We start from the raw sequence: 60,948 nt of genomic DNA, 5'->3' as shown, positions 1-60,948 counted from the left end.
GTCTTCCAAATCCCTTTGCAAGGCCAGTTTGCATTTCAACCACACTGAATACAACACATACTTAACTAAGCCATTCATGCTCAACAGCTTTTTGCATATCTTATCTTCTGCTAATCACTCAGTGCCTCAGCTGGAGTGGAGAAGTCAATTGCAATTGCAATGCTTTTCTGAAGAACAAAGCATTCTGTCCAAAACACAGTCATTTCAATTTGGAAACAAAAATCTCTGTTTTTTAATTCTTGATTTTGTTTTGGTTACAAAACCTCTGAAATTGCCATTTTCGGGCACAAAACTTTTTGTACCCGAATCAAAATGCACAAGCCTAGCCCAGCATCACATGCTTGTCTGGACGGACAATGCTACAGCCAAAGCCCATATCAACTGGTAGGGGGGCATTCGGTCAAGTTCCCTCATGGCAGAAGCCACCCTGCTGTTGGAGTGGGCAGAGACACACCTGTCACTCTCAGCAGAGCATGTCGGAGGAGTAGAAAACATCCAGGCGGACTGGCTCAATCACCAGAATGTAGCTCAAGGGGAATGGACGTTAAACGACTATGCTTTTGCACTCATATGCCAAAGATTCGGGAAATGTCTCTAGACCTGTTTGCCTCCCCAATGAACAGCAAGCCCCAAGGTTTTTCTCAAGATTTTACAGCCCCAGGGCAGTGGGGTTGGATGCCTTGATGCAGAGTTGGCCAAGTGGCCTTTTCTATGCCTTTCCACCACAGGTAATACTACACAAGGTAATCCGAAAGATAAGATTCTGCAGAGCGGAGGTGGTCTTTCTTAGTGGCCCCGGACTGGCGTTGAAGGCCCAACCTGGTACAATTGTCGGTAGAACCACCACTGGTGTTAGGGGACAATCCAGACTTACTACATCAAGGGCCAGTCCTACACCTGGAACTGGGGTGGTTGAATCTAAAGGTGTGGAGATTGAGTGGGACGCCCTTAGGCAAAAAGGCTACTTGGAGGGTGTTTTGAATACCCTGCTGGTGTCTTTAAAAAGTTCCACCAAATGGGTCTATCAGGTCTCATGGAAGGCTTTTGTTAAGTGGTGCAAGGAAGCGGGTGTCCCTCCCCCTGCAGCCCCAGTGAAATCAGTGTTAGCCTTTCTGCAAAGTGGGCTAGATAAGGACCTTAGATCCAATACGCTTAAGAGGCAAGTTGCGGCTATTTCATCTGTGCTGAGAGTTAACTGTTCCACCTTTCTCTCAGCTCATCTGCACATCAAGAGGTTCTTGAGAGGTGCTACACTATCGAGTCCCCTGGTAGTACACAGGTTTCTCACATGGGATCTGACCTTAGTGTTACAGGCTCTCATCAAACCACCGGTTTGAGCCTTTGAGGTCCATAGAACTGAAGTTTTTGTCTTGGAAGTGGCAATCACTTCGGCTCGTAGGGTCTCTGAGCTTGGGGCTTTATCGGTCAGGAAAGAGCTCTGTCAAATCTTTCCCGATTATGTTTTGTTGTGCACAGATTTCTCCTTTGTGCCAAAGATAAATTTGGTTTCCCATAGGTCGCAGAAGCTTTTCCTCCCTTCCTTTTGTCCTGGCCCAGCTAACACTAAAGAGAAATTGTGGCATAAACTGGACCTTAGAAGGGTCATTAGGGTTTACCTGAAATAGATCAAGCAGTTTGGCAAATTGGAGTCCTTCTTCATCTCCTTTAGTGATTATTCATTGGGCAAGAAAGTGTCTTCCTCCTTGTCGAGGTGGATCTGCGTTTGCATTTCTCAGGCCTATACCTCTGCAGGAGTTCCTCCTCCATCTGGCATCATGACACACTCAATGCACAGTGTGGCCACTTCGACTGCATTTTCCACACATGCACCTTTGCTGGATATATGTAAGGCAGTGACGTGGTCATGCCCTACTACCTTCGTGAGAGATTACAAAATTAATGCCTTGTCCTCTGCTGATGACTCCTTTGGCAGGCAGGTCCTTCAGCAGGTGGTAAAGACCTAGGATGCAGAGAGAGGCCCTCCTAGTGGGACTGAAGCTCATGTAGGTCCCTATGTCAGATGTACTCCTTATCCTTTGCTGGAGAATGGAATATTGTTCTTACCTGAAGAGTCCATTCTCAGCAGGGATACAGAGTGCATCCACCCCACCTTTCTCTCTGCTAATGGTTTTTTGTCTGCAGTTACAGTGATTTCTTATTTGGGGACAGTAGTCTTTTTCTTGGCATTTGCCAGGCATTCTTCAGGCTTTCTCTGTTTGCCTGTCTTTTGACTACCTGTTTTCTGTTTGTTGATGTATTAACTTTCTCCAGTATTTTGTACCCTATGCACCATCATCTGAGTCAGTCAGAACTGGGCTTTCAGGAGAAGCTCCTTCCACTCACAAAGGAGGGGGCTGCTCGGGGCCCTTGTTTTGGTTTAACCCTGTCTAGGAGCCAGTGATGAGGAGCAACCCACTGTCAGATGCACTCCGTATCCCTGCTGAGAATGGACTCTTCGGGTAAGTACAATGTTCCATTACTATCTATCATTGCTGTAGTGTACAGGTAACATTTGCCTTAGATTTAGTTAAGTTGAGGGTTTATTTTGGTTAACAGGAAAACAGATTTAAAATTATGCAGTTGACAAGTCCCTCAGTTGCTGTGCACCTAAAGGTAGGTTTATAGAGGTAATTTGTCCATAGTATCTTAAAAGTTTTCACTATCCAAACTAGCTGCTGCTTTGTCTCACTTGTCTACTTGGTGGGATGTCTTTAACCATTATTTCTGGAATATTTATACCTCTACTATTACTCCTGTCCCCCAATGGATGGAACTTGTGATCCCCTGCCTTTGTATCATCTTCAAATGGCTCCTTTGTTTTAGATCTTGTAGCTAGTATACAGCTCTGAAAAAGTCCTCATGGTAGCAGATACAACAAAAGCTGTGAATGCTTTCCAGGGCATGGGACAGAATTGAGGGCTGAGTCTTGAGAAAACTGTCCTGAATAATTTTCTACTTATTTAGATGTATGGGGTGGTGCATTTGATCTTTCCTGTTAACTCTCAAGTTGATCAGCTCAGGCAGAGATGGATTTGTAAAATGTGTGCAATGGAAGTTACTATTGCGTTGTGGTGGTTGATATGATGTAGTTACATTGTTAGGTGAAGTAGCTATTTCCCCCTTTTTTCTATTCAGTCTGTCAAACACATACTTTAGAAAACGAAACAAAAAAACCACATACAACATCCACCTGTGTATCCCTAACTTGGATTGCTTAGGAACAGAATTTAGACACCACAATTAATTTAGATCACTCTTCTACCACAGGTTCCCAAGGCAATGTACAAAGTGCTCTATTTTAAAATGCTATATTGAAACAAACTAAAATGGAGTAAAATTGATAGTCTAACCAGCAGCAATAATTAGCAAGTTTTCTAATTTAAAACTAGACATTAATCTCCAAACTACCAAAACTGGCAAAGCACTGATATGTTTTGGGATGAATTTATACATCATCTGCTGTGCAATTCTATGCATTTTTAATCAGAAATAAGCCAGCCTGACAAGACTGATGAGTTGCTATAGCAAAAATTGCTTTCCCGTGTTGCGATTCTGTTTTACGTTGGTAATAAAGCTCAGATTGTGTGCAGTATTTGCCTCCATGTCAGACGGTGGCATTTCCAGCTCCAAGGTTTAAGTAACAGTGGGATTGTGCTGACGTTAACTATGGTATTGTGGGGCCAAACTACAGAAGTGGTTTTTCAGCAGCTGTTGTGCTACTTGGTTCCCTATGTCTGGGTCTTCATGTTCTCTTTACCTAAACACGTAAGCTATTTGTGTATGGTAGGGTATATTACACTGTAGATCAACTAACACAAGCCTATGTTACCCTTTAACAGAGCCTTATCTGCTTACGTTTCCTACACAGAATCTTGGTCAACTTCAAATATGAATGTTTTGTTCCCATTAGTAATATTCTTCCAAGGTCATGGCTGCTTCATGCACTGTGTGGAAATAACTTATTTTCACTGTAGCCGGACATCTTGTGTATATAGTCCTCATTTATCCCTAAAATGTATTCTTTTTTACTTGTTTTACTCCAGTGCATTCATCCAAAGGGGGCGGGGGAAGAGTGGCATACCTTGGATGGTGACTGGTTATTTAAAATGTACTTTCTAAAAGGTGTGGGGGAGAAGAATGTCAAGGCATTCAAATGCCTTGGTAGGGGTTGCTTGGTAGAAAGGTTTGTAGATTGGTCACTAAATTAGATAGGTTAATACTATGCAGCCTTTAATCGACCCATCTTGTGGCTTCTCCCACTCAACAGGAATTTTAGTGCACTCTGATGCAGCTGCATTTAGGGTTATGTCCAATTACCTGCAAGGTATAGGGCGATTGCACAGGTTCTCCATGAGCATGTGCCAGACATTGCTATGTCACCATTTTAGCCCTGGTGCAGCATTGTTTGGGAAGTGAGTTCCCCAGTAGGGGCTGCAGTGTGCAGTTAACTACACCCATGGGAAATGTTGCTAAACATTCTGTCAAAGGATGTTGTATGAGTGAAAATTAGGTGTTCTTTGCTGGTAGTGTAGGGTATCCCATTTGGGTTGTGGCCTCCTATTTACAGGATTTCTGCTAATTAGGCAAGACTTTAAAAGCCCACTGAAGGAGGCTTGTTCCCAGTTTCAGTCCTGCCTGCTCTTGAGCATGGCACTCACTTGGAATCCCACCTCCATTCAGCTTTAATTGGTGTTTTCCTGTCAGATCTTCATCTCCTCCTTCAGGTTAGTTAGGGCAGAGTCAGGGTGGAGGTGAAACTAAGGATCTCTGTAGAGGGTCCATGGTCACTCACAACTGGGTCTTCTGCATCTGCACAGAAAGCCATGGAAGAATCTTTAGCTCCATTTAGGCGCATGCTGGCCCTTTAAGGCATAGGAATATCGGAGCCTTTAAAGGGTGCCTATGGTACCAGCAGTAGAGCACCTCACATTTCAGTTCCTTCTTGTCTGCTGCTTGCGCTGCCTCGTGAGGAATTAGCTCCTATTCTTGGAATCCTGTAAGAGATTTAGAGACTTTTTTTTCCTGACTGATTCTTGGTTTTTGACTTTTGACTGTTCTTTCTGACTACTTCTATTTGCTATCTGAACTGTTCTCTAGCTCTCTGGCAGGCTCTGAACCACTTTGAGTTGCCACTGTAGATCTATATATTTCTATCCTACTCTTCCTCTAGGGCTTCTATCCTAGAAGACAGAAGGCAGCCAAGATAGTGGCTGCAACGAAAAGGGCGCGAAAAGCACCAGTGCCTTAAGAGAGCCACAAAATTGGTGCTCAGACAGTTCCAGGCACCTTAACCAAGAAGACCTACAAGGGAAAGGGGTCAGCTCTTTCCTAGTGGAGTGGAGCTCCCTCATGTGTTCCTCCAATCAGGCCACTAATTTGCCTAAAGCCGTCCCCCCAGAATGGCAGGCATGGTTTAAAAAAACAATTGTGGAAATAGTTCACCAGCTTAGACCTAGTAAGAAAAAGTTAAAGGTCTAAGAAGCGCAAATGGGTCTCATCCCCTTCAGAGGAATATTCCTCCACTGAGTCCCCCCCTCCATCCCCCAGAAAGGCAAAGAAGAAGAAAAAGCATACTAAAGTTTCTTGTGTCAAAGGGGAAAGGAACTAAAAACACTATGATAGGAGAGTTCATTCCTCAGAACAGTCAAGCTCAGATTCTGGGGACCCTACTCCTCTGAATATTAGACCTTCTAAACAAGAATAGCAAAAATCACCTATCATTGACTTTGAGGGTCAAGTAGAGGGGGCCAAGCTGATATGGGCAGGGGTAATCAAGACCCCGATATCATTGTGGACAAGGAGGAAGGGGAATGGTCAGCAGGGGAGGAATCTGATTCCAACAATGTGTCACAACGTTTGTTTCTATCTGAGGATTTTAACCCACTAATGACCAAAGTAATATCAACTATAGGTTTGCAGTCAAAGATAATGCCAGAGTCCAATCAAACTGCTAAAGGGGACTTAGTCTTCTCTAGGGACAAACCTAGAGACATTTTGCTACCAATGCAAGAATATTTTACAGAAACTATTAAACAGGAATGGCTTCTGCCCACTGTTAACAGCCAATGGCAGTTGCATCCAGCTTCTACTCTTTTCAACAGGGGTCTTCTGACTTATTAAGGAGCCCAAATACGGATGCCCCAGTGACCCAATTGGTGTCCGGTTCGCTGCTCCCCAGGGATGGCGAGACATTTTTAAAAGACCCTTTAGATAAAAAGGCTGAACTGGCAACCTGATCATCTGCAGCTGCCTCCATGGTGGCTAGAGCTAGTTTGTTATGGGTTGATGACTTACTCAGTGATATTCCTGCTGATCCATTGCAACTGCGGCAACAGTTTTAAAAACTTCAGAAGGCACAGGCATTTGTAGCCGATGTGACTCTGGACTCTATTAGATTTGTTTCCAGGGCTTCAGTCACAGCGGTAGTTGGCAGGAGACACCTCTGGCTCAAAAGCTGGCAGGTAGACTCTGCATCTAAGATGAACTTAACGGCTGTTCCATATGAAAGCACAAAGCTATTCAGTGAGAACACACTTAAGGAAGTGCTGGTGGAATCCAGGGACAAGAGGAAAACTATGCCCTCAGCTCCCAACAAACCAGACAAGCCAAATTTTAAAAGACCTTTTCAGCCCTTTTGTCATTCCCGGCCCTCTTTCAGGGCCGAGATAGGGATTTCAGACCACAGCGAGGCTCATGGAATCACCAGCATTTCCCATCAAGGGGGATGGGAAATAATAGGCCTTTAGTCAGTTAAATCAGTCAAAACAACAGCCATGACTCAGATCCAACCAACTTGGGAGACCGCCTGTTGGACTTATTTCACGCATGGGAGCGGTCTGCAACAGACAGGTGGGTTCTGGGTATAATACAAGACCACTACAGAATAGAGCTGGACGGCCTTCTTCCCCGCCACCCCCAGATTCTTCCCAACACCTCGCTCTCACTCTATTTCCAAACACTCAGAATTAACAAAGGCTATTCAACACCTTGTGGAAATAGGTGCAGTGGAGCAAGTACCTCCCGGCCAGGAGGGGAGGGGCATCTATTATATTCTGTTCACCATCCCCAAAAAGGACAGGTCCAAAAGAGCTGTATTGGACTTAAAGTACCTCAACAGGTGGGTATGGCATGAAAGATTCCAGATGGAGTCACTGAGATCAGTAGCAGAATTGCTACATCACCTGGACTTTCTGTCATCAGTGGATCCCAAGGAGGCATATCTCCATGTACCCATACATCCTGTCAGCAGGTCTCTACTAAGATTCAAATATGCAGGCATAGACTGCCAGTACACAGCCCTCTCATTCGGTCTGTTGTCAGCCCCAAAAGTGTTTACAAATGGCTCACCTGATGGCTCACCTCCACCTACAGTGGGTCAGGATCTTCACCTAGTTAGATGATCTGCTCGTCCAATCTCCGATGAGGGAGACAGCGGAAGCAGACCTGCAGACCACACTGAGAACTTTACAGGAGCATGGGTTCTTAGTCAACCTCAAGAAGAGCCAACTGCTTCTGTCACACAGATTTCAGCACCTGGGAGTTGTGATAGATACAGAGCAGGATCAGCTCTTTCTACCGCAAGACAGATACCAGACATTGGCCATGGAGGTCAGGCTGGCATATTCGGTCCCAGTGGTGTATCTCCTCACCCTAGCAAGACTCTTAGGCCTTATGGTGGCAACACTGGAGGCAGTTCCCTGGGCAAGATTTCATCTCAGGGAGCTTAAATGGTTCCTGCTACCATTGCCACCAAGAAGCATCTGCTCCTTACTCTGTCAGCCCAAGTACGTGACTCTCTACGCTGATGGTTGACACCACAGAACCTGCTGGGAGGAAAGGAGTTCCTAGACCCTCTAGAGATCATAGTGACAACAGACTCTAGCATCAGAGGCTGGGGTACACATTGTCAACAGCTTTTCACACAGGAAAATGGATGATGACAGAGAAGAATCATTCCATCAACTGTCTGGAGCTGAGAGCCTTCTGCTTGGCACTCTCTACATCTCAGCGGATCACGGAGTTGCTCCATCTCAGCATGACAGAGCCATGGTTCCTTCCACGTATACCAGACCTACTGCTACAAGGACCAGTGAGGCATTCCAACCCAAGTTGGTTATGCCTAGCCGCATGGAAGCTGAGCAGCAGATCCTAAAGGGTCAGGGCTTATCAGATAAAGTCTCCAATACAATTCTCGTGTTCTGTAGAGAGTCTACAAACAGAGTGTACCAATGTACCTGGAGGGCATTTCTAAGATGGGCAGCATGTCATAACGTTAACCATGGCCAGGCAAACATCCATCACCTCTTACAATTTCTTCAGGAGGGCCTCAATAAGGGTCTTAAACCTAATCAACTGAAAAGACATGCGGCTTCAGTGGTGGGACTTATTTCAGGGATATCAGTGAGGCCAAGTATATCTCATCCACTCCTTAAGAGATTTCTCAGTGGGGGCAACATTATTGTCACCCCCTACAATTCACTGGTTCCCTACTTGGAGCCTGAATACTGTTCTGAGAGCACTACAATCCGCACCATTCGAACCAATTAAATCAGTTCCGTTAAGGCTATTATCAATCAAATTAGACTTCCTGATCACGGTGATATTGGCAAGATGCTTATCAGAGCTTACGGCATTATCTATATACAAGGCTTACAGCATTTTTACAAGAGATTCAGTCCGTCTTATACCTGACCCGTTTGTTCAGCCCAAAGTGTTATCGCACTTCCACCATAGTCTATGTTGCTTGTTCAAATTGTTTGGAACATGTGGCAGTCTTTACCTACTAATTTGGCCTGTAAGAACTGGGCGGGGTCATCCCCCTCAGGCTCTAGAGGCTTCTGTTTTTTCAGCTAATTAACATAGTCCTGCCCTGGAGTATGTGAGGGGGATAACCCATCGAGATGTCCTTGACTCCAGCAACCAGAAGAAGCCTTCATGGTAAGTGAACCAATGCTCCATTCTATTCCTCTTCTATCCTACTCTTCCTAGAGGATATGCATGCTAACCTCCAAAGCAGCATGTATAGGTTTTCAGGTGGCCACTGACGAAACCTAGAACTGCTTAGCTTCATCAAAGTTGGTATCTGTACCTTCAGTCAGACCATTCCTTGAGTTCTGGATACCGTGCCGCCTTGAATTTTGAAGCTGTGAGAAGTCCAGTGCAGTAAAATTCAAAATCCTAGTTCAGAAGCAGAAACATCCATTAATGATGGAATGTGAAGTCTTGGTGAAAGGGGGGTGAGGGGCATGGAATGGTCTGGTCAGCAGTTAACGGATGGACATGCATGCCCGCACACACCTTAGCTGAGTAGTTGTGTTACAAGTGAGAAGATAAAAGGATATATGGGCTCAAGTCCCTCTGTTCATAAGGTCTTGCTTCTGAATAAGCATGCACACAATCACAGCATTCCTCTTCTTCCTCTTCCCCTGTCTTCTCTTGTCTGTCAGGCAGAATGATGCCCTCTTCCCTCAAGATTACCTCACAAGTTGACAACAGGAATGCTAACAGGAAAACTGCCCTTGACTTCCACAATTCCCAGCTCACTAACTTCTCTTTCCTAGCAGTCCTTGTGGTGGTGGTGGAGGTGGGTGGGTGAGTGGAGAGTCTTCGTTTTACAATGGGGAAACCACGTCTTCACTATTTTTCAAGTAGCAGGGGCACTTGGGCAAAGGAAACCTCATGTGAGAACCATTTCCCACCTACAGTGTGCACAATGCTGTGCTTTTCCCAGCACAGGAAGGGGGGACTTTAAGAGTAAAAGAGCCCTGCCAAGCTCTGCCAACTTCAAAGGCATGCACACACACAACACTGGGAAGAGTAGTCCTTCCCAGCACCTTCCCCACAGAGTTCTATCGGGAAAGTGTTGGGAAGGACTACACTTCCTGGCCAGTCTTCTTTGTGTACCTCCCCAGATACTGTTGTACATACTGCAGCATATCACGATGATGGTAAGGCACTGTTATACTACAACTGATTTAAGAGCTATATACATTGTAATGCAATTCACTGTCTCCTTAGATCAGCATTAAATGTTACCCTCTCCCAAAGTATCAGATTGCCAACACTGTAATAATTTTCCTTTCCACAAACCACTGAAATTTGATGGTCAAAATACCCGCTGGTTTAAGACCAGAATGAAGAGTCTCATTTTGGTTGAAGTTCCACAAAGCAAGGAAATTGGAACCTAAGACTGATACCTTAACAGATGTGCCACATGTTCTGTAATGATGTGCAATGGCACAAATTGTGCTTGCTTGTGATTTTAAAGTTGTGCTTGCCCTCTATGCACCCACACTTTTCTTGGTCTTTGTGGTGAACTTAAGATGCAGAGGATGGCATGCCTGGCACTGGCAAAGATGCCCCACATCTGTGTGGTTGCATGGCCAGCAGGTTGTAAGCAAGCACAATTTGTGCCATTGCATAACATCATTATTGATCATGTGGCATATCTGTTAAGGCATCATCAGTCTTTAAGTTCCAGTTTCTTGGCTTTGTGCAACTCGAACCAAAATCAGATAACCTTAACTCTGGCCTTAAACCAGTCGGGTTTTTGACCATCAAATTGTACTTCCATGTCTGTCTGTCTCAGTTTAAAACTGTTTGAACAATTTTTAGTTTAGACTTATTCTCCAGCAGGGAAGGAGTGAATCCAACAGTGGGTTGCTCCTCCCTGCTTGCTCCTCGACCGGGCCAATCAAGTAGAGTACAAGGAGCCCTGCCACCACTGCAGGTAGGAAGAGCATCCCTCTGATCCCAGTTCTGCCCTGTCTCACTCCAAAAGAGCAGGGTAGCCACAAAGCTCAAGAAAATGATTGTGAACTCTTTTTTCTCCATTCTTTTCCTTTCCTTTTCCTTTGCGCTCACTACCATCTGTTGTAGGAGCTGTCCAAGGACTTAGCACTCCTCTGTTTACTCTGGCTGGGTTTTTTGTTTGTTTGTTTGTTTGTTTGTTTGAAAGATAAACCCTTGATGGCTTGAGTGGCTGGGAGAGCAGATATGTTGACCTGGGAAGATCTTCCTTGAAGCAGACATAGACCATGTGGGATCCGGCCCGCTATCCAGCCCAAGTGAGCTGCAACAGCTGAGCTCAGGCTGAGTCTCCAAACAGGAAAAAGAAGGCTTCAGGCAGCTTGGGAGCCAAACTGCACAGGAGAGCTGCTTTGCCCAGCATGGAGATGGAGAAAAATGGGCACCAGTAGGCCCTGCCTCAGGCGCCATAATAATCTCGGTGCATATGAGCTGCCCAGGCCTTTTGATCAGGGGTGCAGGGAGCAGTGCTGAGTTAAGGGCTGCAGGCTCTGATTCTGCCATTGAGTTGGGGCAAGAGGATAACTTCTCAGGCCCTTTTCTGGGGGACAAGCCCCTCCCAAATAATTTCTGAGAGTGGCTTTGAGGCGTGGTTTTGCAAGAGGTTCAGAGGGGGGTTCTCTGGTAGGCAGTAGGCCCATCAACTTGTGGGGTGCAGCGCTCAACCAGAGGCTTCCTTTCAGGAACAGGCCACACGCACTGGCAACCTCTGATAGCACTCTCGTTCTTCTGATGGGTCAGAATGGGGTTCTCCCAATACCCTGGACAGAATCAGGGCCCCCAAGGATGGCTTGCAGTGCCCTAGAGATTGCTTTGTGCCAGTCATTCTGGCTTATCACGCTACACAACAACCTGAACTCCCACACACTCTGAACCCGGATAAGGCCATGGAATTGGGGGATTCTAGTTCGGATGGGGCAACATCAAACAATGAATGGGGATTCAGAAAGTAATGTTGGCCAAACACATGCTGCCATACATGTGCTGGCTCCTAGAGGCTGTCAGAACCTGGATGGGCCAAAACAAGCTCAGGCTCAATCCCTCCAAGACAGAGTTGCTCTTGTTCAGTTTGTGATCTGGCCAATTGCCATGTGTGAATTTATCTCTTACAGGGTTGTGCTTCCCTTGAGAGAGACGGTTCGTGATCTGGGGGTCGCTCCTGCTTGGACAGCAGGTGGAGGCCATGGCCAGGGGTGCCTTTGCCCAGCTTTGGCTGGTTCACTAGTTACGGCCTTTTCTCAACTGGTAGGCCCTAACAACAGTCACTCATGTCTTACCTCCCGTTTGGATTACTGTAATGCGCCCTCCCTAGGGTTGCCTTTGAAAACGATTCGGAAGCTTCAACTAGTCCAGAATGCAGTGGCCCCCCTCCTTATGGGTGGCCATAGATTTGATAGTGTCACACCTCTTTTATGGTTGCTGCACTTGTTGCCTGTTCACTTCTGGGTCCAATGCAAAGTGCTGGTTCTCACCTACAAAACCCTTATGGGCTCAGCACCTGTATCTCTCCAGGATCGCCTCTCTTGGAAGGTTGTATCCTGGCCTGTGAGGTCTTCTCAGCTGGTCTGCCTAAGTGTCCTGGGTCCTGGTGTAGCGCATGGTGCCTGGGCCCATAGGAGGACCTTCTCTGTGGCTGCCTGTCTTCTTTGGAACACTCTCTCCCCCCACCCCCGATCCGTTCAGCCCTCTCCCTGGCTGCTTTTAAGGCCCTTAAGACCCACCTGTTTTGTCAGGCATTTGCCCTTTATTTTATTTAAAGTATTTCTATACTGCCCCAAACTTGCGTCTCTGGGCAGTTTACGATGACTACTACTATTAAATTGTTATTGGTATCATTGTTCATCACCTAGAGTCTTTGGAGGAGGTGGTATATAAGAAATTTTAAATAAATTTTTAATAAATAATAAATAAATGCTGTCATGTCTCATAGAGTCTTTAATTAGGAGGACTTTATGTTGCTTCTGTGCAAGGCACGCAGGGTCCTGAAGCTTGATTCTTCCACTGATCAGGCCTTTGGAGACCAAATGCAGGAAGAGAAGGAGATTTTCCAACTGCCCAAGAGTCTGGCATGATCTTCACATACCATGTCCATTTTTTTAATAGAAGAGTGGAAATCACCAGGCTCCAATAAGAATCCATCTGCCTGTGTCAAGCACTTTTACAGTGCACAACAGGATGTCATGGAGCTTTTAAGGTTCCTCTAGTCGATGCTCCAATGGCTACACTGGTCAGCGGAGCAGCCCTTTCAAAAGATGGAGAATATTTTTTGAAGGACTTTGGGAACAAACATTGCAATCCCATTCTTTGCAGGGCCCACAGGGCATTAGCACTGGTCAAGCGCTCGGAAATGGCCACCTCTATTTTTGCCTGGGCATCAGTCCTATGGATAAAAGAGATGACAGATCTTATTCCTCAAGGTCACCCAAGGTTATGTTAGTGACTAAACAAATTATTGAGGGTGTCCTTTATGGTAGACACCAGTTTAGATTATCTCCAATTCTCAGCCGGGGCTCTGGCTGCTGATGTTTCTGTCAGAAGGCATTTATGGTTGAAAAATTGGAAAGTAGACCACAAATCCAGATTAAATTTAGCATTGTCTGCCTTCTCTGACAGTAAGCTTTTGGGGGATGCACTGTGGACCAGGTACTAGTGGAAACAACAGAGGAGGAGAAGGCCATGCCTTCCTCACAAAACAAGGATGATAAGAAAGCGTTTCGGACTTCAGACTCCTCCTTTCATCCTTCCCATTCCTTTAAGTTCAGGCAGTCCAAACAGGACCACTTCCATTGGTCCCACAACAAGGTCCCAGTAAAGGAGGGTTTCCAAAACCAACCTAAACAATCCTCAACATTTCAAGCACCCTTAGCAAAAACAGTGACTTCCCTTCCCTGATTGGAGGTAGTCTCCAATCTGGAGACTCTGTAGTCTCCAAACAATTTGGGAACAACCAACCTCAGACTGCTGGGTTCACGACACCATAAGGGAAGGTGACAGGTTGAAACCATTCAGCCATTTCATCCCTTCTCCTTGATCACACAAATCAGGAAAACATCAGCTGTTGCTAGAAGCAATTCAGCATCTTCTGAGCATTTGAGCCCTCGAAGAGGTGCCTCAGATGCAAAAATGTCTAGGCATCTATTCAATTTTCTTTTTAGTTCCCAAGAAAAGCAGCAGTTGGACCTAAAACATCTAAATTACTTTGTCAGGAGGCAAAAATTTCAGATGGAGACCCTCCATTCTGGAGGCACTGCAGAAGGGGGATTATCTGGTTGCAGTGGATCTAACCATATCCCTAATCATTGGGATTTGCAGGAAGTTCTGAGGTTTGCCTATTGTGGTCAGCATTACCAATACCAGACTCTGCCCTTTGATCTTTTTTTCTGCACCACACGTGTTCACCAAGGTGATGGTGGCACGAAGACCAAAGGCATCCACGTCTACCCATCTTTAGATGATATTTTGATCCGATTGCCCTCCCACCCACAGGGCCTGGAGGACATCAGGATCATGATCCAAACCCTCCAAGATCACAGTTCCATGGTAAACTTCGAGAAGAGTTCTCTGAACCCATCTTGTCACATAATACATCTGGGAGTGTCCATAGACACCAACCAGGGACTTACCTTTCTTCCTCAGTCAAGGAAAAAGTCTATTACCAAGACATGCCACAAAATCAGGAAGCTCCAGAGTCCAGATCTGTCTATGCTGGTTCACCTTCTAGGGAGCATGGTGGCCTGCTATGATTTAGCTCCATGGACAAGGTTCTATAGCTATCCACTTCAGTGGGGCCTCCTGCCTGGCAGCACAGGATAACAGCCAGGTTGTGGTGCCCAATCCATCTCCACCAGACAATCAGGAATTCCCTTCTCTTGGACTTGGACTGTCCTTTCTCCACCACAAAAACAATTCAAGTCACTACAGATCAAGTCTGTGGCTCACCACCACAAAAGAATTCAAGTCACCACAGTTTTAAATTTTTAATGTTGTTTTTAAATGATTTTAATTATTTTGTTTTGTTTTTGTTTTGATGTAAACCACCTTGAGCCATTTTTGGAAGGAAAGGAAAGGTTGTGCCGTTGAGTCAGTGTCGACTCCTGGCGACCACAGAGCCATGTGTTTTTCTTGGTAGAACACAGGAAGGAAGTTACCATTGCCATCTCCCATGCAGTATGAGATGATGCATTTCAGCACCTTCCTATATCACTGCTGCCCAATATAAGAGTTTCCCATATTCTGGGAAACACACCAGTGGGGATTTGAACCAACAGCCTCCTGCTCTTTAGGCAGGTTACTTCCCTGCTGTGCCATTAGGTGGCTCTATTTTTGGAAGGGTGGTATATAAATCAAGTAAATAAAAAAAAAGGATGCCAGTCTGTTCAGGTGGGGTGGGCACTGTGTGTCCCAGATAGCACAGGGGCAGTGGTCTCAGGAGAAGAAGGCTCACAACATAAACTGGCTGGAGAGATGTCCATCTCTCCCTCCTAAGCTTTTGGTCAATATTCCTTCATTGTCATGTTCTAATCAAAACAGACAACGCCACAACCAAAGCCCATGTCAGGAGGCAGGGGGGCACTCATTTCAAGTCCCTGATGACAGAAAGTGCACTTCTCAGTTGGGCAGAATGCCATCTCCTCTTGCTTTCAGCCAAGCATGTTCAGGGTACAGACAATGTTCAGGTGGACTAGTTGAGCAAGCAGGATGTATACCAAGAAGAATGGTCTCTGAACAGCAAATCCTTCCAGGTGATTCGGAAGAATGGAGATGGACATTTTTGCGTCCCCCTCCAATGCCAAACTGCTGAGATTCTTTTCAAGGTTTCAACACCCGATCGCAGTCGGCATGGATGCCCTAACCCATGGCCTTTGGGTCATTTTTATGCCTTCCTTCCCCAAGCCATTCTACACAAGGTGATTCAGAGAATCAGGCTGCACAAAGCAGAAGTGCTCCTAATAGCCCCAACCTGGCATTGTAGGACCTGGTTTTCGGACCTAATATAGCTTTCTCTAGAACCTGCTTCCCCCTAGGAAATGATCCAGATCTACTCTCTCAAGGTCTGATCCTACACCCGGACCCGGATTGGCTGAACCTCAAGGCTTGACGCTTGAGTGGGCGGTGTTGAGGAAACAGGCTTATTTTGACAATATATTAAACACAATCTTGGACTCCAGGAGAAGTTCTACAAAACGCCTGTATCAAGCCAACTGGAAGGCTTTTTCTGGTTGGTGTAGGTCCCAGGGTGTGATTTTAAATTTTTGCCCTATCCTTTTTACAAGATGGTATAGACAAGGGACTGCAACCCAACACCTTAAAAAGACTGGAGGCAGGGATCTCTTCAGTTCTGAGAGTTAACAACTCTCTCGCTACTTATCCCCACATCAAGTGGTTCTTAAGTGGGACAGCCATACTTTGCCCACCTACCATTCACAGATTCTCCACCTGGGACCTGAACTTGGTTTTATAGACCCTCACTAAGGTCCCTTTTGAACAACTCAAATCCATTGACATAAAATTTCTTACCTAGAAGGTCCTCTTAGTTGCAATAACCTCAACTAGAAGAGTTTCAGAACTAGGCACTCTTTCCCTCAGGAAGGAGCTTTTCCAGTTCTTCCCTGACTATGTCCTACTCAGGACTGACCCAACCTTCATTCCCCAAAATCAATTTGGCTTTCTACAGGTCTCATGAGTTATTTCTCCTCTCCTTCTGTCCAAATCCCACTTCAGAGAAAGAGAGAATCTGGCACACATTGGACCTCAGGCGTGCCATCAGAACTTACCTCAAACCTACCAAGGTATTCTGGCAATTGGAGTCACTCTTTATCTCTATTAGTTTCTGCTCCCTGGGAAAGAAGGTGGTCTCCTCCTCTTCTCTCTCCAGGTGGATCAAGCTTTGTATTCACCAAGCCTACCAATCATCAGGAGTCAACCCACCGTCAGGAGTAGTAGCACACTCTACCCATAGCTCTACTGCCTCAGCTGCTTTTTCTAACCAGGCACCTCTGATCAACATCTGCCAAACAACCACATGGGCTTATATTTCCTCATGTATACACCATTATAAACTACGTTGCTGGGCATCAGCTGCCTCTTTTGGAAGAAGAGTTTTGCAACAAGTAGTAGAAACATAGTACATAGTACCGAATGCACATTCCCCCTGCTGGAGAATGGAACACTGGGACTGAAGAGTCCATTCTCAGCAGGGAAACGAAGTGCATGATCCGCCCCACCCTTAAGTCTCTAGCTTTTATACAGGCCATTGTTGGCATAACTTACCGTTTGTTTCCCTCAAGCAAGGGTTCAGGTTGGAATACCATTCTTGTTCTGCACTTGTTTGTTTCTTGTTTTTTCCTTCTCTGAAAGCTTTACTATGCAATGATGTATGCACCGCTGGCTCTCAATCAGTGAGACTGGGGATCAGAAGTATGCTCCTCCTACCTGCAGTGGGGTGCTCCTTTTACTCTACTCTGATTGGCCCTGTCTAGGAGCAAGCACGGAGGAGGAGCAATCAACTGTTGGATGCACTCCGTTTCCCTGCTGAGAATTAGTTCAGTTAAGTCATAATGTTCCATTCTCCCTTACACTAAAAGAACAAGGTAGGTCACAAGACATTCCCTCACCATCCAAGCCAATCAGCCACAGCATGTTCATTGGTTAATTAAATTTGTAGACCACCCCAAACTTCTGTCTCTGAGCAGTTTACATCAGCGGTACATCTATGTGTTCTCAGACTATACAAAGGGGTGTGTGAAGCTTTGACAGATGATTCCGTTCAAAGGAGAGTCAGCCTGATTTGCCACCAAAGCTTGATTCAGTTCAGATTGAAGCAACCATGGCCAATCTGCTTCTGAAGTGATTCCGCCATTTCAGCTCCTCCCTGCATCTCACCATCCTCCCCCGACCCCCTGTAGAGACTTGCCAAGCACAGACAAGAATCAGACTGGATTTATTTTTATCAGAGTGTTGCAAAGTAGCAGCATCATTTTAAAATTACTCTTGGCAGCATGTTTCCTCCTGGAGCCCTGGGAAAGGTACAAGGTTTCCTTGAAATTGTAGTCTTGTCTTTTTTTAACAATTAGAAAATATCAGAAATCCCGCAGGTGCTATAAGAGCCATATAGGAAGCAATATAGGCAGCAATATAGGAAGATGCTGAAAGGCATCATCTCATACTGTGCGGGAGGAGGCAATAGTAAACCCCTCCTGTATTCTACCAAAGACAGCCACAGGGCTCTGTGGGGGGCGCCAGGAGTAATAGATGACAGGATGGCACACTTTACCTTTACCTATATTATGTGTAGCAAAGTTGCAAGTTACAAAAGGAAAAAAAAACACACAAATATTACCAATTACAGTTGTTAGGACATTATTAGAATTAGTAATTTATTTAAAATTTATACTTCCTTTTATCTTCTCTTTATAATATTCTCTAAAGAAAGGAAAATCTTGCAAGCATAGAGTCATCATCCTGTATAATATTGTTCCAGTAGCCTATAAGTAGGTTCCATCTCCCTTTTAGCCTTTAAGACCTTATTGAAGATTTTTTTTTCTTTTAAAAAAATCTCAGCTGTTGTTCTTGTTTTGTACACTGCCCTGAGTCTGTGGATTGGGCAGTATATTAAATCTTTAAATCAATACAATACAATACAATACAATACAATACAATACAATACAATACAATACAATACAATAGAAATCTCTCCAGAAATCTGTCTTGCCCCCTTTCTTCTAATGCTTTTTAAATCATAGGTTAATTTTATCATCAGGGCAGTATGCCAGACTTTCTCAAACCAGTTATGGAGGGATGGGGCCCCATGCAATTTCCATTTTGCTACTATGCACACTAGCCACTAATAAATTCAATATCAGTTCTAAATCCACTTCAAGAACTTCTTCCTTTACACAAGGAAGTACATACAGTACTTCCTTTACACAAGTCTTTTCAACACTGAGGTTTGCAAGGACTTTGTGGAGAGTGAACCACTGTGATACAGAAGTCAAGCACCACATAACCAGCAGTCCAAAAAGGTCAGTTAAAGTTTCAATTGCACATAGGAACTGCCGTGTACAGAGCAAATTGCAATAACCAGAGGCGTATCTAGGGAAAATAGCACCTAGGGCAAGCATTGAAATTGCGCCCCCTTTCAAAACATCTGACACCCATCTTTCAGATAACTTTACCATAATATCAGCTGAAAAATACAAGTCTGAAGGTCACATACAAGTCACATATCTGAATATGTGTACAGTGACTCTCTCTCTCTCTCTCTCTCTCTCTCTCTCTCTCTCTCTCTCTCTCTCTATATATATATATATAAATTACCTGTAGCCCCTTCGGGGGGCTTCCTAAAGGCTGTGGCTGGGAGTCTGCAAAGGCCCCCCCTCCCCCCTGCTGGCCTCTAGGGCCTCACAGAGACCATTTGAGCATGTGCAGTGGCCATTTTTAAAATTATTTTTTTTTAAAAAAAAATGGCAGCTGAAAACAAAATGGCCACCATGCATGCTCAAGTGGCCTCTGTGAGGCCTGGTATGGCCTAGGGCCTCACAGAGGCCATTTGAGCATGTGCGGTGGCCATTTTGTTTTTGGCAGGCTTAAAAAAATAATAATTAAGAAATGGTGCCCCCTTCAAGTGGTGCCCGGGGCACGTGCCCTGCCTGCCCCACCCTAGATACACCCCTGGCAATAACAAAACTGTTTGTACATATGGAAGAGTTACAGGCTGTGTAGCGTAGTAGTGGACAGAGTCCTGGATTGGGAAGGTCTAACACAGATTAATGTATATGATAGCATTTAAAAATTCCATCTCCATGACCATCACGTGACACCCATGCAACTACATTTCACACCCCAGTCATAACTGATCCTACATTTGACCAGGTTTAGTACTGAAAAATACAGCTTTTCTACTCCTGGGTGCTTTCCAGACTAGACCCTACAACGGACGTATCTTGGAAGTGTGCTTTCACACTTCCTGCATCGTGACACCACAGTCCCTATGTGGACAGCAGGGTGCCATTCACATCTCCAGTGCCTTGTTTCGAATTTGTCACTGCGATATAGAGCAAGGATGTCGTACATCTGGTTTGAAAAAGTTGCTGTTTTTTCAGGTTGTTAGTTGCTGCAACGCTGCTCCCCCTGCTGTTTATGTTCTGAATGCGACTGGAGGCATTTTTCTGCTGTTCCAGCAACTAGTCTGGAAATCGCCCTGAGCATCCATTTGAGGCTTTATGCCTCTCCCCAACCCTGCCCACATTTTGTGTTTTGGCCTTTTTAGTATTGCCTTTCCTTGTTTCTGATAAATCTGCTATAAGGCATCACAGTGTTATGAATGAAGTATCTGCCATTTCCATCTGTGTGGATATGACAACAACTACCTGCTTTAAATCCATATAATATGGGACAACGCAAGGCAGAACCTTGCCTGGCACAGAAGCATCTGCACCACTGCAGATTTCCCACTAGATGGCAGTATATCTCTAGGAATGTGTGCTACAGGATTTTCCATTCAGTTTTAGAGTTGGTTAGAATATTCCCTTGCTATGAGGGTTGCTTCGGGTCAATGAACAAAATTAGCGGAGGTCATTGTTACATATCACAGTTACTGCATTCATGTAATTAAAGAAACCTTTATCCACAATAATGGATCTGTGATAGCCATTTTATGTAACCAAGCTGCTCCCTGGATTTGCAGTAAATTACAAATATGGCTGTATATGTTGGCCCTTTGCTGTACATCTTTCCAGTCTTTTCCATTTTCCTTCCAAACCTTCAGCTGCACTTGGGAGCCTGTTGTTGCATGAGTAATGGTGGTTGATTTACAAAACCATTAACTAAAAGGGTCTCAAGCAGGGCTCCAGGCTTCTGGGCACCCTTGACAAACTGCTCTCTATGAGCGCTCTTCTATCTGGGTGTGGCCCCAGATTTGCTCCACCACCACAGCCTGAAAGGCTATGAGTACCTTTGAGAGGTGGTCTCAAGTGTCAGCAGTGGGCCCATCTGAGGGCACTGGAGCCCTGGGCTGCCCAGCCATGTGATACCAGACCTGCACTCAAGGAACCATGGAAGCTCGCCCCTCTGGCCTGGAAGCCCTCCTTCCTAATCCTACAGCTATAAGGACAGGCCATGGATACTTCATGAAGGGACAAGCATTAGCAAGTAAGTGTGTGTGTTTTAGCTAGACTTGAAGGCATTAGACAAAATATACAGAATCCAAAAAATCCCTGAAATATGCATACAAGCAAAATCTGTAAACTGGGACCATCAATGAAAACACTGGTCAAGCTTGCTTGCTCATAGATGTACCAGAGCTGTAAGATTTCCTGCCTCTGGTATATCAAACAACTTCCTTAGCCGCTCTGCAATTTAGAGTTCCAGCAATGTCCTAACATGATTGTTGATGTTATCACCCATTCTCCCTTGCTGAGCTGTGTACCTGGAACCCCCTTCTAAAACAAGTATCGTGTCTCACCTCTCTTTTCCTCCAAATCTCTGCTTAATGGGTGACAGTCTGCACAGCTGTCTGTCAACAGTAGGGACCCACTGGGGCTGCTGTACGACTGCAAAGGCAGCCCCGACGATGTAGCAACAGGGCTGCTGCAGAATACCTTTAACCACTTCTGGGCAGTAGCACAGTGCTCTTTTTCACTGGAAACCATGGAAAGGAATGCTGTACAACTACCTGGAAGTGCAAGGCATTCCACAGCAGTCCAGTTGTTATGCCATTGTATAACAACCATGCCATCACATGGGTATACCATGATTCTAAGTTGTTCAGAGGTCCTTAGCATCAATGGAGGGCTGGGCAGAATGGCACCCATGAAACCCTTGCTTAACTGCCTGTCTTCATCCCAATAAACAATAAATACTAAGGATGCCTAACTGCATTGACTCTCAATCAGGGGCGTAGTAAGGGAGTGGGGGCCTGTGTTTGCCTGTCTCTCTGGCGGTCCCTCAGAGTGAGGGAGATAATGAAGAAAATAGGGAGGGGTGGAGCTGGGGGGCCTCAGGAGCTGGGGAGGTGGGTTTTTTGAACCCATCACTCAATTATAGCTGTACCCCTAATCTAAATAATTATGTGTTACCTTCCTTTCCTCTCTCCTTACCTTCAGATCTTAAATTTAAACTCCTTGGGCTGGGACTAATCAGTTTGCTTATTCTACCCTATTGCCCACCATGCATTCATTCATTCATTCATTCATTCATTCAGCCTTTATACCCAACAAAGCCAATGGGACTTGATATTTGTTCCCCTCAAACTGTGTGTCTTTCGTTTTTAACAATGCTTCAAAACATTTAACAGAACCCCCACTGAATCCAGTCTCAGATCATTATGTATGTGGCAGTATACTTTCTAGAGCTATGGCTAAATGACTCTTCATTCATCAAATAACTAGGCAGGGAGTCATATGTTTGACCAGTGTGCCATGTCAGTTAAATCTGTGTGGGGCACACTCCTCAGGCAAATATCCTAGTATTATGCAGCTTCCTCACACATCTCTGCAGACAGGAAGTTCCCTGGCCTGTTATGCCAAAAGTAAGATAATGGATTTCTACTCTTTGTTAAGCATTTGAAAGAGTAAGCACTTCCTGCCATCCTAATGTATGGTGTAATTAGGAATTTGCATGTTTGGTCAGGGTGTAGCTAGAGGGGCCTGTGTTCACCCTTCTCTCCTGTGGCCCCTCGGAGTGAGGGAGATAATAAAGAAAATAGGGAGGGGTGGAGCTGGGGGCTCCTCAGGAGCTGGGAGGCCCGGGTTCTTTGAACCCATTCGCTCAGTTACAACTACACCCCTGGTTTGGATCAAGAAGAGAGACCCACTCATGAGGTCTGGAGGAGGCCTTGTTCTTCCTTGATTTGCTGCCAGCAACTTACTTGAGTTCCAAAAAGGAGGGCCTTTCCTGACCATGACAAGCTACAAGTGAAGTGGTGGTATTAGGATGGTCTGCCCGAAAAGGCTATTGGATCCAATAGGATTCCAAGAAGCCTCGGAAGGCTTTAAGGCTGGTTCTGCCAGCGATTTTGTCGATGCCCTGGTTCAGACTTGGAATAATGAACTTACTAGGGTGTAGGGATGTGCACAAATTTATTTTTTAGATTTAATTTGTACCCATATTGAACCACCCCCAATTTGTTTTGGGTCCAAATCTGCCGCCCCCCCATCACCTCAGATTTGATTTGTACCAACATCTTCTGAATCTGAACTGATTCGGGGCAAAAACAGGGGTTCTGGGGCCCAGAGGCAAAAGAGTGGGGTGGGTGGTAGTGCCCAATGGGTGGAAGCTACCACCCAGATTACAAAGAAATTGGGCAAAGGGGTTGATTTTTTAAAAATGTTTGCGCATCTTTAAGCTTCCCCCCATAGGGAATAATGGGGATTTCAGCAGTCTTATAGCTCCACGTGGAGGGGTGGGCACCAGGGTTAAGTACTTCTGGACCCAAACATCTCCCTGGTTTCTCAGGTTGAGGCAGTGGCCAGAAGGGCTTTCAATCAGCTTCAGTTGAAAGACTAGCTATGTCCCTTTCTGGAGATAAACAACCTTAAAACAGTGGAGCATATGCTGGTAAGATCCAGACTTGACTACTGCAATGCACGCTCTGTTGGGCTGCCTTTGTATGTAGTTTGGAAACTGCAGTTGGTATAGAATGCAGCCGCCAGGCTGGTCTCCGTGGTTACCTGAAGAGATCATATGATACCCATTTAAAAAGAACGACACTGGCTGTCAATCAGTTTCTGGGCAAAACACAAAGTGCTAGTTATTATCTATAAAGCCCGGAATGGCTTGGGTCCAAGGTATTTAAGAGAACGCCTTCTTCTTCATGAATCCTGCCACCTATTAAGATCATCTGGGGGAGGTCTGGTTGTGGCTGCCAACAGCTTGGTTGGTGGCAACTCGAAACCTGGCCTTTTCTAAGGTTGCCCCAGGACTTTGGAATGCACTTCCTAATGAAATTACAGCCTCCCTTTCTCTGGATGTTTTTAAGGAGGACCTGAAAACATACCTGCTTAGTCAGGCTTTTAGTTTATAGGTGAAAGTTGAAAGTTTTAGAGTTTTAATTTTAAGTTGTTTTAACTGTGTTAATGTTTGATTGTCATGCTTTTAGCTTGTGAACTGCCCAAAGCCTTGTGTATGGGGCGGTCTAAAAATGTGTTAGCTAAATAAATAAAATGTGCATTCCAGTGCCCTTAGAGCAGGGACACCAAACACACAATGGCTGACATGCAGATTAATGCTGCGCTGGTGCTATGGGAGAAGGGTAACTCTTTTATTTTATTTTGGCAGACCTCCCATTCTCCTTGAAGGCTGTTGTCCTTCCTGAAATTATGTCCCTGAGCTTCACATGACCCGAGGGAATATTTTTGGAAGGCACAGTGGGCTTCAGAGAAAAGCGTGAAATAAGCGAAAATTACCCCTTCCCCTGTAGCACCAGGGGCTTTCCCAGATGGCAGGCTTAATTGTGGGATTACGCGACTAATCATTAGTCACATAGAAGCCACAGCCTGAAGCCGAAACAATAACAATTCTGGGGGCAAAGGCATAGGGCTGCTTTGATGTGTGTTCCTTCAGTTCCTTTTGAATTTTCCCCATGGAACATTCATGTCGCTTGCTCCCGGGTCTTTCTCTGGCCAATAGCTTCCTAGAGTAGGCAGGATGCCACACCTCCTTTCCCCCCCTACCATACATGCGTGGTGTGTGTTTATAAAAACTTTCATTTAAATGAACAAAAACATGCTTTTAATTATTATTTTTTAAAAACTTTCACAAGATCACAGCTGGTGGCCTCCATCCATCCCCACCCCACCTACCCTACTGGCCAGAAAGCAGCTGCAGAGAAGGCGGGGAGAGCAAGCCAAGCCAGCTGGGTGGGCAAGAAGCACAGCAGTAACTGCACGGATCCTTTTTCCTTTCTCTCTAAAAACTTAAAAAAAAAATTTAATTTTTTTTTAAAAAAAAGAAATTTCTATTTCTTGTGGAAGACCACTGACTTGGCAAAAGCAGTTGCCTTGCTAGTGCTCCGCAAGTTCACTTAGCAATTAAAAAAAAATCAAAGAAAAATGTTGTTGCTCTATCACTTTGGCTCTGGGAAACTTCAAAGCAAGTTTGCCATCTGGGAAATCCCCTGCACAGTGTTAGTCTGGATGTCAGCTAAGACCGACCACAAAGTAACCCCCCCCGCCCCCACTGTGTGAACGTGCCTATACCACTCCTGGAGAACTTCAAAGTAAATTTGCCATCTGGAAATTCCCTGGCACAGTGTTAGTCTAGATGTCAGCTAAGACTGGCTGCCTCAGGGCCAGGTGATATGTTGATTTCAGACTTCTCACAATGGTACATCTAAAGCAGAAAGGGTTGCTGTAGACCTGTCTGAACTGGCTCATGTTGGGACAATGGACATTTGAATACAGGTTCCCTCATTCTCTTGCTTGGGACACAGCCATAGTGGCTGCCCTGGGCCTGTTCCACTTATCACCACACCAGTCTGACAAGATGAGCCTGTACAAAAGGGATGGGTTCCAACTGAAAGAAGATAGAACCAGACTGCTGGTGCTTAAAATAAAAAAGGTCGCAGAGTTGCTTTTAAAATGACTTCTGGTGGATACCTGACAGGAGCTGGGCTGTATCCGGTTTGGTAAATGCACTCCCTTAAGGTGTGAGGGTAGAAATGCTTTAGATGAACCAAAAGGGAACAGATTAGAACCAGGTAAAGAGCAGACAGAAGGATGTGCTAGCTGGTCAAAGAGATCAAATGGCCATAAGAAAGACAGCACACACCAGGTAAGAGATTCAGCATAGAGGTGCTTATATGCCCATGCCAGAAGCCTCCCAGCCAAGTTGGGTGTGCTGGAGTGCTTCATTGCTAATGAAAACTTAAGTGGGCATAACGGAAACCTGGTGGAACAGTGAGAACCAGCGGGACACTTATCCCTGGATATAAACTCTATAGAAAGGACAGGGAGGGGCAAATTGGGGGTGGAGTAGCACTGTAGGTTAAAAAAGGGGTAGAATCTCACAAGCAAGAAAACCTGGGAAGATCAGAGTCCTCTGTAGAAACTCTGTGGGTGGCAATACAAGGCCTGAAAGGAAATGTGGTACTAAGGACATGCTATATCACCCTCCTGATCAAAACAGTGACAGTGAGTTGCAGAAGGAAATCGGGGAGGCATCAAAGAGAGACAAAGCTGTAAGAATGGGTGGCTTCAATTACCCACGTATATGTTGGGAATTCTCTCTGGTAAGTGATACCCTTCTATTATAGCAGAGTGCACTGGGGCACAACACAGCGGAGTCTGCCTAGGCATGCGTGTATGCTAAGAGTAAAATAACTTGGAGCCAGTTCATAGTTTCAAATCACTATAAGGAGTCTTTATTAGTGAACTCCATTCTAGATAGTAAAGTGGAGAGATAGGATCTCTAATCTAGCTAGCTAGCCGGATGCAGAGGGATGGATTCTGCATCTCTGCACACATGGTGCAGGGAGAGAGGAGCGTGGGTGTTGCAAGGGAGAAGAAAAGGGAAGAGGAAGAGGAAGTGGCAGGAAGGAAGTCCCTGAGAGTAGAAATCTACATATCAAAGGGATAGTGTCAGAGCAGTAGAGAAGAGATGACCAATGTCTTGACCCCTCTAGCCCTCTGACTCACTAGTCTGTCCCCCTCTGTCATTGAGACATAAGACAGCGCAGAGCCCTTCACTTCCAACAGTATAGACTGGGTATATTCACATTCAGGTAATGACAAAGAGGCCAAATTTCTAGATGTGCTGAATGACTGTGCCCTAGAACAGCTGGTCACGGAATGAACCAGAGAGAAGGCGACCTTGGACTTAATCCTGAGGGGTGCACTGTGTTGGAGATAATGACTTATATGGCAAAGTATTTCAGGAGCTAATTCACTCCCATTACAGCAGATGTTAACAGGGTCTCGGGGCAACAGATAAGGGGCAAAATGATAAGCATGGAGATCCATGTAAGATTAAGCTAATCTACTTTATTTAGAAGTGTGTGATGATAGAAAAGACCTATATCTCACTGCTGGCTACATGGTGGTCAGAGAAAGCCCTATAGAAGCATTCTGGGAAGAAGAATGAATCACTTCCAGGAAGTTCCTGAGTACACTATCAACTGAGAGGTCATAGAGGCAGAGATAAACAGGAAAGATGAGACTCTGACAATGTCTACTCCCAATGCCCCCAGTGGTCATTAGGGTTACTGGTGCAAAAGACAGAAGCTATCTAGAGCTGGATCTCCAACACAGAGGACCTCCTGTGAGATGTCAGTGTTGTGGAACCTTTAGGAGGCAGTGACCATAGTGTGATCAAATTCAGCATATATGCGAGGAGACAATCATCAAGCAAATCTAACACAGACACTTTGAATTTAAGAAGAGGAAGCTTCTCTAAAATGAGGAGTTTGGTGAAAAGAAAACTGAAAGGGAAAATCAAGGGGGTCACTTCGCTCCAGAATGCATGGAGTTTACTTAAAACCACAATAACAGAAACCCAGTTAGAATGTATACCAAAAAGGAGGAAAGCTACCACCAAGTCCAGGAGGCAGGGATGTACTTTGATCAGGGATGTACTTTGAGCAGGGTGATCACCCCCAGCACCGCACTTGGGCATGTCCTGCACTGGCCAAGCGAGCAGCCTGCTCTCTCTCCTCAGCTGGGCGCCAGTCCCAGCCCCCACCATCAGGGCCACAGCTGCCTTTCTCACAGCTGGAGGCCAGAGAGAGTGGCTGCCACTCAGGGAGAAAGCACATGGCCTGCAGGTGCATGTGCACTCTCTCACCAGCCCCCACCTCTGTTTTTTAAAGCCAAATTTTGGGTTACGGCCCATTTGACTCACGAGTATACCCCTTAGGTTCTGGCCACACCCACACCCACCATCTGTCACAGAGTCGAGAAAGCAGTCGGAGGGGGTGGGAGCTGGCTTTGTGGGAGTTGGCTTTGGAGCAGAGTGGCTGCAGTGCCAGCTTGGAGGAGGAGTGGGCTGGGAGCAGGTGTGGGACCCATGTGTGCACGCTCTCTCCCCTGCCCCCAACCACCACTGCAGCTTGGAAAAAAGAAAAAGGAGGTCTTGGGAAAGCCTCCTTGGAAAACAAAGGTGTGCAGGCTCGGCTGTAAGGAGATGCGCAAACTCTCTCTCCCACGGTCTGTGGCCGTGCATTTTCTCTGGTGGCAGGAGCTTTCTACAGCACGCACCACCATCTGCGGCTGGGTGCACTCTCTGAATGCCAAAAATTGTATCCAGCTGCCCTGTTGCTGCTGCTTGTTCGAACATCCATTCTGTCATCCATGAATTCAGATTCTCAATCTATCTCATCCATTTGTTTATTCATCTGTCTACCTTTGCTCCTCCTGTGTGGTGGTGGTTGTCTGCTCCTGCTGCCCACCTCACCCAGACAAATTGGCCCCAAAGTGAATACTGAAGTCCCCCACCACCACCACAAGCCTGGGGGACTCCAATGCCAAGACCAAGACCAATTCTGTCAGCTTAGTTAGAGACTCGGTTGGGCAGTCGGGTGATGAGTACATCAACAGGCCTAGTCTATCCCTGGCCCCCAAACTCTGAGCAGTACACATATTCAATATTGTCAGACACTTCAACAGGGTTCCTGGCAAGGGACGGGTTGTTCTTATAGACTACAGCCACTCCACCTCCTCGTCCATGTCCCCTCACCTGCTCTATCTTCTATATATTTAATTCTCCCGGGTGCGCTTTGGAATGTGCGTCCCAGCGCCCAGCTGATTGGCTGGGTGGCGGAGGCGCCTGATATGCTGAGGTGCACTCAGGAGGATTGGTTGGCGAGGTGGCACGCAGCCTGGCAGCCTGGGCCCAGCATGGGCCAGCTGGAGACTGGGGCAGAAGGTGGTGGGGAAGAGGTAACGGCTGGCCCCAAAGAGCGCACAGATGCTCTATGTGGGGTCAGCTAGTAAACCAGAAATCTAATTAAAAGCCTGGGTGAATAAATATGTCTTCAGTGCCTTTATAAAAGTTGCCAGAGATGGGGAGGCTCTTATTTCAACAAGGAGCGCATTCCAAAGCCCAGGGGCAGCAACGGAGAAGGCTCGTCCCTGAGTAGCCGCCAAACGAGTTGGGGTAACCACAGACAAACCTCACCAGATGATCTTAACAGGCAGTGGGGCTCATGGCGAAGAAGACATTCTCTTAAATACCCAGGGCCTATGCTGTTTAGGGCCTTATAGGTAATAACCAGCACCTTGCATTTGGCCTGGAAACGTATTGGCAGCCAGTGGACCGATCTGATTCTGGTTTTGCACTTAGGCACACAAACCAAAACCAAAAAACACCAAGCCATATACACAGGTATAGGTGTAGGGGTACCGGGTAGTAGTACATGTGGAAATAATTTTAGGATTGTAGTTTATCATAAGCTGAAGGTGAGTCAGCTCAGCAGTGTGATGCAGCCGCCAAAAAGGGCTCATGTCATTTTAGGCTGCTTTAAGAGAACTACTGTCTCCAAGTCACGAGAAGAAATTGTTCCACTTTCTTCTACACCAGTCAGACCTTGGCTGGAGTATTGTGTCTAGTTCTGAATGATGTGCTTTAGGAAAGATGTAGACAAATTAGAACAGGTTCAACCAAATTTTTGGTAACAAAGGATAATGAAGCTGGTGAGGAGTCTGGCAAACAAGCCTCTGAGTAAAGGTTGCAAGAACTGGGTATGCTGAGCCTGGAGAAGAGAAACAGGGGTGGGGGCATGATAACTTCCTTCAAATACCTGAAGGGCAGTCACATAAAAGTCAAATATTTGCTCTCTACTACCTCGGAGGGCAGGATTAGATACAATGGGCTTAAGATACAGGAGGGTAAATTTGGCTGAACATTAGAAGAAAGTTCTTAATGATAAGAACAGTTTGATGATGATGCCAGTTACCTGGGGTGGGGGTGGGTGGGTCACTGGAGTCCAAGCAGAGGCTGGACAGTTATCTGTTGGGGATGCACTAGCTTTAGAGCATGGGGTGGGAATAGATGGCCTACAAGGACCTTTCTCCAAAACTATTATTCTATGCTTGCAATGATATATTGAATTGGTGGAGTAGCTGCCAGTGGGATCTGTTTTGTTTTATTTACCAACTGACGTGGCTGAGCAGATTAACTATGATGTGAATTCCCCGAGAAGATTGCTGAATGTCCCTTGATTGATTTGATTGATTAAGTACCGTCAAGGTGGTGTTGACTCTTAGCGACTACCTAGATAGATTCTCTCCAGGATGATCTATCTGCAACTTGGCCTTTAAGGTCTCTCAGTGGTGCATTCATTGCTGTCGTAATCAAGTTCATCCACCTTGCTGCTGGTCGTCCTCTTCTTCTCTTATAAAGAACCAATTGTCTATGTTCTTCTGCAGAAGAGCAGAGGAGGTGAGCTTTGGCTCTTTATCATCTAGCCTCCTTTGCTGGACGGCGCAGAGTCTCTCAGCTGCCTCCTCCATTCTTGGTCTGCTGGCCGAGACAACTCAGAGCAGCACAGCCCTGCTGCCTGACTGGGAACCTTCCTTCCTCCAAGTGCCTGAACTAACATCACCTGCAGGCACTGATTGATTACATCAGCCTTGCCCAGAATCCTTCATGAGAGGAAGGACCCTGGAGGCTTTTTAAGGAAGGGGGCTGCTGCAGATGGCACAGCTGGCGGTGTGGCCAGCCTGCAGGCGGCCGCCAAAGGGGGCCGGCCTTTGGTGTCAGGCTGAGGGTTGGGTTATACTATTTTCAGTTTGGCTGTTTGGAGAGTTGTTGTTCTAAGTGTGCCAGCTTTGTTACTGAGACTTGGTTGAAGTAGTTGTAGTGTGTTTGGGTTTGTCTGGAGATGGGGAGACAGGAGGTGCCTCTGTGTAATGCGGGGCAGCTATTCCGGTGGTGGTAGGGAATAGAAGTAGTAACATTGGCAGGTCAGCAGGCCGTTTCAGGGGAAGGGGAGCCAGAAATTTAATAGCCATCTCCCCTTCCAGCTGCCCTGTCAGCTCTTTGGGGAGCACTGCCAACAACCCGTATAGCCTTCCCTTGTTCCTTTGCAATGCCAGGTTGGTCCAAAATAAACCTGAAGTCATCCATGATTTGATTATGGATGAAGAGGCTGACCTGATGTGCATCACCGAGACTTGGTTGGGGGAGGCTGGTGGCCCAGTCTGGTCCCAGCTTCTTCCTCCAGGGTATTCTGTAGAAGAGCAGGTGAGGGGATGTGGGTGGAGAGGTGGGGTGGCTGTGGTCTATAAGGATAACATCTCCCTTACCAGGGTCCCTGTTACGGTATCAGACCATATTGAATGTGTGTACTTAAGTTTGGGGACCAGGGATAGATTGGGACTTCTGTTGGTGTACCGATCGCCCCGCTGCCCAATGGAATCCCTTACTGAGCTCACGGACTTGGTTGCAGAACTTGTGTTGGAGTCTCACAGACTTCTGGTAGTGGGGGACTTCATTTTGGGACCAACTTCAGGAGTTCATAGCAGCCATGACAACTATGGGCCTATCCCAAGTGGTCTCTGGATCGACGCATATTGCAGGTCACACACTTGATTTGGTCTTTTATTCTGATCAGGGTGGTGCTCCGTGGGTGGGGACTCCTGTGATATCTCCATTGTCATGGACAGATCACCATCTGGTTAAGGTTGGACTTACAATTACCTCCGACCTCCGCAGGGGCGAGGGGCCTATTAGAATGGTCCGCCTGAAGAGGTTATTGGATCCGGTAGGATTCCAAGAAGCCTTGGAGGGATTCAGTGTTGGCTCTGCTGGTGATCCTGTTGATGCCCTGGTTGAGAATTGGAACAACTTGCTCACCAGGGCAGTAGACACGATTGCTCCTAAGCGTCCCCTCCGGCCCGCTTCAAAAGTGGCCCCTTGGTATACGGAAGACCTACAGGGGCTGAAGCGGCAAGGTAGGTGACTGGAGCGCAAGTGGAGAAAGACTCGACTCGAATCTGACAGATTACAACATGGAGCACATCTAAAGATATATGCTCAGGCGATACTTGCGGCAAAGAAGCAGTTCTTTTCTGCCCGTATTGCCTCTGCGAGTTCATGTCCGGTGGAGTTGTTCAGGGTTGTGAGGGGATTAGTATCTGCCCCACCCCCTTGAACAAGAATTTGGAATCATCAGTTACCCGCTGTGATGTGTTTAAAGAATTTTTTGCAGATAAAATTTCTCGGATTCGGGCTGACTTAGATGGAGACTCAACAATTAATTTGATGTCTGAACTGGAGGTGTCCAACTATTCCTTGTATGTGATTCAACTGGATCAGTTTCAGTTTTTGACTCCTGAGGATGTGGAAAAGCTGCTTGGGGCGATGAGGCCTACCACTTGTTCTCTTGACCCTTGTCCAACATGGCTTGTTCAATCTAGCAGGGAGGCTATTGTAGGCGGCCAGGTGGAAATAATAAATGCTTCTCTGAGGGAGGGCAGGATGCCTCGTCTTAAGGAGGCAATTATTAGACCTCTTCTAAAGAAGCCTGCATTAGATCCCTCAGAGTTGAGCAATTATAGGCCTGTTTCCAATCTCCCATGGTTGGGCAAGGTAATTGAGAGGGTGGTGGCCTCTCACCTCCAGGCAGTCTTGGAGGAAACTGATTATCTGGACCCATTTCAAACTAGTTTTTGGGTGGGCTATGCGGTGGAGACTGCCTTGGTCGGCTTGATGGATGATCTCCAATTGGGAATTGACAGAGGAAGTGTGACTCTGTTGGTCCTTTTGGATCTCTCAGCGGCTTTCGGTACTATCGACCATAGTATCCTTCTGGAATGTCTGAGAGTGTTGGGGGTGGGAGGCACTGTTTTACAGTGGTTCCGCTCCTACCTCTTGGACAGATTCCAGATGGTGTCAATTGGAGACTGTTGCTCTTCAAAATCTGAGCTTAAGTATAGAGTCCCTCAAGGCTCTGTACTTTCTCCAATGCTTTTTAACATCTACATGAAACTGCTGGGAGAGATCATCAGGGGATTTGGAGCTGGATGTTACCAGTACGCTGATGACACCCAGATCTACTTCTCCATGCCAACCTCTTCAGGAGTTGGCATATCCTCCCTAAATGCCTGCGTAGAAGCAGTAATGGGCTGGATGAGGGAGAATAAACTGAAGCTGAATCCAGATAAGACAGAGGTACTTATTGTGTAGGGTCAGAACTCTAGAGACGATTTTGATCTCCCTGCTCTAGATGGGGTCACACTTCCCCAAAAGGAACAGGTTCGCAGTCTGGGAGTACTTCTGGATTCACACCGCTCCCTGGTTTCTCAGGCTGAAGTGGTGGCCAGGGGTGCTTTCTATCAGCTTTGGCTGATACGCCAACCGCGCCCATTTCTTGAGATCAATGACCGCAAAACAGTGGTACATTTGTTTGTAACCTCCAGACTGGACTTCTGTAATGCGCTCTACGTGGGGGTGCCTTTTTATGTAGTCCAGAAACTTCAGTTGGTTCAGAATGTGGCAGCCAGGTTGGTCTCTGGGTCATCTCGGAGAGACCACGCTACTCTACACTGGCTGCCAATAGGTTTCCGGGCGAAATACAAAGTGCTAATTATAACTTACAAAGCCCTAAACGGCTTAGGCCCTGGGAATTTAAGAGAATGTCTTCTTCACTATGTGCCCCACCGCCCATTAAGGTCACTTGAGGAGGTCCGTCTCCAGCAGCCGCCAACTCGTTTGGTGGCTACACAGAGATTGGCCTTCTCATCTGCTGCCCCAAGTTTGTGGAATACGCTCCCTACTAAGATACGAGCCTCCCCATCTCTGGCAATTTTAAAGAAACTTCTGAAAACACATCTCTTCAACCAAGTTTTCTCAGCTTTTAAAAACTTGTTTTTAATTTGTTTGGCTATTTAATTGGTGTTTTATGATGATTTAATTGTTAATTATTTCATGCAGTTTTACAATTTCTGTTTTAATTGTTAATTGATTTTAATGGTGTTTTAATGTGAACCGCCCTGAGCCTTTTGGAAGGGTGGTATAAAATTTTTAATAATAAACAAACAAACAAACATGTTGGAAAATATTGTTATACCCAGATGCTGTGTGTGGGTTGCAATGACTGCCACACATTTGGTGAAGACTCTGGGTGCTGCAGGAAGGTTAAAAAGAAGCCCCAGTGTGGGTCAGCCCCTCCCTTGGTGATTTTTATTTAAACCTGGGGAGAGGAGAAAGCTTCCATTGGCTTCACATAAGTTTATTTCCAGGCCCAGTAGAATGCATGGGAGGAGGCACAATCAGGATCTGGATCAGAGCAGGAAGAGGTAGCATTAAGGCCCTCTTACTTCCTGTCTTAGTCCTAAATCTGGATTGGGTCCCTGTGTATGCTTTTTTCAAGTACTGATGGGAAAAAAGAATCCCAATATATGAACTACTACTCAATCTGCATAAGAATTTAAAACATTAAATCAGAAATATAGGTAAGATTATCAACTAAACAATATTGACCCACAATCTACGACTCCACTACTCGTGGAACACCTGCCTCCCTGTGGGAATCCCCCAATGCACTATGTTTGACACGCGGTGCATTGTAGGATACCTGGAGGCAGAGCTCCTCACTGCCTGGTGCAGCACTGCTCGACTGGGAGCACAGTCTATGCTCCCAGCAACGTAAAAGGGATCGTCTGGAATAAGGTACATTTTTGCAGCCTTCCACCCCCCTGCCCTCCCAAATGGTTGGGTGAATGCCCTCATAATCTATTGAGCCCTTTTTCATAATTGCATGCGAGGGCTTGAGGGCAGGCAGCAGGGAAGGCAGCAGAAGCTCTCCTTCCCCGCAGATGATCCAGCTGCCAGTTCTGGGCAGGTCCAGATCTGCGCACCCAGACAGTCCGCTGCTGTCCCAGGCAGTGCAGAGCTGCAGGGTCAGGATTCATGGTCCCAACTGCCAGAAATCCCAAAATGCACAGTGCCAGTGGGATTGTGGGGATCCCTTCAGCGATGGCCAGGAGCCCGCTTCTGTGCCAGCGCCCGGTGGGAGCCGCTGTCACTTGCACACAAGCCCAAGTTAAGTGCATGCCTTTAACCTCAGCTAACCGGCCGACTCCATAGGTGGGTTGGCTGCTCATGAGAACAGCCTCATTGAGGGATTGGATAAATATGTTTTTTATAGATTTGGATAATTATTTGTAATTGGGATCATAGATTGCTATTACATTACTTGATTCATTATTTTGTTCTGGGGATAACAGATGTTCTTTGGAACTCTTCTAAGATTTCACAACATTTTGTGAACTAGTTCACAATATTTTAGTGCATGGCTTTGGTTTTCATAACTGGGAGTGCTAGATCTTATAAGATCTGGTTGTATATGGAGCATCTGGGCTGTATTTAGGACTACCTGTGACGTATTTTTCTGCATAGTGGAGTCATAGACTGTGGCTCAGTGTTGTTTAGTTTATAATCTTACCTATATTTCTGATTTAAAATTATTATTACTATTATTATTATGCAGATTGAAGAGCAGATCATATATTGGGATTCTTTCCCTCCATCAGCATTATTATTTGGAAGTCTATGAAGTTTTTTTGTAGACACATTGATTGTTAGACCTTGGAAAAATAAGCACACCAGGGGCCAATGGTATGATTAAAGTCATATTTAGCTTGGCCCAAGAACAGAAGGAAAGAAGTGGGAAGAAAAATGATAGACAGCACTTCTTCCTACCACTGGCAGCTTGAAGTAGTTTTCTTAAAGGCTACTGCAAGGTCAGGAATGTGGGAGGATTGGTCAGTGGGGCAGGGGTGTGTGTGTGTGTTTGTGTTTGTGACTCACAGGGGTGGAGATGGATGCAGTGCACAGGAAAGCTGTAGTACAAAACCCGCACAGAAATACTGTATGGGTATTGCTCAATGACCCTAAGGACACTGGAAAAATAAAAAAGGACTTCTTAACAGAGAAAACATAAATATTAAATATCACCATGGAGGAAAGAAAACCCCCACAGAGAAGGTTTCCTCAGTGTTGCTGCCATCATGATGGTCAGAAGAGAACTGAATGGGAAGGTAGCCACCCAACCCCTCAAACCCATGCACTGTTAAAAAAAAAAAAAAAGCTTCTTTTGAGGGATGGAGCAAGGCACAAGTGGCTTTACGCAAATACAGAATGTGTGGATGTACAGAGACCAAAGAAGAACAGCTGAGTGGGCTGGACAGCTAGGAAGTGGGTCTCCTGGAGGAAAAACAATGTCTAATGACCAAATGAATAGCCTCAGTAAAAAATCGTAGGCTGAGGAAGAAGGGACCCGGATGAGTTTAACTCTTACCTCCATTCAGGCACTCTGCTGCCGAGAGTAGTAGCAGGCTACTTAATTGTATGACTACACTAGAAGCGAGAGAAGCAAAGCCACGGCAGGGATTAGTCTGCAACAAAGGATTATAGAACATTAGAACAAATAATTAATCCAGTCACACTATTACTGAATCTGTTCCACCTCCCTTACAGCCAGGGATTAATTTCTTGCGTCATGGATAAACATCCTCTAAAATAGCTGAATTAGACGTAGATCGAAATCAGATTTTAAAGGCTGGATTCATAAGCTTATGTTTGTATGCTCAGTTTGGACATTTCCATTTGACTAATAGCTGACATTTATGGACTTCAGTTTGTTGTACTTTGAAGTTTTGAAATAGCAAACTATGAAATATTTTAAGTACTGAAATGCCAACAATTCAGCATTTTGAAGCTTCTGAATTCAATATCAAGTATTTAGAAGTTAATATAAAAGTAGATTTGCATTTGATGGATCTCTGTACTCAGATTTAGTGAGGTCATAGGTTTCCCCTCCAACTCTGTTTTATAGCAGTTTAAGACTCAAGCCCGGATGCTCGATAAAGTTCATGGACTCCCTAATCAAAGGGAAATTTCAGTTCAAGGAATTTGAATGGCACAATCCAGCCAAAGTAAAGCACAGAAGTGTGAAATCGGAGAGTCTGCCTGCTATGTCCTTCTCTCTCTTCCATTGGAATCAATGAGATAAGTAAGCAATCAAAGAGATCTGTAAGTAATTCTGGTTGGCTCATAATTTCAGATATTCACTCCAACTCTTTAAAAGAGCTAATCTCAAGTGCAGAACATTTACATGATTCAAATCCAGCCAGTGGGAAAATGTGTGTTATTTATTTTATCTATTTATTTCATAAATTTGTAATCTGCTTTCTCTAAAAATTCAAATAAAATGACATAATACAAACAATGTCATTAGGCTTCAGATCCCTTAGGATGCCAATGGAAATAAAAATACTTTAAATTTTTTTCCTACAAGCCATTTATTGACATCACAAGGGGGACACAAGAAACAACACTGCCCTAGCTCCCAACTTTATTCCTTTGAAAGGGGGTGGGGTTCTGGGCAAATTTTCCCCAATGGATCTTGACTGGAAAGAGGTTTATGTGGCAAGAGAGATGCCCTCTGAGATATGCAGTGGCCCAGGTATGTGTCAATCTTTATAAGGTAACATCAGTACCTTGAACTGGGCCTAGACGGCTCATAATGAACTTAGCACAGTTGCTGCATTACAGTCCACAATTCCCTACTGCTTAAGGGGGCAGTGACATTCAATTCCAAATGGCATTGAAGGGCAACTCCATGTGGAATGCATTACCGCTGTTAAAATGCATGTTTGGTGATGGCGAGATCCCTGTTTTCCAGGAAGGAATAGAGCAGGGGCGTAACTATAATAGGGCAAGGGGAGACAGTTGTCTAGGGCCCACTGCCTTGTGGGGGGGCAGAGGCAAGTTACATGACTGACTCCCCCAGCCGCGTATCCGCCCGGGCTTCCTTCAGTTGTATTCATCCTCCGAAATTGATGTGGGTGTTAAGACCTGGAGCTACCAGAACAGCATGCCTTTCTCTAGTGCCATTAAATGACTTGCATTATCCACAATTTACAAAATTTTAAAAAATAATTTAAGATGATGTTCTGTCATGAGCTGAGCTTCAGTGAGGGGGGCGCATTTTAAAATTTTGTCTCTGGGCCCACTCCAACCTTGCTACGCCCCTGGAATAGAGCAAAGCTAGCACAGCAGATGCAACTCTTGAAAGGCACTCCTGGCCACTTCTGCCCTGCTTATCTCAAGCAGCAAAGCTGGGCTTCAGTGCACCTCCAGACTGCAAACATCCTTTGTCAGAGTAATTGGTCCCCCATCAATATGAGGCAAACTTACCTTAAATTCAAATTCCCCGTGGTCTGTGTCCTCTTCCTTTTGAATAACAGCTCCTCCCTGCAATGTGCTCTCTCCCTCTCTCTCCCCAGCCCCAAAGGTTACATACTTCATACCTATCCCTCTGTAGGCACATACTGAACTCATCTCTTAAGAGGAGAATTGTAAGTATTTGAAGAACCAGAGCATATAAAAATAGGAGAATTATAAAGTAGTATGCATGCGTCTATCAATTTACTATGGGAACAGTAGGATAGGGGTTGGTTTGTTTTTGGGGGGATGTCTAGATTTTCCTCTTAGGAGATAGGAATGGCAGCAATAAGGATGAAGATGAACAGCCCAGAAACATGTGTTTTGGGTGGCATACAAATATGATAGATAGATAGATAAGAAAGATGTAACATTTCAGGAGTGGTGGTGGTGGTGGTTTTATAGTGCTGTCATCCTCTTCAAAAAACCTAGTGCTTGACTTGCTGGAATGTATGTCTGTAGCAGATATTGTGAAGCTGGGTTCATACCATGGCTGTGGCTGCGCTTAGAATGTTCCATCTGTCTTCATCTGAAGAGAAGCAAACCAGTAAAAGCTTTCCTGGTTCTACTGGTAATCACAATGTACATAGTAACCCATGGAATAACCTAGACTGATGAAATAAACATGGGGGTGATCCACACTAATACCCACAATAACTTAACGAACTAGTTTCCTCTCTGGAAAAAAAAGAACCACTGAGCACTTCTTTGCAGTAGACATCAGTCAACAAACACATAAATCATGAAAGAAAGGGAAATATTTGTCATTAGCTTCAAGAAAACATTTTGACTTCATCTGGCATCGAGGCTCAAAGTGCTATAAAAGAGTTGGAGGGAAAACCGATGAGCTCACTAAATCTGAGTACAGATCCATCAAGTGCAGGATATGAACAGGAAGCAAACAAACCAAAGACTTCAGACAAGCAAGGTGCAAACCAGAGCAACATTCTCTGCTCAGCTACTTTTAACAAACACATCCACAATTTTCCAGCCATCTCAAGCCATTCATCAAGCCCAGTACTATTTGTCTGCAGATCATATATTAACCGACAGCCACCAAGACATTAGCAACTGCAGCAATTCTGTATTACATAGGCTAGTCACTAGTCATGATTTTCCAAAAAGGAACCCCAGCTCCAAAGCTCAGCAAAGTAAAGTTATTCTACAAAGGAAGTGAGATTGAACACATCTTAAATTATACATACCTGGGCCTCATAATTAATATATTAGGGAGCTATCAGAGCCCTGGGGGAGAAAACTCAGTGGCTTTGTTTGCCTTTGTTTTTAATACAAGCGTGGGTATCATCATTCCACCATTGCCCCTGATGTCTGTGAAAAGCAAGGAAGAGTACACTACCGGGATAAAAATCCAATAGAATCCCATTTTCTGCAGATTTGCAAGCAAATCCTCCAGCTACTTAGGAGTTCTGGCAACAACTGGTGCAGAGCAAAATGCAGTGGCTTCCCTCTGCTGCACAGCCTACAATCAGAACCTTCCATTTTCTGCTATCTTCTCATTCAAAACAGCCCACATGCCTCTGCACAGCACTAAGAGACTCAACATTTAACTTAAGTGCTAACGCAGACCACATCCATAAATAATACAAAAAGATTAAAATGGCTAGATCATAACAGTCATTTGCTCTGGAGCTAATGGATAAAAGTTATCTAATAGACCCGTGCACTGCTACAGCTCCCATTACCAGACTGCATGGCAACACTGAAAGTGGCAAGAGTGGGTGAGTAACCATGGATTAACTTAGAAGTGAACAAATATTAACTTGCCACCATATGGTGGCAAATGCATAAACTGGTTGTCTCTGTATTGCCTTACCAAGTGATGAGGAGACACGACTCTCCTGCCTCCCTGGATTTCTGATCAGGTGCAGAAGAGTGGCAAGATTTTCCTCACCACATGCCAGGAAAGACAGATGGCTGGCTTGCTTACCAAAATGTATCCTTTTGACGGTAACTTACTGCTTGGTCAATGACGAGCTTTATTTACTAGGGATGTGCATTCATTTTAGAATGAATGAAAAATGGAACCAAATCAAGCCCATCCGTTCAATGCTCCTTTCCAAATGAGGCACTTCTCATTCATTCATTCCATTTGTGACCTCCATTCATGTTTGGAATGGAGGTGAACTAGCAATAGCAATAGCACTTACATTTATATACCGCTTTATAGCCAGAGCTCTCTAAGCGGTTTACAATGATTTAGCATATTGCCCCCAACATTCTGGGGCCAACACTCCCCCCAACACTCCCCAACTAGGGAGTGCTAGCCTTGTATTGTAGCAGAGCATGGATCCTTCTCCTTCCTTCTTAAAAGAAAAAGGAAGGGGGTTTACAGCTGAAAAAGAACGGGAGAGCTGCTTTTTGCGACTGTTTCTAGCAGTGACCATTTTTCCTCACAAGGCCCTGAATGTTACCCTGGTCCAAGGCATTGTGAGGAAAAAATGTTGGGCACTAGTGGGGGCTGCCATTTTTTGGTAGTGGCCACTATTCCCCTCACCCCTACCCCATCTTGCTTTGAACAATGAGCAAGCTTTTAAAGATGAAAACAAGTGCAGAAACAATGAGAAAACAAATTTTCTTGTACAGCCCTTGTATTTACACCATGTTTTGGGGAAATGGTTTGACTATCAAGCCAGAGGTTGCTGGTTCAAATCCCCACTTGCATGTTTCCCAGACTACGGGAAACACCTATATCGAGCAGCAGCAATATAGGAAGATACTGAAAGGCATCATCTCATACTGTACAGGAGGCGGCAATGGTAAACCTCTCCTGTATTCTACCAAAGACAACCACAGGGCTCTGTGGTCGCCAGGAGTTGACACCGACTCAACGGCACACTTTTACTTTACTTCGTAACAACAAATGGTAAGCTGAAATGAGGAAATCCAAAGCTCACTTCACAATCAGATCCAAAGCAGTAAGTGTGAATGGAGTCACAGTCTCAGTATTTTCCAGAGCTGTATTCAGCCCTCTTACTTAGAATGGCTGGAGTCCAAAATGCTGTTGAGGCTCATACAAAGAGCTTGTGCTCTCCCAGTGGAATGTTTCGCTTTTTAAAGTTTAAACAGCTGGTCCTCACTGCTATATCATGAACTGCTCTTTTAAAATCTCCTCAACTGCAGTAGCATTGCCATGGGGGTACCTGCATCTAAAGTTGCTCCTTCCCTTGCCCACATCCCCCAACCTCAGGCTTATGAACCTACTTTCACAGTTCTCTGGCAGTTTGGTTATGTCGCATGGCCAAACAAATCGAACACGAATAAATACAATCGTTCTTGGGAGCCTGCCCTTTGCTTTGCAAATGAGGTGTGGTTGAATTTGAAGTGGCTGCAGAACAGTGTAACGGGAACACTTTAAGAATCAACGATGGGACTCAAGTGTTTGTCTTTTATGGGTTGTAGTGTGTAGTTCAGAGGAGGAGGGCAGAATTAGGGTGTGTGGTATTTAAGAGAAGGGGGGGGTTGTCATAATCTAGAATTCCTTGCTCCTAGTCCCACTTCTGAAAAGGCAGATTCAATGTCTTTAGGGCACCCAGGGGGGCACCTCCTCTGTCATGAGGCCTCAAGGGCCAAGGGGGCCCCACAGAGTGGCAACTGCAAGCACCTTCTGCCACCCCCTACCCTAAGCATCAGCCCCCCTGTCTTCTGCCACTGCCCCCGTCTCTGGGTGTTGCCAGCCGCATCCCTTACTTCCTTCACTGGCCCAGGCACCACTTTCTTCCCCCGTCCTGCTGGATGGTGTGCGTTGCCACCACTAGCTGCTTGCACGCGGCAAGGCAGCAGTTAGCCTGCCTCCAAGAACTGGCCGTTTGACGTGCTGGCGTCTTTTTTTTCATTGCTGCACTAGGGCTGTCCCTCTCTCCCCCTCTCTTTCTGCTGCTGTCTCTCTGCTCTAGCACCAAACTTGTCTGAAGACAAAGCGGACAAGTTTGGAATTTGATGGGGAGAGCCGGGGGGGGGAGGGCGAGGGGAGAGAGTGAGAGCGAGCGAGTACCAGCAGGTGCTGGTGCAGCGGCAAAGAGGAGAGGCCAGTGGACAACGCTGCTGGTGCTTGGATGCATGCTCACCGCTGCCTCATGGCATGGAAACAGCAAGCAGTGGTGGTGAAGGGGGAAAGAGTAGGGCATCTAGGCCAGAGAGAGGGCAGGGGTGGGGCCTCCAAGAGACACTGGTGTGGGGCCAGTAAGGGAGTGGGATGTCATCAGTGCCCGGGAGCTCTGATGAGAGGGGAAGGCGTTCACCTCAAGCAGCGAGTGGCAGCAAGCTGGCACTGGGCAGCCGCCACCACCTTGTGGCTCAGGAGTGGTCTCCATATTAGGAGTTCTTCTGATGGGGGAGTCTGCAGCTTCCGCATAGGAGAGATCAGAGATGTAGAGGCTGGATTTCAGGTGTGATGTCACGGAGGAACAGGAATAACAATGGATTTGTGTATCTTCCTGTCCCTCTGCAGCAAAGTAACATTTGAAGCTGCTGAGAGATGATGTGTAAAATGCGGCCGGAGTGCTAGAGGAAGATGCTGTCCTTTCGGCCCAGACAGCCTTCTTCAGGAAGCCTCTGGGCCAGCAGCACCTGCAATGTCCCTCCTTGGCTCATAGCCAGGCACAGAGTAAGTGCTTTGATTCTCTTGGTGATTGTTTCTAACTGGAGAGGAATAATTTCCCGGCGAGAGTTTCCCAGCATGGAGATTTAGCTGGTCGATAAAATGCATTTCCTCATCTCACTCTCTCTTTGGGTCTATTGATCTTGCTCAAAAATATCTTCCTCCTGGCAAGGAGAGATGAGTCAGACCTTGAACTTTCCTTCTTTGTAGTGAAGAAAGAAGATCTGGAAAATGAAGAGAGAGGACTGAAGTGTGGAGCTTTCTCCCTCTCGGATCAGGCTGCTCCTACCAAAGCATGATTCATCACTCATTTCTAATATTAACCAGATTCAATAAGGTTGAGATGGGAACTAGGAAGCAGTCTGGCACCCAGGCCACTACAAAAGGCCCATTGCCAGTGCTTTGCACTAGCCGATTTAGTGCACAGGCTACAGGCAATTCCTTCTGAGCAAAGGTGAGGCTTGTTGACAAGTCTTTTCATGTCTAGAATGTCTGTTCTTCATTTGGTTTGATGGATTTGGTGGGGGTGCATATATTTTCCACATATTGTGAACGTGATACAGAAGGGTAATTTCTACTCTGCTTCCTTCGGCATGTATGGAATGTAAAAGATAAGGTGGCATCCAGATGTGCATCATTGTGAGGAGGAATATGTATGGCTTGTTGGAGGCATTTCTCACCTCCACCAGATGTTCTGCCCAAAGGGACAGAGGCTTAGGAGCAGAGCAAAGACAGCCACTGAGTAAATGTACTAGGTCTCCATTTGTCCTCACAGCTGCTGGACAAGGGAAGGAAGTGGGAAGAGTGTCTATCAAGCCACACACCCCCAAGGACTGAACCGGTGTCCAGAATCTCTGGGACATCCAACTCACCATATTCTGCAAGTCCAGAAAAAGGATCACTTCTATCTGTGGGCTGGTCTGAAAGGATTTAACATTGTATGCTTTGGTACTTTTATGCTTTGTTACTTTATAATACAGCTGTTGGTTTCTTAAGTGTATATTCTACCTTTCCTACCAATTATGGGTCTTCAAAGTGGCTCATCTAAAACCATTAAGCCTATTCATAGTAGTAGTAGTAGTAGTAGTAGTAGTAGTAGTAGTAGTAGTACTATTCACATGAGCAGCCTAATCCAGGCTAGGGCAGCCCAGCCTGAGTTAGGCTGCTCATGTGCAGTGCTGGGATCGATCCCATCCTGGTGATGTCCTCCTGCTCAACTTGACTCCCCCCACCACCGACCTTCACTATTACTACTACTAATATTTATATACCGCTCTTCAACCAAGGTTCTCATAGAAAAATAAATAATACATAACTACATAAATAATGTATTTGTATATACATTCATATATACATAAATAATACATAACCCTTTAGCCAGGGTCATGTGGGTGCTCAGGCTGCACATGGGAATCCCTCAATGCACTGCGCTTGTTGTACAGTACATTATGGGATTCCTGGAGGCCGGGAGACATTTTTCCAGCCTCCACTGATCTGTGCTGCCGGAGCAGCACAGATTGTGCAGGCACATGGCAGTGCACCGAACCATTGTGGAGGGAGGGGGGGAGGGAGGTTCATCCCTGCCTCTCCCCCGCCCCACTAGCCTGTTCTTATGCACAGCCTTATTGTGTGTAAAGCATCTGTGAAGCTATCTTCTATTGAGTTAGACCACTAGTCCAGCTAGCTCAGTACCTTGACACTGACTGGCAGCAGCTCTTCAGGATTTCAGGCCTTTCCCAGCTGTATCTGTAGATACCAGACATTGAATCTAGAAGCAGATGAACTACAGCCCCTCGTGTTTTGAAATACATACAGGAGGAACAGGGCAAAGGGAAAAACACCCACACCCACACACCAGTAGACAAACAGACAAACAACCTTCAATCATCTTGTTGACTCTGAAAGACTGATTCAATTGAGATCTTGTGTTCGGGGGCCACCACAATGACATTTGAATAAGAAATGGCTGATGCCCTGGTACACCAGAAGTGGTTAAATCATTTAACAATCTATCTACCTTCCCTATATGGAATGAAGAACTCTTTGCTGATTTGCATACTTTTACACCAGTAGAAGCTGATCTGATGAAAAACACCATCTTTCCAATTGTTGCAGTCCGCATTTCCCTGAGCAGTCAGAATTTCCAGGGGACATGCTGTCAGATTTAGTTTCCTTTAGATGAGAGGGCATTGGAAATTCTTAGCATCTTTGGAATATTTGCTTTATTCACATATATCCAAGCAGAGCATAAGTGGAGGCAAGCATGCTATTCTACAGAGCAGAAGATTCCCCCATAGACTAACTCTTGGGCAGCTCTCCAGGGTTGTAACTATCCCACCCCAGTCTCTGCTACCTAAAATCTCTCTCCCTTTCTTATTCAAGCTGCAAACTGCTGTGTTCTCCCCCACCCACCCCCCGCCACAGTCCTATCTTATCATCTGCAGGAAGGGTGAGATCTCCCCCAAAGCTCCAATTAGTGTATAATTCAAACAAATAGATTCCCTGCCTGCAGGGGCATAGCAAGGTTGGAGTGGGCCCAGAGACAAGATTTTAAAAGGGGCCCCTCACTGATATACACATACGTCACAATATATAATGCACTCACACTCACATCCCCATTATGAATACAGTGAATATCTAGTTTACAGGGGTGGATCCAGCAGGAAATTACAGGGGGTGCAACAAGAACCCTCCCCCCATATAAATATTGGGGCTTGGATTTTCTTTCTCTTGCAAATGCACTATGCCAGGGCGTGTCACACTAAAGTTTGGTGGTGGGCCAGATTAGATTCTGATGCACCTCTGGTGAGCCACATATAGCCTTGCACCCACCTCACACCACCTATCTTCTTCCTGCTCTTTCTCTCATTCCTTTCCTCCACCCCCCCACTGGATTCATGACTTTTAATACTAAAATAAACTCAGGGAAAAATGGATTTTTTTAAAAAAGAAGAAATTCAGAACATACCTGCTAATACCAGCTTTTGCATGGAAAATCCTATTCCTCTCTCCCTTAGAAAGGTGTTGCTAGGTACTTAAAAGATCCAGGGCTTGGGCCCACAGCCTCCCCACATTTTGATAATGAAATCCTTTCGTGCTCTCTTAAAGGTATTCAGCACTCTCCTCCCCACTAGCTTGCTTCACAGCTAAAAGTGAATCTCCTTTTTCTCCTGCATCAGCTTTCTCCTGTATCCTATGCACAAAGCTGAGAACCAGTGTGGTGTAGTGATTAGAGTGTCAAGACTAGGGTTGGGGGACTTGTGTCCCCCGTTCAGTCATGAAACTGTGGGACTTTAGCTGAGACACTCTCTCCCCTCCAAACCTGCCTCACAGGATTGTTGTGAGCATAAAAGTGAGGTGGAAGAACATGTACACTACCCTGACCTCTTTGGAGGAAGAACAGGATGTGTGTCATATATATATATGACATTTAGTCATGTGCACTCCAATTCTAAGCACGTACTCAGAAACACATTCAAATAGCGATTTTTACACCAATCACAGCAGCATGCGATTGTTTGATCTTTTATTTAGTACATTTCATTTAAGCAAGAAAATCATATACCAAAAAAATCATATGCAACTATAGTGTATGTCTATATACTACAGTATATATACAATGTATAGTGTATCTATACACTACAGAAAGAAAAGCCACCATTTTGATTTCAAATAGGACAGCAGAATGTCATATATGGAGTTACCCCAATTTTTCATAATTTAAAGACAACCAATCATTTCATGTGCAATTTAAAAATGAGTTTCTTGTGAACTGATTTGCAAAGCCTTATTTTGAAGCAAGTGTACACAGTACAAAAATAGACTTTTGGTGGGGGAGCATGCTACAAGCACAAAGCAAAATAAAATAAAATAATAAATGTTTAAAAGGGGAAACATGTTAAGAGAACTATTTTCTCATATTTTGCTATTTATGCTATTGTGAGAACTCTGTTGCTAAAAAAGCAGCACATAAATATTTTTAATAAGGGCGGGGGTGGGGGGGGAGAGAAAGCAACACACACAGAGACCAGATTAGAGCTATAAGCAGTGTAACTTCAGGAATAAAAAGGAACAAAAACAAAAACAGATCCATTTTGTCAGAGCGTTCCCCCCCCCCATTCTTTTCAAAGCTTTTAATACTTTTGCACTAATTTCCTCACAACAAGGTATACTGTTGAGATGGAGAGGGTTTTTCTTACAAGTTTGCACTAGAATAGTTTTGGCATACTTTGAAAATGTTTCTTTTTTAAGCTTAACAATTCTCTCTAACACATATGCACAGGATGGGACTTCTCTCACATGTACAACACACACATGGTTCATAGGGGTGGGGGAAAAGAGCGAACAACATGGTAGCTTGACCAAGGGGAACAAATCACACACAAACAAAACCAACAGCAAAGGGTTGATTTTTACAAAATGTCATCTTACTTTTGTTCTTGGAGGGAGACCACCAGCCCAGCAGCTGGCTTCCTCAGCTCTGCAGTTCCATACAAATTCCAAGCAGGGGAGGAGCACAAAATGCCAGGAGAACCAATAGGGCCTGGGGAAAAGTTAACCCCTTTTCTACTCTTTGCTACCGCTGATCTCCAAGAGACTCAATATTAATTCATAGGGGGTGCAACATGGGTGGGCAGGGAGTCATGTGATGTGCCTCTGGGGGGGGGCCTTTGAGGCAGTGGGGCCCCAAGACAGCTGTCTCCCCTTGCCTAATGGTAGTTACGCCCCTGCCTGCCTATGAGGAAACTACCTCCTGGCTATTAGCTACTTTTCCTTCTGGGCTATTAACCAGAAATCTGATCAGCAGTCATAAGAACAGCCCCGCTGGATCAGGCCCAAAGTCCATCTCCACCAGATCCTCCCGTAGAGAAGCCCACAGGCAAGAGGTGAAGGCATACCCTCTCTGCTGGAGGTGGCCTATAGTCCTCAGACTCATAGTCATTGATAGACTTGCCCTTCATGTATCTATCTAAGCTCTTCCTAAAGCCATCCATGCTGGTGGCTGTCACCACGTCTTGTGGCAGAAAATTCCATAGGTTAATTATGTGTTGTGTGAAAAAGAACTTCCTTTTGTTGGTCCTAAATTTCTTGGCAGTTTCATGGGATGACCCTTGGTTCTAGTGTTATGCGAGAGGGAGACATTTCTCTCTCTATCCATTCTCTCCACACCATGCCTAATTGTATAGACCTCTATCATGTCACCCCCTCAGCCATCTTTGTTTTAAACTAAAAAGCCCCAGGGGTTGTAGCCTTACCTCCTAAGGAAGGTGCTCTAGGCCTCTGTTCATCTTGGTTGCCCTCTTCTGCACCTTCTCTAGGTCTATAATGTCCTTTTTGAGGTGACCAGAACTGTTGACTGTACTCCAAATGTGGTCACACCATCATTTCATATATGGGCATTATAATATTAGCAGTTTTATTTTCAGTCCCCATCTTAATGATTCCAAGCATTGAATTGGCCTTTTTCATCGCTGCTACACATTGAGTTGACACTTTCAATGAACTGTCAACCATGACACCAAGATCTCCCTCCTGATCAGTCACCGATAGCTCAGATCTGATTAGAGTGTATGTGAAGCTGGGTTTTTTTTTGTCCCAATATGCATCACTCTATGCTTGCTAACACTGAACCTCATCTGCCATTTTGTCACCCATTCCCCCAGTTTGGAGAGATCATTTTGGAGCTCTTCAGAATCTGTTTTGGATTTCACTACCTTAAATAGTTTGCTGTCATCTGCAAATTTGACCTTGATGCACACCCCAACTTTTAGATCATTTATGAATAAATGAAAAAACCTTGGTCTCAGTACAGATCCCTGGGGGACCCCACTTCATACTTCCCTCTATTTAGAGAACTGTCAATTTATACCTACCCTCTGTTTCTTGTCCTTCAACCAGTTACCAATCCACTCATGAACAAGTTTTTACAGGCGTCTTTGATGAACTTTGTTGAAATCTTGTTGAAAGTCCAAGTATACTATGTCAACTGGATCACATTTATACCTGTTGATAGTCTTATCTGGTTGGTGAGGCAAGATTTACCTTTGCAGAAGCCATGCTGGTTCTCCTTCATCAGGGCCTGTTCTTCTTTAATATGCTTAACAATTTTATCTTTGAGAATGCTTCCGTGAATTTGCCATTGCAACATTATTTTGTGTTTTTAAGTGGTATATTGAAAAGATTATATTAACTAATTTTTGAAATCCTTAATTTTTCTTTGTTCTGATTGCTGAAAGCTGGAAGAATGTCCAGATACATTGTTCTTCCTCACTGTTCTTTTCCCCCTTGCAAAGGCAGTGGCTTGATTGACAAGACATGCGTTAAAGTCTTTCCTGCAGTATTCCCATGCTTTGGCCTTTTAGTCAAGTCACTGTTGTGGCAGCAGAGCAACAGGATGGCTGAAGAGATGAGGAGCAGAGAACTAGGAAGCAGGCTTTCCTCTCACTCCTTCCCCCCAGCTCTTCAATCAAGCAGCATTTCCACGGTATACCAGTCAAGGGTTGCTTGTCCCCACAAGGAGAGACAACTCTAGGGAACCAATCCATAGAAAAACCACACACTGGAGCTGAGGAAACCTACTCATCCCCTCTAAAATGAAGCAATTGGACAGCAATTTTTCTAGTCCAATGCCTTATGAAATGGGTGCGGGGTGGTGCAGGGCGGAAGCACAAATCAGATTGTAAAAAGTAACAAGTCCACTTTAATGTATTCTAACTATTTTGTCTGACTAAGCTTGGGTAAGATAATGCTACATTTTAGAAGCCCCAATCCAGCTAAAGTTAATGGTGACTAAATTCTCTTGAAACCAACTAACAAGTTATATGCTATTCTGTGACTGTAATAAACATTGACTAGCCGACCCGTTATATGCTATTCTGTGACTGTAATAAACATTGACTAGCCGACCCGACCCATTGACTATGCGTTTTTTGGGGCTGGCTGTTCCCCCTCCCTCCAGCCCCACTCCCCCTTGCTCCCTACTCTCTTGCCCCCTCCTCTACCCTCCCACCCCACTCTCTCTTGCCCTCCCTCCCCCTCCCCCAATTCTCTCTTGCCCTCTCTCCCCTCCCACCCAATTCTCTCTTGCCCTCCCTCCCCTCCCACCCAATTCTCTCTTGCCCTCTCTCCCCCTCCCACAAAATTCTCTCTTGCCCTCCCTCCCCCTCCTGCCCCCCTCTCTCCTGCCTTCCCTCTCCCTGTCCTACTCTCTCTTGCCCACTTGCCCCCTCTCCCCTCTCTTGCCCTCCCCTCACCTCCCCCTGCCCCACTCTCTCTTGACCTTCCCCTCTTCCTTTCTCTTGCCCTCCCCTCCCTGCACTGAGTACTTTACCTCCGCTGCCACAGACCAGGCCCTCCTTAGGGCAGTGGGCCCTAAGGAGTTTCTCCTCCCCGGTGGCGAACAGGGAAGTCCCGCTGCCCAGTTCCCTTCTGCCCTGGCCTCCCACAGGTGCCTTGTCTCAATGGGTGCCTTCAGGGCTGGGCCCGCCACTGCAGCCTGGCATCTGCGGGCTGCCAGGCTGGGCTGGCGCCACCTCACTGCCATGGCTGGGCCCACCGCTGCTGCTTCGCCTCCATGGCCGGGCCTGCAGGTCCGCCATTGGGCCAAATGCCGGCTCCATGGACCACCACTTGCCTCCCAGTGCCAGTCCTAACCCCCACACAGAGCATCTGTGTGCTCTTTGGGGCCAGCTACCTCTCCCTCCCATTTAGTCTTCAGTCTTCAGTGGGGCTGAGTTCCGCCACCATGGCCGGGCACGCCACCGTAGCCAGGCCCACCACAACCACCGCTGCGACCTGGCCTGGCCCACAGCCACCTTGCCTCCGTAGCCGACTGGCCGGCCAATTCTCCTGGGTGCATCTCAACCAATCAGGCACCTCTGCCGCCCAGCCAATCAGCTGGGTGCCAGGATGCACATTCCAAGGCACACCCAGGAGAATTAATATAATAGATTGATTGACAACCAACAAGTTAGCAATGACTAATTTGTCTCATTGCTTTAACTGGTCATAACTTTTACTGGTCATAACTTTTTCTCTCTTTAGCAAGAAAGAGATATCAAATTCATTCTGTTCATACAATCAGTAAGTTATATTTTTTCTACACTTATTCTACTCTGTCAGATTATAGCCTGTTGAAACATTTTCAGGCTTATACATAAATACTTTTTTCAGATAGCAGAAATGTGTCATTGTCACAGCAAAGCAGGCTTCCCAGTGTTTCATAGTGCCTTCACAGCCCCTCACTGATTTTAGGCAGTTCAAAAGTAAGGAAGTGTGTTACTCTCACAAGCACCAATTGGATAGTGCCTGTAACATCACTAACTTCAAGTTCCCCGCTTTGCCCCACCTTGCTCCTTGTGCCAACCAGGCTGTGATGCTGCCCCACCCTCCATGTTCTTGACCACATCACTGGCCATGCCCCCAGCCACTAGACTCACCACTGGGTTGGAAGCCCCATGCTGATTGTCACCCCTCTTATTTCTGGCAGTGTTAGGTGCTGTTCTCCAACTGGTATTAAGCATCACCAACTGTTCTCTCTCTCTCTCTCCTTCAGAAAACCTTTGTGCTTTGTCTCCTCCATTTCAGGAGCAGACAAAACATAGAAATTAGTTGCGGAAGGGGAGAGAAATCTTGCGCGTGAGGAAGACTGGCAGCTACAATGCCCGCTGCCTGACTCCAGCTGGTGTATCACTGCTTGTTGTAACAGACAAGAGATATCCAAGATTGGCGGCAGTGGTCTTTCTGGCTGTGCCAACTGGCTGACTCTCTCTCGCATGCCTATATCCATTTTTTCAGAGAGTGCATGTTCAAGAGAGAGGGCTAGCTAGCTGGCATAGCCAGAGAGACCTCCACCGCTGATCCTGGATGTCAGCTGTTTGCTTCAGCAAGCAGTGATATGCCAGCTGGCATCGTAGCGACTGGTCTTCCTAGCAGTGTGAGTGCCACTCAAAATGCCATAGGTTGCCAGTTCTATGAGCTGCAACTAAAACGCAGGCATGCTCTCCAGTTCTACTAGTCTGGTGGCTATAGGCCACCTCCAGCCTCAGAGGCAAGATGCCTCTAAACGCCTGTTGCAGGGGAGTAACAGCAGGAGAGAGGGCATGCCCTCAGCTCTTGGCTGTGGGCTTCCCAGAGGCATCTGGTGGGCCACCGTGTGCAACAGGATGCTGCTCTAGGTTGGCCTTGGGCCTGATCCAGTGGGGCTGTTCTTAGGTTCTTATGCGCAGAGTCTAGCCTCTTTCACCTCCTCACCAAGAGATGAAAACAGACTCCAAGAGTTCTGAGTCCTCATGCTCTTGCTAGAACAACGGCTTGGCTCTCACATTCAATCAGGCAGCAACTCTGCAACCCCCCTCCCTGTAACTCTCACTTCTGCCTCAGAGTGGAAAAGTCAAACAGAATTACAAAGCGCTGGCACAGTCCACGTTCACTCCACCTGGATCAATAGGTTCTTTGAAGTTGCAGTAACACATCGCTCCAGTTCAATGCAGAATTGCGGCTTGAGTCGAAAAGTGCCCTGGGCCCTGGCTTCTCAAAGAGAATTGCAAAAGGCAGCTCTCTGCACTTGTTTGGAGCCTGATAGAACAGCACAAGCCTTGAGACTGACAGCAGAGAGCCTGGAAACTGGGGCGTCACAACCTTTCCCACCTCGAAACTCCATCTTCTGTGTTTGTGGTAACAAATCCAAAGGACTGGTTGCCTAACCTCTCTCTGCAACCACAAGGGCTTAGGACATCTGTTTTTCATAAAAGCATAGACTGTTACAAATCACATGACTCTTAAAACCAGCACTACACACACACACACACACACACACACACACACACACACACACACACACACTCCTTATGAGTAGCGTTGAAATGAATTTGTTCCCAAACTTCTCTCTGCAAATGCTGATGTTTCGTATTCCTTGGAATTTCACCAAATGTTCAAATATTTGCCAAACATATTCACTGAATATTTGATATGTAGCATTTTAAACTTACTGATATTTGTTTTCACTATTTGATAGCTGACATGCAATGGTATTTAGTTTTTGTCAGCTGACAGTTTGAGATTTTGATACTTGCCACCATTAAAATAATCAAGACATTCACACAAGTATTCAGATTTTGAATTTTGAAGTAATAAATAAATAAACTCCCATTCATACAGCCCTCCTATTTAAAATAATGGTTGAGGTTTTAGGTTACCACTTTTTGTGTTTAGGTCTTTGGTTCCACTTCACATTCAAGGCAACCAAGGCAACAACTGTGGGAAGACATGATAGAGGTCTATAAAATTATGCATGGTGTGGAGAGAGATGTTTTTCTCCCTCTCACATAACGCTAGAACCAGGGGTCATCCCATGAAATTGAGAGCCAGGAAATTTAGGACCGACACGAGGAAGTTCTTTTTCACACAATGCAAATTGAGCCAGCGTGGTGTAGTGGTTCGAGTGCTGGACTAGGACCAGGGAGACCAGAGTTCAAATCCCCATTCAGCCATGATACTACTAGCTGGGTGACTCTGGGCCAGTCACTTCTCTCTCAGCCTAGCCTACTTCACAGGGTTTTTGTGAGGAGAAACCTAAGTATGTAGTACGCCACTCTGGGCTCCTTGGAGGAAGAGCAGGATATAAAATGTAAAATAAATAGAATAGAATAAATAAAAATAATCAACTTGTAGAATTCTCTGCCATGGGATGTGGTGACTACTAGCAGCCTGCATGGCTTCAAGAGGGGTTTTGATAAATTCATGGAGGAGAGGTCTATCAATGGCTACTAGTCGGAGGGCTAGAGGCCACCTCCAGTCTCAGAGGCAGGATGCCTCTAAATACCAGTTGCAGGGGAGCAACAGTAGGAGAGAGAGGGCATGCCCTCAGCTCTTGGCTGTGGGCTTCCCAGAGGCATTGGGGGGCCACTCTGTGAATCAGGATGCTGGATTAGAAGGGCCTTGGGCCTGATCCAGCAGGACTCTTATGTTCTTAACCAATAGAGTTTACATTTGGATTCAGTTCTGGTTGAAACTGAAGTGAAAAGGTTTGAAAACCCCCTTTCTGAACAGGTTTTTGTACCTGGGTTCCAAATATTCTGATGTTCTGTATCAGAACTGGTATATAAATAGTAGCAGGCGTTGTCATAGGCCACATTTGCATGTAACATGAAACCGGAGGCTGCCGAACCCACAGTTAATTTTTCTAACAGTGAACTGCCTCACAGTTTGTCCAACCGCAGCCTGGAAACCTCCATTTTCAGGGCAGGGGAGTCCCTCCCTCTATCTGGTCCACCGAGTCCACATCCCAGTCAGCTCCGTAGCACTCACATCGCCGGCCTATGGGCAAAGCATCAGCCCGTCTCCAGGGTGGCAGCCATTGGCCACAATCTTCAACAATCAGGGTGTGCTGAGCACAATCGTGCCTTTCCGGAATGGTCCGCCTGCCCTCAGCAGGCAAATGGCATTTAAATCCCTTTAAATGCCATGCCATTCAAGCCCTTCTTCTGACACTGATTGCACAGCCACCCTCATAAGAGTCCCAAAACAAAACTGTCTCACACAAGCACAATTTCTGGCAGCGGGGGCAGGATGCTGGGGGGGTGTGTGTCACTGTTTTTCTGTTACTCAGGAAAGGGAAAGGAGTGTGATGAATTCCTAGGAGGGGATATGTATATGAGAGAAGGCAAAGGATCCTGGGGTCTGGCTCACCGTGACCAAGGATGCTCTTGCGATGGCTCAACCCAGCAAAGCAGTCCATGGAAACCAAACCACACTCCTGCCCCCAGGGTGGTTTGCCACCAGGGGACTAGCACTCTTATGAGAAGGCCAGTTAACTGGGGAGGACTTTAGGCTTGCCAGCCTTCGGACTTCCATCAGACCGCATGCTCATAAGTTGAGCTAAACCCCCAAAGGGCCCCCCACTGGTTTGGAGCCCCTTTTCTCTCTGGTTAATGATAGTACTTTTGCATAGTGACTCCCCCACACTGCTCTCCAGGGAAGCCTTTGATGCACCCAGAGGAGATTTTGATGCTCCATGTGTCTGGGAATATCTGGGAGTAGCTCTAGGTGGGTGGGAAGACTGGGGAAACACCAGGATTGGGGACAGATCTTGACTCTCATTCAAATTTCCTGGGTTCAGATTGGTATTGTGCCATATGCAGATCTGTTGCTGAAGGTAGTTGCAGGAGAGGGAAGCCCCATTTTCCAGGGTTGCTGTTCCAAGCAAAAATCAAGAAGGACATGTTCGAATGGGCAGACAGGCTGGCAGCGGACATGTTTTGACAGTTTTTTCACGGCAGTCGCCAAGACAGGGAGAGCCGTTGCCTGGTTCTGTCCCCGTGGCTTGCTTGTATAGAGCAGGGATTCTCAATGTTGGGTTTCCAGATGTTATTGGACTTCAACTCCCATAATCCCCAACCAAAGGCCATTGGGGCTGGGGATTGTGGGAATTGAAGTCCAATAACATCTAGCGACCCGGCGTTGAGAATCCCTGGTATAGAGCAACTTGGCTGGGCAGCATATTTTGTCTGGCCCCATGCATGTCTCCATGGCCTGATACTCTCATGAGAGAGTAGTCTGTGGGAGAAGGAATGCCATCACACATTATTAGCAGTTCAGCCAAACACCCCTGTCCCCACAGATGATTCTTTTCATGAGTTGTGAAGGGGTATCTCCATGGCATTACACTCTCATGAGTGAGCGGTCCACTCAGGAAAAACATCCATCATTATGGAGAGGAGAGCTGGGCTTGTTGTAGCAAGCATGACTTGTCCCCTTAGCTAAGCAGGGTCTGCCCTGGTTGCATATGAATGGGAGACTAGAAGTGTGAGCACTATAAGATGGAGCTGCTCTGGAAAGAGCAGAAGGTTCCAAGTTCCCTCCCTGGCTGAGAGAGATTCCTGCCTGCAACTTTGGAAAAGCCACTGCCAGTCTGTGAAGACAATACTGAGCTAGATAGACCTAGGTCTGACTCAGTATATGGCAGCTTCCTATGTTCTTATGCTTCTATGCACTGGTAGGGATGTGCACAAAACCGGTTTGCCTGGTTCAATTTGAATCTGAACCAGAATTTAAGTGGACCAGGCATGTTATGTTTTGGCAGTCCAAACTAGGGGCCTGGCTCGGTTCAAGTATCGAACTGGTTCAGGGGTGCCAGCACTTTGTAAATTTGAAAAAAATAAAGGTTGACTTACTGCCACTGAGGGGTTTGGTGGCCTCAGGGGGTGCTGCTGTAACCGTGTGTGTGTGTGGGGGGGTAGTAGTCTGACGGTCCACCCTCCCCCCACCGGCCTCCGCTTGATCTCCTATGGGCCGGTTCGGCCAATTTGGGGGCCGTTCTGACTCTCTGAGAGCACACAGAGGCCATTTTTGAGGCTGCTGCAGATACGCACATCCGAACTGGGCCCGTGAGTGTTGAGCCCTCAAACTAGCAACTAGCTAGTGTATCAGATTTCTGCTAGTGCAACGGCCATGTGCAAGCACAGCATTCGGATATTGACCCCTTTGTCTACCAAACAGCAGCCAGGAGCAAGTTCTGCCATTCAGTCAGCTGGGAGGTTGCTTCAGCCTGAACAAGGATTTCAGATCATTCACTGTTTTCTAATCATTCTTCAGTAGCCTGTAGGTCGATATTTCTAGCTTTTGTAAGGCCCAAAGCAAACATATTTTGCAGGCCCGCCCCCAACGCCAATGAGTCAATTGTTCTGATCTAGCCAGAACTGAATGAGCTTGTAGCCCTTTTCAAACATTATGCTGCTCATGCCTCAGATGGAAATGTACATTTTGTTGTGTGAATGTCTGTATATGTGTTCATTTTAAAAAACGAGCCCCAGGTCAGGGCCCTTGAAATGCCGAATACAGATATGAGTGTACTGCTCACTGTGCATTCAACAGAATGGGTGCACAGCTGTATGTGTGTACAATGGTAAACACCTCCTGTATTCTACCGAAAACCACAGGGCTCTGTGGCACCAAGAGTCGAAATTGACTTGACGGCACACTTTACTTTACAGATTTATATGTGTGTACATTGCATGCAGATTGTATGTGCATCCAATAGAATGTGTGAATAGAGATCCCATTGCTTTGTGAGAGAGAATATGAGAGAACCCTCATGGCTGAACTACATATTACATTAAATATGCAATTTGCCCCTGTATGTTTATTGTTTTGAAGTTATATTGCAACCATGGGGTGGTGGGACCAGTTTGAGGCTGCAGGGAGTGGGTACTTAACCCTTTCTTGCCCAGCTGGGGGATGGCAGAGAACCACTAGTTTCAAGCTGTAATAAATGTGTGTCATTAACAGCTGAGAGTGCTTGGAAGTCTCAGTGCCATGCACCTCCTGCCTCTGTGAAGCTGAAACAAGGCTGTTCTGGATAGGTCCATCATGTACCTGTTATGATGGCAATGACTTCACTGACACATGGTGGGCATTTGGCAGGAAGGGAAAAATGATCCCTTCAGAAACCCCCACTTCTAACAGAGCAAAGAGGCACCTTTAGAAGTGGTGATTCTCTTTATTTAGCAGGGGGAGAGCAACTGGCCCTATCCATCCCCAGCACAGCATCCCTCCAGTGGCTGTTGCTGGTGTCTATCTTATGTTCCATTTTTTAAGATTGTGAGCCCTTTGGAGACAAGCCCCACCCCCCACCACACCCCGCCACACACACCCCACACCACTTTGGGGACGTTTGTTGAAAAGTGGTATATAAATATTTGTTGTAGTCATTATCAATCCCCACTCCTACAAAAAGTATGCAGTGTAGTTTCTTAAAGGCCACTTTGAAGGAAAACCAAGAATTCCTCAGGAGTCTTAACACTGCAAATAACATTTGTGGATTATGATTAAATATTAAAATGGCTGCCATGTCTAATGGGGCATGAGTTGGTGAAAGCTCTTTATCTCCTTGTCTCTTATGTTAGTGTAACCCCTCTTACTCGGGAAAGTGGGCTTTTGGGTTCACGTCTCTCTCTCTATTTATATATCTGTATATTTTGAGACAGTGTATTTCCCAGTGGCTGCAAGAAAGAGAAAGAGAACAAAAAAACCCACAAACCATTTCTTATGCCAAACTCAAGGGTTTATAAACATTTACATTTGTTTTCTTTGTAGAACCGAATTTGCCAAGCATGCCTAGAGGTAAACTTAAAATACCCAATTACAAATTAATAGAAAATCATAAAACATACATACATACAATATTTATTTATTTATTTATTTTATTAGAAACATTTAATATACCACCCACTCCAAACACTCCAAGTGGTGTACAATGACATATAAATAAGGTAACATTAAAAATTACAATCAAAAATTACATTAAAAATACAAACTAAAATAGATAATGGAAAGGAAATAAAGTAAACTACAGGGCAAATGCCCAGTGGAAAAGAAAGGTCTTCAGTAAGGATTTAAAGACCAGTAGAGAGAGGGCTAGAGTAATCTGAAGGGGAAGAGAATTCCAAAGAAGTGGGGCAGCAACCGAAAAAGCCCTTTCACGGATCCTAGAACTCCAAAGCTCTTGAAAATCAGGAACTGACAAAAGGGCCATTTGAAATGATCTAACAGGACGGGATGTAACTGGATGGGAGAGGCAATTCTGTAGGTAAACAGGCACCAAGCCCTGCAAGGCTATGACGGTAAGAACCAGGATTTTGAATTGAATTCGGAAGCGAATGGGTAACCAGTGCAGTGACTGCAGGAGAGGTGTTACCCTATCATATCTTTTGGCACCCATAAGTAGGCGAGCCACTACATTCTGGACCCACTGAAGCTTCCTGATCATCTTCAAAGGTAGCCCTAGGTAAAGAGCGTTACAGTACATAAGAACATAAGAACAGCCCTGCTGGATCAGGCCCAAGGCCCATCTAGTCCAGCACCCTTTTTCATACAGTGGCCCACCAGATGCCGCTGGAAGCCACAGGCAGGAGTTGAGGGCGTACCCTCTCTCCTGCCATTACTCCCCTGCAACTGGTACTCAGAGGCATCCTGCCTTTGAGGGTGGAGGTGGCCTGTAGCCCTCTGACTAGTAGCCAATGATAGACGTAAACTAAGCAAGAGATGACAAGGGCATGAGTCACTGTCGTTAGTGCCTGCCGATCAAGGTAAGGGCGTAATTGGCAAACCAGATGAAGCTGGGCAAATGCACTTCTGTCTGCAGCCTCCACCTGTTGTTCAGCAGAAGGAGTGAATCCAAAAGAACTCCCAAGTCACAGACAAGCTCCTTTGGGGGCAGCACCACCCCATCAAAAAAAAGGTTCACATCCAACTGTTGGCCGGTATGAGGGCTGAATAAGAGCAGCTCAGTCTTAGTGGGGTTTAGTCTGAGCTTATTTTGAGTCATCCAGATCTTAACAGCTTTCAGACATGGAGCAAGCACAGAAACAGCATTCCTAGCATGGTCTGGGATGACAATATACAGCTATCATCAGCGTATTGATGGAATCTCACCCCAAACTGGCAAACACCCTGACCCAGTGGCTTCATATAGATATTAAAAAGAATAGAGGCAAGAACTGAACCCTGGGGAACTCCATAAAGAAGTGGACATGGGTCAGAACACCTGTCCTCAATGCATACCAACTGGATACGCCCACTAAGGTACGAATGGAACCACTGTAAAACAGTGCCCTCAATACGCAACCCACACAGGCGGTCGAGAAGGATAGCATGATCGATAGTGTCAAAAGCCTCTGAGAGATCTAAAAGGATCAAGAGAGGAACACTACCCTCATCAAAGTCCCAAAGAAGGTCATCTACCAGAGCAACCAGTGCTGTGTCCGTGCTATGCCGAGGCCTGAAACCCAACTGATAAGAATTAAGGCAATTGGTTTCCTCCAAAACCCTCCCGAGCTGGACACGTACAGCCCTCTCCAACACTTTTGCTTTAAAAGGGAGGTTGGAGATCAGCCTATAGTTGTCAAGGACCTCAGGGTCCAGGGAGGGTTTCTTCAATTGAGGGCGAACGACCGCCTCTTTAAGGGCTGCTGGCACAAAACCCTCATGTAACGAGAAGTAAACCAACTCCCGTAACCAAGAATTTACATTCCCACCGGCTACTCTAACCATCCAAGAAGGGCAAGGGTCCAAGCAACATGTTGCAGCACCCATAACCAAAGGAATTGTATCCATATCCTCAACAAACTCAAAGGTGTCCCATATAACATCACAAAGCGAAGTCTCCACTGATTGGGTCTTATGGCAGTAGAGTTCAACTCTAGTCGAAGGTGGGTGACTTTATCAGCAAATAATCAAGCAAATTGATCACAGCGGCCAGATGAAACAATTACCGGATCCACACTCCTGACTCCATATCATCATAGGACCACTAAATAAAAACCAAATCAAACCCCAGTCTCTTTGTTCTAAAGGAACTATCCCAACAGTACTCCTATATAGTCCATAGTCCCAAAGTCCCATGGGTGAGCAGCTGAAATGACGAAGATCTGGTGCAACGAGGTCAAGTGGGCCCATCCAGAATATCAAACCAGCATGAAAATCTTGCCCAAAGAAGAACTGCAATATATAAGCAGGGTCATAAAAGAACAGAAGATCTCCAAATCTCTCTTCCCTTCTCTGCTCAGGAGCTTTCTGCTGGGCTTGAAAACTCTAGATAATTCTAGGGACCTTCTGAGCATGCTCCACAATCCATTAAGAAGTGAGAGGGGAGATCATACACCCTTTAGTTGCCAGTTCAGGAAACCTACCAATTGTACCTGTAGTAATGGTGGGGGTTACATCAGCACCCTGGCATGTTTCATTTTCAAAGCAGAAGTTACAATCTTCTTCTTCTTCTTCTTCTTCTTCTTCTTCTTCTTCTTCTTCTTCTTCTTCTTCTTCTTCTTCTTCAGCGGGCAAATACTGTATTTGTTCAAATAGTAGTAATAAATGGAGGAAACTCTGCAAGCTTGTACTATGCTTCTGTTCAAATTACATCTCAACATTCCCTTGAAGCCTTAACCTTTAAAACTGTATGGGGAGAGCAGGAGAGAGACCTTTCATCCAAAGCTGCAGCCATGAAGAGTCTATAATTGTAACAGAGGCCTTTGTGTGTGTGATGTCTAAGGTTAGAAGGATGGGCAGATTATGTTGGTGAACACATGTTTCAAACAAGGTGCATTTTGCTTTGACTAGAATGATATCTGCATGCTGAACTCTATCAGGAGAGGCCATTACCTCCCTTCCCTCACAAGCCTTTACTCACTGATGTACACCTACTGGGATTGGGGAATATAGCAATACAGTGGTCCCTCGACTTACGAACTACTCGACATCCGAAGTTTTCGACTTACGAACGACAAAAATGACCGGAAGTCGTTGCCGGTTTAGATGCGGCTTCCTCGACTTACGAATTTTTAGATGCGGTTTCCTCGACTTACGAA

General features: G+C 45.8%; 1 long non-coding RNA gene across 1 annotated transcript; it reads right to left on the bottom strand.

Annotated features, from left to right (window-relative positions):
- Positions 1-12,723: 12,723 nt before the first annotated feature.
- LOC128346478 (uncharacterized) lies at positions 12,724-47,145 on the bottom strand. The gene is made up of 2 exons (XR_008316985.1): positions 47,018-47,145; positions 12,724-13,186 (listed from the first exon to the last, which is right to left on the bottom strand). It is a non-coding gene; the product is annotated as an uncharacterized LOC128346478 (long non-coding RNA).
- Between the last annotated feature and the right edge of the window lie 13,803 nt (positions 47,146-60,948).

The sequence above is a fragment of the Hemicordylus capensis genome, chromosome 2 (genome assembly GCF_027244095.1).
Source record: "Hemicordylus capensis ecotype Gifberg chromosome 2, rHemCap1.1.pri, whole genome shotgun sequence".
Taxonomy (NCBI): Eukaryota; Metazoa; Chordata; class Lepidosauria; order Squamata; family Cordylidae; genus Hemicordylus; species Hemicordylus capensis.
The sequence above is the reverse complement of the archived record's forward strand: the minus strand, read 5'-3'. Positions and strand labels throughout refer to the sequence as shown.